Consider the following 69,688-nt stretch of genomic DNA (forward strand, 5'->3'; position numbering starts at 1 on the left):
CATGTGTCCAGAATCCATCTCCCATCATCTCCCCATTCCTTCCAACTGAATAAAATAAATAAAAGAAACAACTCGGCATATTTCTCTTTTTCCTTTTCCCCATTTTTAATACCACCCTCCACCTCCTTCCTCTCTCCCGCATCACTCGTACTCCTATCCTATCCTCCCTTTTTTTTTTCTTTTTTCTTTTTTTAATTTTATTAAGAATTTACTATTAAAAAAACCAATATTAAAATAAAGAAAATGTTTTTTTTAAAAAAAAAAAGTTTGTTTTAAGTATTGATATGAAAAATTATTTTTTTAAAATTACATATTAAAATAAAAAATAAAGAGCTATCCCAAATGGATCCAAGGAGCTTCAAAATTGGATTGGTTGTTAATTATGTGAGTTAGGTGAAGTAGGACTTGTACATTTTTTGCGAACTTGCCTAACCCCTTTTATAAAAGATTCAACCCTGCCATATCGAGAGCCATGGGCTACAAGCAAAGAAAAAGAGCATATAGAATTTTTTAGAGTAAAAGGCACAAATAAATAGGGAATCATGTAGACATTCGATCAACTTCACGATTTTAAAGCATATGAAGATAACCTATTTTTTCATTTAACAATACATGGATGCATGCAACTTGGATAGATTTGGCCTATTAAAATGGTCTCATGAATTGGAAAGGATGCTTGATAGATCTAAATAGATCTAGAGATTTAAGACAAAATAGAAGACATCCAGTAATCTAGAACGAGAGCTTTTGGTTTGGGATTTAGATATAAAGGGATGGTAAACATTGATTATTTTAAAACTCAATAATTATATTTTATTGTTATCATCTTTAATATTATCTATGATATAATGAAATGTTTTTTTCTTTTTAACAAATATAAACATAATTAATCAAATTATGATAAAAGCTAATGTATTTTTGTACATAGATCATTTGATTTTTGTGATCTTACATTAATATATTTGTATATAAAAGTTTTTTGCTAATACAACAAATTCTTAATCATAGCCAAATTGAGATTTTTGAGAGAGTTAAAAAGAGTATATAGACAAATGGATTATAAAAGCAAATTTGGTTGAAAATGAAATTAATTGTTCTCTTATTGGAATGTGATTAAAAATGGATATGTAATAGAGAGATGACAAATTGATTTGATAGCATTTGATTTATGATAGAGATTATTGAAAAATATCTCAAAATTCTAATTAGTGATGAGGGGAAAGGTTATGGGAGAAAGATGAATTTGTAAAAAATGTACATGATAGATAAAGACATAAAGAAGAATTGGAGACACCAATAAAATAAAGGAGCATAATTTAAGGTATAAATACAAGGAGTGTAGAGATAAAATGTTTCAAGTTCAATAGTTGTATTTGATTTGTATTGTAATATTTTATAATATAGTGAAATAATTCTCCCTTATTTATGAATGTAGATATAATTGGTTGAATTTTTTTAAATCTTGTGTACCTTAATGTATATAATATTTGAATTTTATTTTTGCCTATATATATATATTTGTATAAGTTTTTGCTGACACAATAGGTAACTAGTATCAAACTCATCTATCAGAATGTGCAACCCACACCAAACCTAACCTAATATTGAGTCGAGAATTTTCAACCCATATCAAACCCCAAACTCATCTTTCAAAATGTACAACTCACATCAAACCTGACCCAAAGTTGAATTGAGAATTTTCAACGCATATCAAACTCATAGATAAATCGAGTTTCATAGGTAAAATGCTTAAGAGCGGAGTCTTCTAATAAATAAAACAATTATTTTTAAAGTAATAAAATATAAAATATATTATGAAATATGAGCTTAAAGGTTAAATATGTCTCAAAGCTATGAAATATACCGTTAGTTGTTATTTTAAATAAAATAATAAATAAATAATAATGATCAAATTGGGGATATTTTTTTAACACAAATCCTACCCTAACCCGTTTATTCCTTACCGACATCAACCTCAGGCTGTCCAAGTCGGAAAGGGCTAACAATTTTGTAACAATATCTGGTTGGATTTGTTCGTATCCCTTAGCTTTCAATCCCCTCTTTATGGCTCGCCACTTTATCGTCCATAACTCAATCTTACGTACGCTATTTACATGAACATATTTGCAGAGGGTTAGAAATGTGAACAGTGTATACATGTCCTGAGACTGTCGATTTTTATGTTAGTGATGTTTTGAATTGTCCTCGTACTTAAAACAACCTTAATAAGAAACAATTTTCACAGCGATGTGGGCGCCGCAACTTTTTTTTTTTTTTTTTAATCTTTTTGAAAATTGCTACAATGTAAATTTTATTGAGGCGGTCGTGAAAAAGTTTTTACCCATGTAAAAACTTCTGACATAGGAGTGAACCGTCTCAAAATTAATGAGACTTTTTGTAACAGTTGAAATGCGTGTGACGTTGGGTGTAAAGACAAACCCATAAATTAAAATTTCCCCATGAGCATTACTTTAAAAAGAATCCCTCTTTTGTTTACGGTTTTGACTTTGGTCGAGGCGAAACTATTATTATTGGACGTTGGTGCTCTCAAAAGTGCTCTACCCAGTGCTTCTCTAGAGTCTAGACCAACAAAAATTTGCTTTACTTTTATGTTTGCAAATCTTTCACAGAAACATATATTTGTAAGGAACGGATATGAAAAAGATTATTACAAGAGGAGGGGTTTTTAAATTCTTCAAATTCTGGGCTGTCTTGAATTTATGGCCAAATTTAGACAAGGCATGGATTTCGACTTTACAATTATTTGGCTCAGCTTTTCCTGCATGTCATTAAATGAGTCAGCTTTTTTCAATCTTAATATCTCCAGCCCACTTAAGAGTTAAACACATCGAATTTCCGGAAGGTTTACATAAATGAAAAAAGGGCAGAACGGAATCTGGGAATGGATTAAAATCAGAAGCAAGCCCACAGAATGGGAATCCCCAGTGAATAAAAAAGATGGGAAAGAAGAAAAAGGGAAAATTGCAACGAACTGTGTAATGTGAGGAATGGCATGTGAGGATGGAGAAATAGGAGGAAAAACTTGAGGAAATGATTAAAGTCAGGGTGACAAGTGACTAATCGCGCTTCACTTCAACTTTTGGGAAAGCTGCTTCAGAGAAAGAACAATTAATCAGGGTTTTAGAGATCACATGTCCTTATAATGTAGGTAGTTTGGTCAATGAAGCTCAAATTCGACCTTTTTTTTCGCTTTCTTTTTTTTTACCAGTTACCTTTTTACTTGAGAGTGAGAGAGGGGTGGGTGGGGAGGAGGTCACGTGAGGGTGAAGGGGGAACTCACGTGGAACGGGGGGGGATTCTGGGCCTGCATTTATTCATGCAAATTACAGTGTGATGAATAATGACTGTTTGTTTTCTTATGGGGGGATGTTTTTTTGTTTCTGTCCAAATGCCTGTGTGTGGGTGTGTGGGGTGGGCTCAAAGTTTGAAGCAAATGTGATTGGGTCAGCCCTGATGACCCCACACCCCCACCCCCACCCCCACCCCCCACCCTAAACCCACACTACAATAAGAGAGAGAGCTTTATAAAGAAGACGCCTCTCAACCTTACCTGCTCATGGTGGGGGTCAATGAAACAAAGAAAGAAAGCTCATGGAAAAAGCTAAAAGCTTAAAAGCCTAAAGCTTAAAGAAAGCTGATGGCAGAAAGCAAGAGCTTCTTTTCTTCATCTTCTCTCCCCCACCCCCCTCTCTCTCTCTATTTCTCTCTCTCTCTCTGTCTCTCCATTCGCTTCTGTGATCAGTAAAGCTGAAAGAAACTACTCCAAACTTCAACAGCTGTACAGGCAGGGATTTCGATTTTGTTGCTTCAACCCAGATATTATTCATCAAAACGCTAGAATTCACCCATGTTGGAAAACACTGCTGCTGCCTCCACTGCCCCATCTTCTTCTTCCGATGCATTTACTTCCTTAGAGAATGGTGTTTGTAATAAAAGGAAAAGGAGACCGGCTGGGACTCCAGGTAAAAAAAGCCATATGCTTGTCTTCCTAAATTTTTTCACTCTTTGTTTTCGCCTTTCTTTTACTGGGGTTTTTCCTTTTCAGAGTGAATTTCAATTTTTGTTATTATTGTTGTATATAGATCCAGATGCGGAGGTTGTGTCTCTCTCCCCCAAGACCTTACTGGAATCGGACCGGTATGTGTGTGAGATCTGCAACCAAGGGTTTCAGAGAGACCAGAACCTTCAGATGCACCGGCGACGGCACAAGGTGCCCTGGAAATTGTTGAAGAGGGAGACACAGGAGGTTAAGAAGCGGGTGTTCGTGTGCCCGGAGCCTAGCTGCTTGCACCATGACCCCTTACACGCTCTTGGCGATCTGGTCGGCATCAAAAAACATTTCAGACGGAAGCACAGCAATCACAAACAGTGGGTCTGTGAGAAGTGCTCCAAAGGCTATGCTGTTCAATCTGATTACAAGGCGCACCTCAAGACCTGTGGTACCAGAGGCCACTCCTGCGACTGCGGTCGTGTTTTTTCCAGGTTCTTTCCTTTCTCTCAATCCTCAAAATCAATTCTTGTTTTGATTAATTAATGAATTTATTTTTGTCTCTCCTGGTTGGCGAGATTCTCTAGTCTCTACCCTTTATTCAAAAACTTGCATGTTCAGGCCACAAGGTTTTATTGCTTAAATTGCTATGCTTTCCGCTATCTTCCTTCATTAAAACCCTAAAATTCGCCAAGGCAAAAGCTTTTCCTTTTTCTTTTTGGATAAGCTGGAAAAAGAGCTTATTGAAAAGACAAAGAAATCTGATTTTTTTTCAACAAGCCTTTTCAATTGTCATGTTTCTTGTTCCTGTTGGTATTCTCATGACCCTTACATATGAATTCTAAAACTTTTTGTGTGAAGATATAAATAAAATGCAATTATTCTAAACCCAAGAACTAGTTCAAGCCGTACATGACCTCACCTTAGCCTTCTTTTGTGATCTAGTGCAGCCAATGGAAGTTTAAGGACAGCGTATGTCTAGTCTCGATGACAGTTTCCATTGGCTAAATAAAAACCAAATTCCCAGAACACTAAATATTCATGTATGCACTTACCCCATTTGATTTCTTTTTGCCTATTTGTTTAATATTGTTGTAATAACCTACAGTCTTAAGCTAGTGTCCTCAGATGCTTAATCAATTTTTTATTGCTTGTTTCTTGGTAACCCTACATGAAGAAGGTTTGATTGCTTCTTTGACTTGGTTGTAATACTCGTCTTTGGTTATTAAAGACAAAGATTAACAGCTCCTCCGTCTAATATAATCTAATCACTTTGAGCTGTGAATCATTCCATCACTTCTTTGTCCTTTCAGAGTAGAGAGTTTCATCGAGCACCAAGACGCTTGCGCTGTCCGACAAGTCCGGCCTGAATTACAAACATTGCAGCCGGCCTGCTCGTCTAGAACGGCTTCGAGCACCAGCCCCTCCAGCGATAACAATTTCAGTAGAGTCCAGTTGCCAGGACTCACACTGCCCAAACCAGCTGAAACCGTCTTCTTATGCTTGGAGCGGAATAATCCTTCTCCTTCTGATCTGCAGCACAATCTTGAGCTTCGGCTCCTACCATCCCCGAACACGTACTCCTCGCGAAATTCAGATGAGAATCATGCCACTCATTTGAAGCTCTCTATCGGGTCATGCAACAGCGGCGAGATGAATGAACCCAGATGCGCCAGCGGTGATGCAAGTAGGAGCTCTCCAAGGGAAATGAATACTGCAGAACCAGCATTGGCGGCGTCAAGGTTGAAGGAACTGGCTAGTGAGCAGCTAAAGTTGGCTATGGCCGAAAAGGCCTCTGCTGAAGAGGCCAGACGAGAAGCAAAGCGGCAAATTGAATTAGCGGAGCTGGAGTTTGCCAATGCGAGGAGAATCAGGCAACAGGCACAAGCCGAACTGGAAAAGGCCCAGATTTTGAAAGAGCAGGCTATAAAGAAAGTGAGCTCCACCATTCTGCAAATCACTTGTCATGCTTGCAAGCACCAGTTCCAAGCAACAGCAGCCGGAGCACCGTCGGATGAGACTTCACTGGCTATGAGTTACATGTCTTCGGCCCTAACAGAAGGGGAAGGAGAGTAATAACAAACTGATGGTGGAGTAATCTTCCACAAAAATTTCTCTCTTTTTACACCCAATCCCTATGGATACCCTTGTTAATTTGTGGCTGTTTTCTTTTATCTCCTTATATCAAATGGCTGTTTGACCAAATGGTGTGATGTTGATCGAATGAGTGTTTTAACCAGTTCTTTTGTGTTCATCCGATATTTCTTTATTGTTTAATGGAAAGATAGAAGACCATCATGGTTTGGCTTTATATTTCTCATGATTACAGGCAAATAGTTGTAGCCTGCAACATTTACGTAAGAATCTCTTGAAATCATCACTCATATTCTCGATTTTTTATTTATTTTTTAAAATCAGGCCTTGATTAATTAACTCGCTTTCTTTTTCCATTCGAAGTGCCCACCCGCCGTGTGAGTTGGAGGAGTTCATATTTATGTCATTTGAATAAAAATTAGTCACCTTACTTTGGAAGTCTAAAGAATATTATTAGAAAAATGTTGGGTAGTCATGAGTATATATACCTCATTGAATATGAATACTTCTCACGTTGTGAATAAAAATCTCTTCATTTCATCTTTTAGGCTGTCAAAAGCAAATGTGTAATGCACGTAGATGAAATAGTATGATAATTGGAGAGGGGAAGGCAACGTGGAATGAATTGTCATAAGAATTACAGCCTGTTTGTCTGAAAAAACCAGTCCATAGTATACCATGTTACTGAGAGTTTTCTAGCCTTGTATAGGGTTATATCTGGGGATTATTTACTGAAGAAATATGAACAAAAACATTCAAAGATGCGGACCCAAATTACAAACAAAATTTAAGATATCGCAGAGTGGGGGGAGAGAGAGAGAAAGAGAAAGAGAGAGGTCGTTTTCATTGCATTTGTGTCCCTTTTAAATGTTTATAAAAACACCATGTTTTTCAGTGCCACAGTTGAAATGGTTAAGACAGGCACTCGTCTCTCTCAACAAATACAATACACAAACACATTGACATAGCTCATTTCTCTCTCCCTCTCTTTTTTATTTTTCTCTCACTCACTTTTATCAGAATCAGAAGGGGAGCAGGGTCAGCAGCAGTGGCACAGTACCTTTTCATTAATTTGAAGACCATATAAAACTCTAGTTGAGGGGCATTTGGATGATAAAATAAAAGGGAGAAAAAATAAAAGAGAGAAAAAAGAAGGAGATTTCTCTTTCACAATTCAAACCAAAGCAAAAGCGAAATGAGGGCGAAGGTGCACCAAAAGATTTTCCATTTTTCTTTGCTTTTCTTTCTGGGACCACGTGCACCTCTTTCCTCACCTTTTAATGCAGAGTTCCTTTTTTATCCAGTGGATAGCTATGGGATGGCAGTAGGGTTTTATGAATGAGTGATGATAAGAAGGTGTTGCCTCTGTCCTATTTTGATGGGGACTCCCTCCTTCCAGCCACAATTTTTTTTCCTTTTTCTTTCCTCTTGTTTTTGTATGTTTTGTTTATTTATTTATTTTTGTTTTCTTAATTGGACAAAAATGTAGAAGTTTATAACAAAGGGACAAGAGAAAAGAAGGGGTAGGAATGAGTGTTTCTGTCGTCTTTAATCTGAGAATATATATCATCATTAATCCTCTCTCTCTCTCTCTCCCTATCTCTCTCTATGTATATATACGTAGACCACTAAATTTGTAGAAAAAAGACACTGGAAAATTGATGGGTTTTTTTTTTAAATACTAGAATACATGCATTTGGTCAATGTTTGAGTTGGTTGGCATTTTGGAGCTAGTTTCAAAGAATATGATATAGTTATTATGAATTCTTCTTTATAGTTTATGGTTTTAGCATGACATGATTAGTGGGTAAATCAAAGAGGAAAAGGAAAGGAAAATGGAGACAGAGAGATAAGCTTTTCCTTTGATGTTTTGATGGACAGTGAAAGTGGTGTTTCCTTCGGCCACCCAAAAATAAAAACAAAAAGAAAAATGTTTCTTAGAAAAGTTAGGAAAAAGTAGCTTTGTCTCTATGTCCTAATCTTTGTTGAAAGCAGGATGACTCCATTTCCACATGGCATGTAAGAAAGGAAGGAGCACAAATAGACCATCCTGCCCTCACCAACATGGAGAAGTACAGCTATGTGCATCACATGTATAAGTGGACAAAAATATCATCTTCCCCACAGATATTCTTTCTAACCCTCATGATGGGGTTGAGACCTGTACGGGTATAAATGGAGATCTTTGACAGTAAAAATAATAATAAAATTTAATAAATAAAATAAAACAAAAATTAAGGGCCACGAAAATTCAAAGAGTTTTCTTCTTTGTCTTGTTATGGGGTATCTTCTTGTTTTAGCAGTATTACACTCGATACGTGTTTAATATAGGCGTCCATATTCTGAAGAACTCTCTTGTAGTACATCCATCACTTGTTACGGGAGGGAGTTGAGCATTTGGCATTACATATTTTGGCAGCTAGCTAGCTAGCTATCTCCAGCTACTCTTCATACCCTTGAAATAGAGCATCAAAATCAAATGCTTCCAGCAAATGAATGCTGATCGACTAAATTTAAAACCAGAGAACATAAAATTTAAATAATAAATAAATAAATAAATCACCCCACATAGCATAGCATGTTTTATGTTAATGGAGGGAGAACTAAAGGCGAAGCTAGGTGAATAATAAATGTGGAGGGTGTATGAATTGGATAAAAGTGGAACTGTACAGAGCGCCAGATTTGTTGGGTTATGAAGGGTTGACAATTCTTCCCATGGCCATGCAGGCTTTAAATGGCCATTAGAGGGGAAAGCGGAGTGAGCTCAGCAACCAACAGTGGCATAAGTGGGGAGTGGGGGGTTGGTAAAAGAGAAAGACGCATGGGTGGACGAGCCCAGAATGCAAAATTTAGACATACTTGGCGCACGTGCCCCTCAACTGATACTTGAAACAAAAACTATGGCTTCTTTTTCGGTTTTAAGATAAAATGTGAGGTTAGGAAAATGCAGGTGTGTCGTATATATATACATACATATGCGTGGGTACATGGGTTGTGGGGGTTGGGGTGTATTGGGGGGTTGGACATGGGTCTGGGGTGTTAATGATTGATGCGCCACAGAGGATTCACTAAGGTGGGGGTGTCTGGTGAAACCGTACTCGTATGCAATGGAGGGGCGTGAGCAGAGGAATGTGCTGTAAGCCTGTGGCTGTATGTATAATAGCTTTGGATGCGATCCATTTGGGGGCAGTGTGCCATTTCACTGTTTCAAGTCAGTCATTATGTCCCTTCAACGATACTGTTTTAGTCGTAATTGTGTACCTTCACTACCACTGTGCTCATCTTCTGCCTACTTTTAAGTGACAATTACGGCCATTGCTTTTAATCATAATGACGAGACACCTATATATATTGATTCAATTTTGCACATTAGTGGCCCTTTCGTGCACACAAAGCACTTGCAATGGAACTGTTAGCATGTAGGTTTAATAAAAAAATTGGCACAGGTGTTCCACTTATTGTGAATTAAGTTGTTTTAAGTTATAATTAAGTTAGAACATATGATGATTCGTTTTGTTTTTAAAAGTCACTGAAAACAACTCCTATCTATTCTCTAAAGTTTTTTATTTATTTTACTTTATTTTAAAATTTTATTTTCAAAAAACAACGGATAAACAATGTCAAAAAAATTTTAAAATATATATTTTATTTTTTTTAAAGAATTATTTTTACATCATATAATCAAACAAACTTTTAATTTCTCAAAATCATTATTATGAACTTTCATGTGAAAAAAAAAATCAATTTGTTATCAAATTATCGCTAAAAAGTAAGAAATGTGATTTTAATAGACAGATCATTGTGAAAAACAATCGAGAAAATTGATAAGTATGTATAACCGAGAAACGCTGTCATAATTAACAACATGACAACTAAAGTCATTAAATAATTTTTTTTTTTCTATTTCAAAATCTAAAGATACACATTCCACTATGGTTGAAAATTTTGATTATGGGCTTCCCACTGAAAGCTTTGTTTTAACAAGAAAATAATAAAGCATTAGATTGTCATTTATGTAAAAAAGTTGACGCTAATTTCCTGATTACTTCAAAAGACAAAAGCAACTTTCCAATGCCATGATTGAGGGTGATAAATCTAGTACAATTAAGGTGGTTATCACAAAGATTTGAAGAAAAGAGTGATTGTATAGCAATCACTCCATTTTTGTGACGGTTTGCAAGAGAACAAAGTTTGTATTTAAAGGATCTTCCTTCAAAAAGATAAAAACAGAAAAAAGAACAAAAAAAAAAAAAAAAAAAAAGGAAAAAGGAAAAAGGGAAAAGGAAAAGGTAAAGTAGTAAAGTTAGAAATTGAAGTAGGTCCATTTACAGTTTGAAGATGCCTTGGAAAGCCATATCGACAACGCTTTCCTCTCTGTTTATCCTTTACTTGGAGAGGGCCAAAGATGAAATGATAGATGATACCCCAGAGCATAAGAATCCAAGGAGAAGGAGACCCGCCGAGACATATGCCAAGTTAAAGAAGTCATCAAGCTTTGATCGAATTTCAGAGAACAATAATGTGCTGCCATATATATTCATTCTTCTAACCAATCAATCTCTCCAGATCATCCAAGTTCTTCTTCAGATCGAAAGTGGCACCAAATGCTGCACCAACTCCTGTTGCTAACAGATATGATATTACCTGCTCAAATCCATGCAACCCACCTAATCAAACTCATTTTGGATATGATGGGAAACCTTCAACTTTGATATCTTCACATAATTCTGGGTTTAGCTCATCTCAACTCTTATATAGTCTTCACATTTTCTTAATTTTGCCAAGGTTGGATAAATCAAAATTTTCATTCATCAGTCACTTGACATGACTTTGTTTCACCTAACACTGCCCAAACCAGGAGAAAATGGTGATAATTTTGGGTTTTTTTTTTGTTCATTAATTATGGAAGCTTGTCTTTTTTCATGAGGAAGATGGATCTTGCAAGATTTGGTTGCTCAGTAGTAACATCCACTCCATTATTTGTTCATGCTTCAACAGAATTTTCCCATATGCATCAAAGCCATCCACCTCAAGAGTTGAGATCCAACAAAGAGATGGGGATTTCTACAACTAGACAGAGAAAGAGAATAAGGATTTCAAGGAAAGAGGTCACCTTGAAAATATGATGAAGTGAGGGGGTTTCTGTTCTGGTCCCTGATAGCTAGCTGTCAGAATGGAATATCACCCGCCAATATAATAATTAAATTCACATATTTCTATGCAGAAACACACCTAGACAAATTATGGGTGAGGCACAACACAACAATGCATGAATTTGCCTGGTCTGTTGGCTGCCCATACTGATTCTTCTCAATTGTTTTCTTCAAAAAGAGAGAGAAAAGAGAAAGAAAATTCAGGAAACTTGAAAAGGAGGAAGCTGACCAACCTTGTCACCAAAGAATTCAAACTTGAGAAGCCCATCATGGGCTCCTAGGCGTTTTCCTGTGCACGCATAGTGGACTGCAAAGGGAATTTGCAAAAAGGTGTAGGCCAGTCCAATCACGGCTACTGAAACCATGTACCTGCCCACAATGAACTACCTATTTTAAACATTTGCTTTAACAATCTGTATATATTTATATGTACTCATATGTTTCATATCAATTAGGATTTACCTGTAGGAATACACATTTTTGAACCTAATTTTTACTTCCGTGAAGTCGATCTTCATGGTGGCAGAGTCTGTGGCTATGACTATGAGAGATGCTAGGAGGAAAATCAAGGTCAGGAGCCTCACCACAAGCGAGGTTATGGCCAAGGCCTTGGACCCGGATGATTGGGGCATTTTCCCTGTGATAATAGCCGGCTTTGTTGCCATCCTTTATACCCCATACTTGTTTGTCATGACTTGACTCATTTATAACACTTAAAATATGAGGGAACCCTATAGAGATATGTATGTATATTTAGTATTCAATAGATACAAGAGTCCTTGTATGGTTACTTCTGGTGGAGGGAATGAGATTTGTCCTCCCTGGTTTCCTCTGTTGGTCCTACAAAGTCGAAATCATAAGAGAGGATGTAAGGTGTGAAAGAAGAAAGAAAGAGTACTGATATATATATTTTCTTGGCAACTAGGAAGGACTTTGTTTTAGTACCATAAAAACATGCAACCACTCACATGGGCTTTCTCTCTCTCTTTTTCTCTTTCCCCAACCACATTATTCAACCCATTTGATCACTTCGAAAATCGCATGTGCCAGCAGAGACATCGATTTTACAGATGTCAGCATCTCCCATGGGGCACTGCCACCCATCATTTTTAGAGACCAGAACACTGTGTGTTGTATTTTCTTTTGAAATTTGGCCCAAAGGTTCAGCATAAGAAGTATCTGCAAATTTCAACCTTCACCCATTCACGACTGTCCTACAAATTTGAACTGTTTCGATCTCTTAGTTGATACGAACGTCGAAAACAACTTTACGTACAGTTTATACAATCAATGCGCAGAATGGTTCCATGATGTCTCATTTTCTAGTAGATCACATTATTTTCTAGAGGAGAAAAGTTGAGAGAATTCTTAGGAACTTGGGCCTAAGAAGACGACACCAGTCACCGTTACACCTCCTAGGCAATGCAGCTCCAACCCCTTCTTACCTCTCTTGTCTTCACATCCGAACCAAATGTCTCTATGGGATGAGCCAACTCCTTTAGTCATATATAAAAGAAAAAAAGATTGCTAAAAAAATTTGGCTAAATAACCCTTTTCAAGTTTTCATGCCCCATTACTCGCAATTGATATCCTACAATTACTTCCTAAAAAATATAAATTTTGTGATATCTCACAGAGAAAGTTACTGGATTACAAACATTTTTTAAAGTCGTGAAGATATTTTTAAATTTAGAGTAAACAATATTTATATGATTGGGTGTGAATTATTACAAATTTTGTATTAAATTTGAATCAGTAATTAATCAGAATATAAAAGTACATGACGGACCTTGATCATTTCGTAGGGGGGACAAAAAGAAATGAATACTATTATAGGTTAATAATTTAATTACCTAGTTAGTAATGGAATTTCAAATTGGAATGACAGATAATCCAAAGAATACTATTTATAGGTGTGGGACGTTGTTTTATAAAAACCTGTATAAGATAAGATTTATGTCATGGTCGATCAGTTGGCCTTATCTCCATTTGATCCTTCCAACTCAATACCACCATTACGTTACGCTGCCAGTGATTTCTACAACGAATACAAGGAAATACAGACAAAATTTGCCAGGTTTCTTGTCTGCCCAAATACTGGAACTCCAGTATTTATTCTGTCTGCTTATCAATATCACAACGAATGCAGCAAAAATTATTATTGCCCATGTATTATAGCCATTCATGAAACACTTGAAACACTTCAGATTCTTGCCAACTGGGATGCTTCAATCAATAGGGACTCAAACTGTTCAACAAGCTTCTCTCATCTCCATAACTTACTGATTTGAAAGCTTGTTTTTCTCACGAATCTCACCCAAAATCTTGTTTTATGGAGGACTACTTTCGGTGTTTGAAATGAAAACTATTTTTTAGAGCCTGTTTGGAACTGTTTTAAAAAAACAATTTTATGTTTCTAGACTTGAAAACGTTTTTAATAATTTTTTTTAATTGAAAACAGTTTTTTGAGAATTTATTTCTAAAAATAATTATTTTAAAAAATATATTTTCATTATTTTTTATTGTTTCTACTATGTTTTAAAAATTGCTTTAAAAATAATTTTATTATAATAGAATTATTGAAAATAAAATATTACATATAAAATTTATTTTAAAGAAATATTTAAAAATAAAAGATAAGTTAAAAATATTTCAAATTCTTAAATAAATTTTCATTTTAAAAAACCATTAAATAAGTATTTTTTTTTAAATTTGCAAATATTTTCTTAAAAGGGATTATCTTAATATTTAGAAAAATCACCAATATTTAATGCTTTTATTTCAAAAATAAAAAATAAAATTTGTTTTTATAAGAAAATTGAGAGCTTCCTCCACCTTGAGCCCATGGGCGTTAGAGGATAGAGATTTATGGATGTGGACCTGACTGTCCAGTCGTTATGGGCTGGACTTAACAATGGGCCCATATAAATATGAATTGGCTTTTCAGCTTCAAATTTTGGATCTTTGCAAACGGTTAAACTTGGATAGTTTGATCCGACCCAATTCGAACCTGGATTTAAACAATCATTTTCAACACTTTGGATTTGGCTTCAACCCAATTTTAATGTTTTTATAATATTATCTTGTATAACAATATTAATTTTCTTTTTTCGTTTTAGATTTTTAAGAAAGACATCAAATTATATTATATCATATATATTTTTTCATTTCTATATTAAATTTTATTTCATTTACGGTTCAAATTTTCATATAAATATATATAAAAAAAGGTTTTTTTAAACATAATATAAATGTATTTTAAATCATTTAGAGTCGATTTGAAATTGTTCTTAAAAACAATTTTCTATTCCCAAACTCAAAAATATGTTGGATAATTTTTATAGAAAATAGTTTTATAAGAACTAGTGTTTTCTAAGAATATATTTTAATTATTTATATTTTTTTTAAGGGTTATCTTAAAAATAATTGAAAGAGAATTATTAAAAATAAATTATTACTTATATTTAAAAATATGGAAAACATCTTGAGAATGTTTCAGGTTTTCAAATAAACTTTTATTTAAAAAAAAACATTAACAAAATTATTTTTTAAAACGTGGGAAAACACCCATAATTTTTTCTTTTCAAACCCAAGAAGCATGATAATTACAAAGAGAAAGTGTCTGATGAAGTCTCTAAATTTGAAGAACCGTTTGTAGAACTATTTTCTTAAAAGAGGTTATATTAATATTTAGGAAGCTCAAATGTATTTGTATTTTCAAAGCTGCAAGTACTTTAAAAATAGGGGGAAAAAATCATTATATTCCAATATAAAAATAAAAATTTATTTTTAATTTTGCCATTACGTAATGTTGGATGTTAATTCTCCATTATCACCAAAAAACATAAACCATATATATATATATATATATATATATATATATATCAAGCATTAAAATACATGCTTTCCTGTCCACTTTGGAACATACCTGAATCCATTGTGTGTTTAATGAAGAAGTACGAATCTTCTAAGACTATAGAGGGGTATCCACTGTTTATGTAATCTCTCTGACGATGGGAGCGATAGAGACTGCGTTTTGTTCTATTCCAAGATATTCAAAAGGGAACAGACATTTAACCTTATATACCTTGTATGTCTTAGGGATTATACCCTTTGGACTATTGGGTCTCACATGTCTTAGACCCATAATGGCATTGGACTCTACACATAAGGTGGTTCATACTTTAGAAAACCGATACAAAACAAATATGTGAATGCGAATAGCTTAATCATGAACTATGTTACATATGTGCGTCCATATTTCAACACGTAAGTCTTAAAGCTAATAAGAAAATTGAGAGCTTCAAGCCCATGGGCTACGGAGGATAGAGCTCTTATGGATGTGGACCTGACTCTCCAGTCATTATGGGCTGGACTTAACAATGGGCCAGCCAAATATGAATTGGTCCTTTCAGCTTCAAATTTTGTACCTTCTTAGCCCATAGGATATTGACCCAGGGGGCCTCAGCACTAGTGCTATTTCTCAGCTGACCTGGGTTTGATCATGGGGTTCTGAACCTGATTGAAAATTGAATTGAACTGATTATGATCGGTGACAGCAGCGCAACTCTGAACCAACATTTCTTCCATGCCATGTCCCCCATGGCTGTAGCTGATAAGGTAGTTGTGAAATCAAGTAGTGCTTTTGCTTGGTTTAGTTTTATTTTTGTTTTTTATTTTGATTTTGTGTTATTGGTGGTAGCTGAAAAATCTCTCCCACTCATGATGCATGTTCGTTAAAATGCTTAGTAGACAATCACTCAATTGAATTCGCATGTGGATCTGTGATTGGTGGCTGAGAAAACGAAAAGAAAAGAAAATTTTCATTTCCCAAACAGGCCCGTAGCCTATGAAATTATATTCCTTATCCTGTAACCGAAAATACCAGTGCTTATAAATTTGCCTATAATTCAGGAGCAAATGCATCAGTTTGAAACATGGAAGTCACATCACATTCTCTTACCATCTGTTAGGAAGTAGTCAACATATCTGAAAGAGAGAAGAGATGCAAAGTAGATACAAGCAACTCTTAACAGCTGAATCACAAATCTTACAAACCCTTTTATCTTTCTAAGCATGATAAACAATACCCTGCATGGTTCAACCACTATTGCTTGCATTGGAAGATCCAGGTATCAGCTCCCTCAACATGGCTACCGCCTGCAACATATTAGGCCTCTTGGAGGGGAAGTCTTCCACGCACTGCATTGTTATGTCTAGGTACCTCACCATCTCATTAACCTCTTCAGCTTCGGCTTCATCAGTTCCTTTGGTGACTGAAAGCAGCTCTGGGTCTATTACTTCCATTCCTTTTCCTTCTTTCACTTTCATTTTCACCCACCCCACCAAGTTGGTGTCTCCGAAATCCTCCTTATCAGTGGGTCGCTTCCCCGTCAAGAGTTCCAAGAGAACAACTCCAAAAGAATAGACATCTCCTTTAGCCGTGCAGCGGAAGCTTTGATAGTATTCTGGAGGCACATACCCAGGTGTGCCTGCAAGAGTGCTCACACTTAGATGTGTGTCAAGCGCACTTATTAGCCTTGCCATGCCAAAATCAGAGACTCTAGCTTCCATTTCATGGTCCAGTAGCACATTGCTTGACTTCATGTCTCGGTGTATAATGTGTGGTATACAATTGTGGTGTAAGAAACAGAGTCCTTTAGCTGCGCCTCTTGCAATTTTTTTCCTTTCCTCCCATGTTAGAATACGTCGATCTCGTGCCTTTGCCTTTCCATGTAGCATTTCTTCTAAGCTTCCATACTCCATGAATTCATAGACAAGGAGTCTCTCTTCTCCAACCTTGCAGTAGCCCAACAGAGGAACCAGATTCCTATGCTTGATCTTCCCCAGAGTTTCCATCTCAGCCATAAATTCTCGGTCTCCTTGGCAACTCAATCTTATGAGTTTCTTGATTGCCACGCTTGACCCATCTTTCAATGTTGCCTTGAACACTTCCCCGAACCCACCACACCCAATAAGACTTGCTGCTGAGAAGCCATTGGTAGCCTCAATGAGTTGTGAGAACCTGAGTTTCCTTAGCTGCCTCTGAAAAGTCGCCACATTAATGCTCAGTGGCTCTTTCTCCTTGTCAATCTTCCATGTTGTGGCTGCATGGCATGCTTGCAAGCTATTTAGCATCTTGACTTCTTCTGCCTCCTTCCGCCTTGCACGCATAGCAATTGCCCAGACAATCAGAATGCAGATAGAAGCAATGGAAATGAGAACACCCAAGACAATGCTGTTGGCCCAGGATGCAGTGGCAGGTCTTTTGCCTCCTTTCCCAGCAGTGTTATCTATAACTGTTACTGGTTGATTGTCATCATTTTGGCATTCAGGCAATGGAACTCCACAGAGCCCTGGGTTGTTTGCATACTGGCTTGCAGGAAGTGTGCTAAGTTGCCCCCTTGTTGGAATTTGCCCTGTTAATTCATTATAGGATAGATCTATTTGGACTAAGAAAGAGAGATTTGAGAATGAGTCTGGGATATGACCTTGCAATCTGTTATGTGATGCATCAAATACACCTAAGTTTCTGAGCTGCCCAAGTGATGAGGGGATCTCTCCAGACAGCTGGTTGTGGCTCAATTCAAGAACTTGTAGAGCCACCATTCCCCCAATTTCATCTGGTATTTTTCCCCGAAGCTCGTTGTAGGAGAGATCGAGATACTCTAAAGTCTGGTACTTTGTAAAGAGGCTTAGGACTGCACCAGAATACATTCTTGTAAAATCACAAGTCTTCAATGTTGGGATTTGTAACAGCCGTTCAGGACGAATTCCAGCAAATTCCAACAAGCCTCCAACTCCTTTACATGAATTCCCCAAATTCCGCACAAACGCCAGGGTGTTTCCAGAGAGAATTCCACTTAATGATTTTGCCCCAAGCTGCCTGCCAAGTCGAGGCGGGATTTCCCCGGTAAGTCTGTTGCTATTCAAGTCCAACCATACCAAGCTGCTGCAATTTGCTAGCTCTCTTGGTATCTGACCACTCAAGCTGTTGTTGCCAAGCTGCAGAACCGCCAGTCTACTCAAAAGGCCGAATTCTGGTGGAATTTGGCCAGTGAGTCCATTGCTTGTGAGCGAAATCCATTCCAGATTACCGCAATTGAACAATTCAGATGGGATTTTACCACCAAGGTTGTTATTGTTAAGGATAAGATCCTTAAGGTTCCTGCATTTTCCCAACTCTGGTGGGATTTCTCCATCCAAGGCATTGAACCAAGCTATTAGCTGCTCAAGATTCTCAAGCCTCCCAATCTGTGGTGGAATTGGGCCTTTCAGGTAGTTTAAGCTGAAATCAATAGTCTTCAGCCTTGAACACTGTGACAATTCAGCTGGAATTTCTCCACTGATCAAATTGTCCGGGATTCTCAGCTCTTCTAGTGAAGCAGCACCTGGACATATATCTGGTGGGATGAAGCCAGAAAGCTTATTAGAACTGAAATCCACAACCTTTAGGTTTTGGCAAGATGAAATGGAAGCAGGAAATGCTCCGGAGATGTTATTGTAGCTCAACAACAAGGTCTCCAATGAGGCAAGGCTCTGGAGGATGGAATCTGGGAAGGGACCGGAAATATTGTTGTTGGCCAAATTAAGAAGTCGCAGCCAAGAGCAAGAGGAGAAAGACGCTGGAATGAGACCCGTAATGTTGTTATTGGAAAGGTCGATTTCTTGGAGTGACCCACACGTATTTCCCAACTCGGAAGGCATCCAACCAGTGAGACGATTGCGGGAGAGATCCAATCTTTGTAGGTTTTTGAGGCCGCCGAAAGATGGCGGGATCTCTCCCGTCAAGTTATTGTAGGACAAATTCAAAGTGTTGAGACTGGTGCAGTTGGAAATCGAGGATGGAAGTGAATCCATTAGATTGTTTCCCGACAGATCCAACACCACCAAGGAAGTGCAAGAATTCTCAATTTTCAGGCCCGAGATGGAACCCGTTAGATTGTTATAAGAGAGGTCCAGAACCTGCAGCTTATCGGAATTCAATAAGAGATCATCAGGGAGAGACCCCGTTAAATTGTTTAAAGCAAGAGTGGCGGAAACAAGATTCGGAAGCTTGGAGAAAAGATTTTCAGGAACTAAACCAACCAGCCCGGCTGACGACAGGTCGAGCTGTGTCAATCCAACGGGAAGTTGAAGCAAAACAGTAGAATTCACATAAAAGAGATTACCAGAAAGGCTCAAAACAGACAACATATCTAAAGAAGCCAAGGGGTAGAAAGAGAGAGTTCCCTCGAGTTTAGACCCGTTGAGATCAAGCTGAGTGACACGTCCCAGAGAGCAGGAAACCCCATACCAGGTGCATGGACTCTTATTGGCCTGCCACCCCTCCAAAACTCCATGCGGGTCCTTGTGAACCATCTTCTTGAACGCAAGAAGTGCCTCCCCATCCGTCTTCGTCGACCCGGACACCCCTCGTAGCTCAATCCCAGAAACCAACGCACAGAGCAGCAGCAGCAGCAGCTTCAGAACACGATGAAAGAAAAGCTGAAAGGGGTTGCTCTCCATTGAAGAAACAAGTTTGCAGAAAGACAGGCTTCTGTGAGAGAGAAAGTGGGAGTGGCGAGAATGATGAGAATTTGTTGAAGCAAAGGGCTTTAGAAAAAGAAGGGTGCTTTTGATTTGAGTTTTATATAAAATGGCGAAAAAAAGGAGGGAACGTGGGGGTGGAATAACAAAAAAGAAGGGCGGAGAATTTGGTTTGAGGTTGGTGGGTGTCTACTTATACGCTTCTTCTCCATTCAGTACTAAAACACTGTGAACACACCCCCCTCCTATTCGGAGTGAAGCCTTGGATTTGACTTTTGGTCAAAAGGGATGGCCCCCACCCGACAAGGTCTATCCAAGATCGGCGCTTTATAGGAATATATACATCGATGTGTTTGATGATCCAACACTCATTTCCTGCCATCATGCGTGAGGAATGTTTCCCGTGTAAGTTCTAGTGTAGCTGAGTGTACTTTTATCATTGGATCATGCGTTAACTTCCACCGTTGATCCTCAATTTTCTTGTTGGATCACCCAATCAAATTCCTACCATTATTCTCATCCTTTTTCTCAAAGTTTCCTCGATCTAGTGGGAAAATAGGAAAATATCTTAGACATAAAAATGGACAGTGAAAGGGAGAATCCATGCTGGCTTATATATATATATTTTTTCTTCTTCTGTGGGACGGACATGAATCATCACAAATCACATCCCAGATTAGAATAACACAATAGTGGAGGCCGGAGGGGTCTCGGCTTAGTTGGTATAACAACCCGGACCCGAATCCAAGTTGCCACAAATGGGTTTGCGCAATTTTTTTCTTTTCTGGTAATTAAGATGGCAAGAGGGAGTGACGGTTGGGGCCCAGTGGAGATGGGGGAGTCAATGATACAGTTCAAAAATGGAGCATTAGTTGTAACGTTGCCCACTCAAAAATTAGACTAAAAAACATAGCGTGGTGGCCCACGTGGGAACAAAATCAATGCTCTCTGAGGTTAATGGCATTGGAGGTGATGATGCCCCCAACTCCTTCGCTTCTTTATTTAATCCTTTTCCTCACCCTGTTGCTCTTCTTCCATTAAAGCCAGAGTATCAACTGATCCTGCTTTCATTAAAACTGGACCGGCTTATTCTGTATCCAATCCATTTTTTTCTTCTTTTTATTGGGTAATTATTATTTGGCTCCCACTTCACAGGTTTAACTCAGATCAAGTTCCTAAAATTATAACAAACCCAAGATTAGTTTCACTAAAACCATGATCATATTGTCAAAATCGTCGGTGCCATAAGATTAAGAAAAAAAGAGGCCTACAAATATCAAGGAGACCAAAAAGATGACACTACGGAAAAGAGAGTTCTTTATCTACAGTCCAAATGTAATTTAAGGCAATACGTATAGGATAAAGTAAGAAAGTTTTGACTAGTTGGTGGAGAGTAAGTTCTCGAGGTTAGCATTGCTAATGGGGGAGGTTATTTGGGGGTTCGCATCAATCAATCATATGGTTAATGATAAAATCTCAATTCGAGGATATCAGTGCCAGCTGAGGTGGGAGACGGAGGGCCATTGATGACCACCGGTGGACTCGCCCTACCAAAAAAGCTAGCCTGCTCGCACAGTGGGAGGGCCATGAGCAGATGATGATCATCATCATCATCCATCCAACTCTCTTCTTCAACCCCTACTTTCCTAGACTTAAGAGCACTACAAAAGGAGTCCATTCTTCAAAGAAGAAACCTCTTCTGATGATAATGGTGAATTGCATTTTGACCGTTAAAAAGTTGTCCTTTTGTTTTTATTTTCGTTTCTTTGTTTTAAAAACATGTGCTATTATTGGATTTATAATGTGTTCAGCTTAGTGGCCCCTGGAATCATGATTCCAAAGTGTGTATGAGAAGAATTCACATATGTCGCTGGTGTTCTCATCACAATTCTTGTACCAAATCTGAGAACCATCCCCATTGGCCACTTGAAAGCCATCTTCCCCTGGCAACCTGTTTTCTGAATTATCATTTGAGGATTCTTATTTTTCAGATCACCCATTATTATTATCCTCATTTAAAATAAAAAAAAAAATTGTTTTGAGCCCCTAGATAAAGATCTTATGACTACAAGAAAGGTTAAGAAAAAGGAAAAAAAAAAAAACATACATTTTTGAACACATGAAGATGAGCATGACCTCTGATCATTAATTCGGCCCCACTTAGATCTCGGTATTGAAATCCCTTTCTCTACTGATCGATATTGACCATATGTTTATCTTATTCTTTTACGAGGGGCACAGCATATTCTTTTATAACTATAGGTAAAAAAATAAAGCACTACATCGGACGGTAACAAAAATGCAGATGAGATGGATATGATCCAAGTGCTTTTCAAACAAATCAAAGGAGTGGGATAGCATAGTTTTTGCTTTTTGGCCTTTTTTTATTTCCATAATTTTGGGGGAATATAAAAAAGGGGAGATGGAGATGGGGGGATGGGAGACTTTTGATGGTTGTGCGTATTAGAAATAGAAGTAAAGAGGAAATGTAATGTCAAATATTGCACGCTGGAGGGGCCCCCAATATCACTTCCCACTATGGGATTTTTACAGAATCCAAATGATTGGTGATGACCCCGAATACCACAACCCTTTTTCCACCTCTCTCTCCTATTTTCTCTCTTTAATCTTTGCAAAGAAATAAACGCCACAAACCCTTTTTCAAATCATGAAAAATGATTCCCTTGGCGTGCAAGCCTTGGTTGGGCTATGGTGTCTCTCAATTTTTTAGTTTTTTGGTACAATACTGTTGAGTTGGGCCTTTTGGGATTCACGTGGACGGTTGATCCCATAAAGGCTTCAAGTTGTGCTATGATCTCGCTTTATTCACAATCTACTCTGCTCTTACACCTTGATTTTTTATTTTTCTCAGAAGATTTGTTGATGGGCTTTTCCAAAACAGATCGGTTGTATGAATACTTTTTGTTTTTGTAAGTTGAGCATTGGGTTGGTGCCTTTTATTGTAAAAGCACGTAACAGCTATAATTTGTAACTCTGTTGTTTGAAATGAGAAAAACGAGAAACTATTTTGGTTCCCAACATGAGACAGATTTGGACGCCACAAGATTATTGCTGGATGCTCTGTCAAACGTTTGACCGGTTCAGTTGTGACACACCTCTGGTTCAAATCCTAGGAGAATTTTCTTAGAGCAGCAAAAGCAGCCAGGCTCTATCCACAACAGTGAAAATTAGGGTACAAGGCATCATCAGTAATTAGATTCTTTTGTCTCAGAGTTGACCATTTTTCTCATACAAGCAAAAAGAGGTATGGACTCCTTTTTTTTTCCATTGAAAGAAGAAGCCGCTAAGGACCTCGTGACTAACTACAGTTAACAGGGTGGGGATTGGGATGAGGGCGGTGTAACCCTTATGATGGCCTTTCCACATGCCATACCCCACTCCTTCAAAGCAAAGTTGCCCAAAAAAAAATCATCAATTTGCTTTAATTAGTAAAAAGCCTGCTTTTATTCTGTCATCTGTGTAGGCTTAAGGGTCCACATGAGAAACAGAGGGTGGGTCTCATCTTTAAGGATTTACAGTGAAAAAGGATGGCCATGGGTTGATCTTATCTTCAATGTGAAAAAAAATAAAAAAACCATCTCTGATGATTCAAAAAGATGAAGATACCTCTTCTTGAGGGGAAGACAGTGAACTCTATTCAATTCTTTTTCTTATTTAAATTTGAGGCAGAAAGATGGAATAATATACAAAGGACTGCAGGAATGATAAGACTAGTGCTTTTTTTTCTTCCTCTGCATGCAAGCCATCACCTCAGATGATGGCATCCTATTTAAACACATGATCTCGAATATTTTGCAATCTTGAATTTGTTTAGTCATACGAATGCACATGGAAGCACCTTGTTTGTGGAAAAGGTTTGGATAAACTTCTCAACAAAAAAATATTTTGGGCCCGTACCAGTTTGGGCAAATTTATTCATTCGAACCTATTGATGGTGAGTCCTTGGTATGACATAAGGTGAGCCACAAGGACGATAAGGTGTCAAGGGGGAGGGAAGAATAGGGCAAGGGGAATGTAGGAGGGAGCGAAACGACAATGGTCCTTCATTGGGGATGGAGCAGCGCAGAGTATTTGAAAGGGACCCTTGGAGATAGACTCATAGGGATCCTAAACCAAAAGCCTCTTACTCTTCTTGTCCTCTGTACAAATGAAGCTTTGAACTTTTAAGTAGAGGCCTTAGTTGAATCTCTTTGGTTGGTGAGACTCAAGTAATAAAAGGCCTTTTAAATCAGGGATGGTAATTTTGACACTATACAACATTATGATGCAAGATGCAAAATGATTCAAATTTTATTAGGTCAAGTTAGGTATAATCATGTTCATATTATAATCATATCAAGTTGTATAATTAATTTAATAGACAAGTTCGTATTCCAATTTAACTATTTAACGTGTTAGAGAAAATAATCAAATAGATACATATTTTAATCTATGCAAATTTATTAATTTCATATATCTAAAAATAATAAATATTTAAATATTTTTAATTATAAATATCATATCATATAACTAAAATATTAAATAACTAATGTGCTATTTATCGCATTTCTTTTTTAAAACAAATATAAATTTGTATACAAAGGCAAAACTTTAACTTGTATTCTTAAAAGCTCTTTTCAAAATTTTTAAAGTTTTGGGAAGTGAAAATGTTGTAATTCCTTTAAAAGACTTTTCAATTACATAAAGGTCTTTACTCACTTTTGGAATAAAAATTTCTACATTTTATATAATACTTTCTATTTCTAACAAAAAAAAAAAAAGAGAGAGAGAGAAGTATTCAAATGTGCACTAACTAAAAAAAATCTTATATATGTATTAAATAAAATAATAAATAAGTGTAGGATTAAAATTTTAATTTATTTTCTATATTATAAACATATTATAATTAAAATTTAACAATTAAATTAATTAAGATTTTAGAAAAATAAAATTTTGAAGTTAAAACAATTAAAATGTATTTTAAAACAATACTTTTATAAATTTAAAGTTTTAAATGGTTTAAACAAATTATAATCCTGTTAATAAATTTAATATGTTAGAAGTACATTAATAGGTTTAGCATATTATTCTTGTATTAATGAGTTATTTGCATGAATTCATACATAATCCAACTTAAGTAATTTATTAAATAGATTAAATAGTATGGTGTTGTATATTTCATATAATAAGTGGATTGTAATTATGTCGGGTCATTCTAATATGATTAATTATAAGTTGTATTTGAATTGAATAAATTTATATTACTGTCTATATTAATACGAACGATTACTATACGTGAATCTATACTTTTTATATGTTTCCTCATTTTTTAATAACATTTAAAAGTGGTTTGTTTTTTTAACTTATCGCTAAAAGTAATTTGTTTTTCAAACTTAGATGATTTATTTTTAATTTTTTGTTTGATTTATTAATTATTTTTAAATATTTTTTATTGAATGGAAAAAATCAAAATATTTAATTTTTTTAAAATGAAAAAGGTTAACTTCTTCGTTCCTCATCCTCCACCAACTAAAACATACCATCAACACTTATCCCTCGTCTCATCCCACCTTAGTCACTTAGTTTTATACTTTGTCTAGTTCAACACCATGCCCCTATTGCCATTACCACCACAAGTGTCTATCAACATCCTACCTGCTACCACTCTCATTTCACTGACACAACAATGACTTAAACCTTATTTAATTTTAAAACATTTGATTTTAATTATATAAAATAAAAATTATTTTTTCAAGGATGACGGTGATATATCAATTATAATAATAATTTCTATTATTTTAAAATTTTTAAAAATATGTTAAATTACTTTTTGATTAAATAAGAATTAATATAAAAAATATTTTTCTTAATACATTTAAATGTTGAGCATATAAAAAACTAAACAAATTAACACTTAATAAAAATAAAATACTAAAAAAAAAACTTAATATTTAAAATAAATTAATTATTTTGATTTAATATTTAAAGCTATTTTTAATTTTAAGTTATGATATTAAATTTATTTGACCTTTTTAATGACTTAGATGAACTTATTTAATGATTAAGTTGATTAAAAGCAAATAAGTTGGTCTTAACCAACTTTTATTTCTTGCATAACAAAGGACCCATGAAAATGAGTTCACACTCAAACAACGCAGAAAAGTAGTACTAGGGAAAGATCGAACTTTTCACCATCATACATAGGTTTTATTCGTGGACTTTTCTAATTCACTAAAGTTCTCCGTCCCAGAAGTCCTCGAGGGATTTGTAAGGACCATGTTCTGATACGAACATAGGTGCAAGAAACCCTCTTTGCTGTTCAATATCATCGATCTTTTGGGACTCTTCCGGGCTCAACTTCCAATCCAATATCTCAAGGTTCTCTTCTATCCTCTCCTTGTTGAAGCTCTTCACCAGAATACTCACATCTTGCTCCAAAGCCCACCTCAAACATATCTACATAAAGCACCAAGAATTAGATCAAAAACAATATGAATCTATTTTTTAAGATACCCAATTACCTTTATTGATAGATTATAATTTATTTTAAATTTACTTCAAATTGATCTTGATTAATTTTTAATTAATTATGAATTGATTTATAGATTAATTATAAATGAGTTTTATTAATTTCACTTGCCTCGACTAAGGTTTAGACTAAATACATCTTATTACTATTAGTTTAAAATTCTATCAAATACAGTTGTTTATCATTCTTATTTATTATTTCATTTATTTTTTAAAATTTTAAAATAAATTCTTATTTATAATTTCATTTATTTTTTTAAATTTTTAAAAAAAGGGATATTTGATAAATTTAAAAAATTCAAAATTCTTAAATGTATTTAATCAAAACCTTAGGGTAAGTGATTAAAATAATAATTCATAACTTAAAGACCAAACCAAGAGCAGCAAATTAAGATCACTCAAGTCCCTTGATATGCCATTATCATATTTCATGAGTATGGTAAAACCTTTATAAAATAATGTCATTAGGACTAAGAAAAATTATTATTTTAACAGGTTATTGATTTATTGATAAATAAATATTTAATAAATTTAGAGGGAGTATTATATTTTTACTCTACAATACTCATATACTTATGGTTTGTAAATTAAAAAATAATGAATATTGTCAAAATTTAATACATAGAATACTAAGACATTCTAAAGAAAGAAGAGGTGATTATTATTAATCTTTTTATCAACAAGAAGATAAAAATATTCATAAAAATAAATAAATTTAGATGATATTTGGTAAAATTTAATACTTATTATTTAATTATTTAAGTTAACTCTAATTTAAATTTTTCTTCGGTTATTGATTTAAAACTTATTATTTAATTTTAATTTTAAGTATTATGGATATTTGATAAAGTTAATTCAAAATTTATTCAAAATAATCAAATTGACATATTTACTATCATTAATTTTAACTAATATTTATATTTTTACTAATTTTGAACAATAAATTTATTTGTTAAAAATTTATATTTAAATTATCATTAATACATAAAATAATTAATTATAAAAATATTTACCATAAAATATGAGTTACAAATGTAATATCATGGTTGTTAAATATACTTCCACTAAACATGAACAAATGATATAAAAAAATATTTGAGATTAAGAATAAATTAATTATTTTAACTTAATACTTAAAGTTATTTTTACTTTAAATTGTGATATTAAATTATTTTATCAAATATACTTAAACTATTTAATAACTTAATGTCTTGAGAGATAAAGAGGTTTCAAACATGTAAAGGTTTCAAGAAGAAATTGAATGAAAAAAAATACTCAATATTATATAATAACTTTCTGTTTATTATTATTTTTTTTATGGACTTCATCATATATTAATTTATATTCCATTAAGCCCTTAAATATTTGTAAAAAAATAAATTATTATCTTAAATATTTATCGAGATTATTAATTTAATATACTAGAATGGGCAAAAAGTAAAAGATTTTATTATTTAAACAGGATTATTAATTCATGTAATAACATTCATGGCCATTCTTATTTGAAACCTGTTTTTTATTTTTATTTACTTTATTTTTTTTTATTTTGAGAACATGATGACTTTTAAAAAAAAAAAATTGAAGTATATTTAGTTATTTTTTAAGAATAAACTCCTGTAAAGCCAAGATGTGAGAAAAAAAATGGAGAATAAATAGAAAAGATGGAAGCATTACCTGAGCTACTGTCTTCCCTTTCGCCTGAGCAATCTCTTGCAGCACCTGACAGTCAAGGACTCGGTTAGTTCCCCAAAGAGTTCCTCTGCCACCTAATGGGGAGTAGGCTGTGACATGGATGCCCTTTCCATTACAGAACTCCCTCAGCTTCTTCTGCTGCCATAGTGGGTTCATCTCCACCTTCTCAGAACATTTCAAAGCATTAGATTCTTTGACATAATTTGCAACTTTTTTCTCAAATATTTCAAAGGTGATCTCAGATTCTTTGCCATAGTGGGTTTGCTTGGGAATATTTTAGAAAACAATTATCAAAAAATGATTCTTAATAGCAGATTTTAAAACCACCTTAATTATTTTCAAAAACAGAATTATGTTGAAAACTTAAAGTATGAAAATTAATTCTCTCAACTTATTCTAAAAGTACGGATACAATGCTACACTTCTTAAGCTATTCTTCGTAATTTTAATTATGGACACTATAAAAAATAACTAAAAATACCACGAATTTATTAAAAAATAATAATAAATTTTTGTAGAATAAATTCTAAAATAAAATTACGTTGGGGAACTTAAATATAAAAATCAACTTATTGTAAAGATACTTTAAACTACTCGTATAGTGCTAAAGTTTCCAAATAAATTTTTACGTTTTTAATTATTGCTTAAAATATTGAAAGGAAACAATGAAAACATGGTAATTTTATTTAACAAAAAAACAAATTCTTTACAAAAAAAAAAAAAAAATCTAAAAAACTATTTTTTATTTTAGAAAGCATCTTAAAAGCTATGAAAACTATCTTTCATATAAAAGTTGTCAAAACGTGATCATCCATACCCTATTTTTGGAGTCCATTACACGACAAAACTGTACTTTTTTATACCGACTTAAAAAATACTCACTTGATTGACAGCGGGTGAAATCTTTGCAGTGACCAGCAGGTCCTGCAGTTTCTTGCAAGAAAAGTTGCTTACTCCTATCAGTTTTGATAGACCGAGGCTTTGACACTCCTCCATGGCTTCCCAAACAGACTTGAAATCCAGAGGAAGAAGATCCTTCTCTTCAAAGGGCACCTCACAACTCCCAGGCTTCAAGCTCACCGGGAAATGTATGAGGTACATATCAAGGTATTCCAACCCAAGATTCCTATACACGTACGTCAACCAGAAAACTTATAAGCATGAATAATTCGAGTATGAGCAGAAAATCAAAAATGTTTTCAACATTAGTTTGAAAGTTGGTAATGTAATTAACTTGAGAGTTCTGCGTAGTGCAGGGAGGACTAGGTCAGGGTGTGCGTCGGTGCACCAAAGCTTTGACGTGATGAATAGCTCCGCCCTTGATTTGATCAGGCCAAGGCCTAAAGCTTCCGCAATCGCTTCACCCACGGGCTGCTCCGAGTTGTAAACAGCAGCGGCGTCGATGTGTCTGTAGCCCAGTTTGATGGCATGGAGAATGGATTCTTTCATGGTTTCTGATGCAGTGAAAGGAAATACAGCAGTTCCAAAACCCAAGAGTGGAATTCTAGCATGGCCTGAGCCCACCGGCTTGCCGGCAATATCAGCCATTTTCTTTGATCTACTTCTCTACAAGGCGACACCCCATGACCTGATTTTGTAGCATGGCCAGAGCCAATGTCATCAATGGTCGTACTGCTTGACAGCCTGTGTTTACAGACATATTTTTAATGTTAAGGAACGCTTTTAATTTAAAAATAAAAATATTTGATAAGATTTGTAAAACATTTCATACTTATTCTCTTAAAAACATTTTAACTAAAAATAAACCATTGTAATTTCATAACCCGGGATGCCATGTTCGCCTCCTAGTCCTGGGAGCTTCTAAAATCCTGTGCTTATGATTTAACATTTTTAAAACATTAAATACATTCACAAGCTTCGAGGTGGAGTGCACATTTATTATCTACTACTTTCTTCTGGCAGCATCTCGGAAACGTAGAAGAAAATCTGGGGGGATCACGTTACCATGCGCCAACCCCAAATCTTTAACGGAATTTTCTTAATTGTACGGTAATTTAAAAAAATTATTCTTATAATAGAAAAAGTTATTACAAATATAGGGTAATTTTTACCACTTATGAAAGAGGGTGAACGGATAAATTTTTTTTTAATCAAAATCGTTTTTTCAAAAGACGATTTTATTTTCATTTTAAAAAAAATAAAAATTTAAAAGGGAAATCGTCTTCAAGAGGCGAGTTCCATAAAAAAAAAAAAAAAAAAAAAAAAAAAAAATCCAAATTAAAAAAAAAAAAAAAAAAAAAAAAAAATCCTCAAGGGAACTCGTCTCTTTCGTCTCTTGAAGAAACGAGTTCCCATGAAAAAAAATCTCAAATTAAAAAAAAAAAAAAAATTCCTCAAGGGAACTCATCTCTTGAAGAGACGAGTTCCCATAAAAAAAAAATATATTTTAAAAAATAATAATAATAATTTTTTTTAAAAAATCCTAAATTAAAAAAAAAAAAAAAAAAAAAAAAAAAAGGGCTCCTTGAAGAGACGAGTTCCCATAAAAAAAATCTCAAATTAAAAATTAAAAATAAAAATAAAAAAAGAAAAAAAAAGCCTTAAGGGAACTGTCTCTCCCATAAAATAAAATAATATTTTTTTTATAAAAAAAATCCCAAATTAAAAAAAAAAAAAAAAAAAAAAAAAAAAAAAAAAGCTTCAAGGAACACGTCTCAAGTTCCCATGAAAAAAAATAATTTTTTTTTAAAAAATCCCAAATTTAAAAAAAAAAAAAAAAAAAAAAAAAAAAAAAAAAAAATCCAAATTTAAAAAAAAAAATTGGAAATCGTCTCTTCAAGAGACAATTTCCCTTGAGTTTTTTTTTATATTTATAATCTGGGATTTTTTTTAATGGGAATAGAGGTTTTTTTTTTTTTTAATTTAGGATTTTTTTTTCATGGGAACTCGTCTCTTCACTTGAGGATTTTTTTTTTTTTAATTTGGGAATATTTTTTTTAAAAAAAAATATTTCTCTTTCCGTTAGGGTTTTTTTTTTTTTTAATAATTTGTAATAAATATTAAAAAAATATTAATTTTTTTTAATGAGAAATTGTCTCTTCAAGAGATGATTTCCGTTTTGAATTTTTATTTATTTTTTAAATGGAAATAAAATCGTATTTTGAAAAGACGATTTTGATTAAAAAAAAATTTATTCGTTCATCCTCTCTCCTAAATGACAAAAACTACCATATATTTATAATAATTTCTTTTACTACAATAATTTAAGAATAATCTTTTTAAATTACCGTACTAATAAGAAAAGTCCAATCTTTAACCTTATTTCTAACTTTTCAATTCAAGTGTGAAACGAAAAAACAAATTATCCTTTCGTATGCTCAACAGTAATTTTAATTTTTTTTTCAAAATTACCCTCCTGCCTCTCCCATTCCACCAAAATCTGCCGCCACCTTGCTGACGTCATCATCCACGGCCGCACAGCTCTCTCCGACGTGCAATTTCTCTTCCTCCTCTCTCGGTTCTCTTTTTCTCTCTATTTCTCTCTTTTTCCTTCCCTTTCTCGACAACACCACTACTATTACTGTCAGCGTCATCACCAGTGCATGGCCGGCTGCCGCTCACAGTCCCCTCCGGCCGGCAACCTCCCTCTCTCTCCCTTTCCTTCCCTCTTTGTCTCTCTTTCCTTCCATTTCCACATCACCACCGCCACCACTGCCAGCGACCACTGCTGCTGCTGCCGCCTCTCACAGGCGGCGACTGGCGGTCGGTGATGATGCCGACAAAGTGCTGGCCGGTTTCAGCGGGGAGGGACAGGCGGACGGTGAGTATGAGAAAAAAAAAAAAAAAAGAGGATAATTTTAGAAAATCATTATTTAAGTGTATTAAAGGATAACTTTTTTTTTTTTTCCTATTTAATGGGGTTGGTGCATGGTACATGATTCTGCCAAAATCATTTAGAGCAAGTTATGGCGCAGCAGGGCGAGGCCCGAGGGGGGCACATAGGGGCCCCTCTAAATTTCATGAGAAGAAGATAAAAAACCTTATAAAATAGAGATTTTTTTTTTTTAAAAAAAAGGAAAATTGTAAACTTTGTCCCTCTTTAAATATGTAAATTTAATTTTCAATTTTAAAACATTAAAAATAATTTCATTTCTATGTTATTGATAAAAAATAAAAAATAAAATTTTAAAACAAATTTAGAAACAATTGGGAATTTTTTGAAGATTGGATGCAGTTACTAATTCATGATGTGACATATACAGAATGAAAACTTCATTGTCAATTCTACGAGAATTTTTATGCTCGTAAATGATAAGATTATTGCGAATAAAAATGAAGATAGAGTCGTATTCACATACATGAAAATTATATAGGAATAAGAACATCTCGAGATTCAGGCGATTGCAGATGGATTCGATAATCAATAATCAAATGATTCAAAACGGACAATTTCAACGAAATCTTTCAATTAAACGGTCTCTCCAACGCATAAATGGTTAGGAAATAATCGAGTTAGAGTTGTGGCTATGAGTGCTACAAATGGTCTAATGAGAGATTTCGCTACAGCACCCACTGCTCTAGCTAATTGTCCTTATTTTTTATTCTTTTTTTTTTATTAATTTCTCTATTTCAAAACAGGAAAAAAAAAAAAAAACATATATATTCGAATGACACTGAGCCTTTATTGCAGCCCGTGCTACAAGGGTGGCTACTTCTAGGCAAACCTCCTGGTTGCCTCTGCAAAGCCCCGACATTTATTACCGGTCAGAATTGGACCATAACGGAATTTCAGTCTATACCGGCACCATAGTCTCATTATGGACTCGTTGAGAATGATTCTGACTTAGTTCACGACCTATTAGAAGTAGAAGGCGCTCTGGTGGGATCCTCACGAACAGAAAAAGATTGTAGTTAGTTTGATAATGATCGAGTGACATTGCTTCATTTGTTTCATACACTATAGGGATGATGAGAAGAGATATATTTTACATCACAGAGGGGTTATAATTGGAGATACCATTATTTCTGGTACAGAAGTTCCTATAAAAATGGGAAAACTCCATGGACATGCAGAAGAGAAATGTTATCCCTACTCAGACCGTTGGTGTTCTTTCCGATCTCTACGCATTTCACCGCTCCACCGGAAATTCTCTCTACCCCTACTATACTCCAGTTTGGTAGTTTCCACCACCTGTTTAGGGTTGAGTCCTGGGATTTGACGGCGGATTCCGTACCTTGCTAAAAAACCGATCCTTATGAAATCTATTTAACATTCCTATTTATTTTCCTTTTTATATTTTAATTTTATCATTTATTTCCTCACATATACATTATCTTAATTCATTTTTTATTCTTTCCATTTATGTAAAAAATTTCGTTTTTTTAATAATGTGTTTTTTTCATTTTCTATTCGAATTTTTTTAAATTTTAATATTTTATATTTAATTAAATAATAAATTATTTCATATTAAGGGATTTTATGCTTGCATTCAAACTTATGATAGATCATTGTTAAGTGAAAAAAAACTGTCACTTTCAATAGATTTTATACTAACTAAATAAAATCCCAAAATTTGTTGAAGCAATTAATAAATTCTATATTAAAAAAAAAAAACAAAAACAATTGACCTTTTGACTGCAAAAATTACTAAAATTATTAAATTGGTAAGATTTCTTCAATTTTGCTTTTTAAATCTAAATTGTACATTGATAGGTCCCTGTCAGAACACAGTGAAAAACACAGGATACTTGACTTTCTTTGGGTGAAAGACAACCACAAGTTTGAATAAAAATCTTCTTATCTTCTTCAGCTCCACATAAACTCTTTAAATAAGGTTTCTGCAAAACTGACTCCTAGACTTCAGCTATGCAAGACCATGACTTAGCTATTATTTAGGAAACGACTAACCACCTAACCACCTATGACTATGACCAAGCAATAAAACAAAAATAAAACAAATTCAAGACAATCATTTAGAAAAGACCAATTCAATCCTAAGCTAAAAACTTGGGATTTTTCTTGGGAATCCTGGAGGACCTTCTCGGTGTATCAATACTCCCCCCCACAAGTGGAACCTTGTCCTCAAGGTTCAGTGTAGAAAATTGATGCTTGAGCATCTGCGTATCTTCCCAGGTAGCATCTTCTGCAGGCAAATTCTTCCACTGCACCAAGCTTTCTTCAATGAACTTGGTACCACGCTTGATCCATCTTGTATTGACTACCTTCTCTGGTGTAACTTGAAGCTGCCCTTCATCAGAAATTGGTGGCAGATCAACAAGCGCAGGCAGAGAAGTTCCCACATACTTCTTTAAGAGAGAAACATGAAACACCGGATGAATCTTAGCTTCAGGTGGTAAACTGAGACGATATGCTACCTTGCCCAACTTTTACTCAACCAGAAATGGACCATAGAAACGATTAGCAAGTTTTTGATGGGCACGTTTGAACACAGAATGTTGGCTGTAAGGATGCAATTTAAGTAGCACCAGATCTCCGATTTGAAACTCCACTTCTCTTCTCTTTTGATCAGCCACATGTTTCATTCTAGTGGCAGCCAACTCCAAATTCGTTTTCAATTGCTGCAATACTTCATCCCGTGTAAGGAGACTTTGATCGACCTCATTAACACGTGACAACCCATCTGCATAATGAGGAATTGATGGAGGAAGGCGACCATATAAGGCTTGAAATGGTGTCATCCCGGTTGAACAATGATAGGTGGTGTTATACCAATATTCTGCCCATGATAGATAGCTAAACCATTTTCGAGGCCATTGATGGACAAAACATCTCAGATACTGTTCTAGACAACGGTTCACCACCTCCGTTTGTCCATCCGTCTGAGGATGGTAAGCTGAACTTAGCTTCAACTGAGTACCCGACATGGTAAAAAACTCCTGCCAAAATTTGCTTACAAAAATGGGGTCTCGATCACTAATGATGGACTTTGGCATCCCATGAAGTTTAATAATATTTTCCACAAATTTTTCAGCAATCATTTTCGCAGAGAAAGGATGAGATAAAGCAATGAAATGAGCATACTTACTAAGTCTATCCACCACCACCATGATACTATCCTTGCCCTGTGAAGATGGCAATCCGTCGATAAAATCTAAGGAGATGTCATCCCAAACTAAACAAGGAATTGGGAGGGGTTGGAGCAATCCAGCTGGTGCTAGTGTCTCAGATTTAGTCTTTTGGCAGGTTGCACATTGTTGAATGTAATCTTGGATATTTTTGTACATAGAAGGCCAATAAAACTGCTGAGCTAGTCTCTTGAAAGTTCTTAAAACTCCAGAATGTCCAGCCACCTTACTGTCATGAAACTCCTGGAGCAACTGACCCCGCAATGCAGTGGGAACCACCACCCTTTGTTTGTAAAAACACAGTCCATTCTTCACTACATAATGGCCTGTAGGATCATGTGCTGCCTGCTGGAATATTTTTTTCATATACAAATCAGTTGCTGCTGCCTTTCGAATGTCATCCCATAAAGAAACCTGTGAAATAAATATTGGGTTGAGGAGAGGGCTATTGGGGCGGCGAGACAATGCATCAGCTGCTGAATTTTCTTTCCCGGGTCGATATATTATCTCATAGTCATATCCAAGAAGCTTAGCCACCCATTTTTGTTGCTCAGAAGTGGCTACTCGTTGCTCCAAAAAATACTTGAGACTGCGTTGGTCGGTTCGAATGAAAAACTTTCGACCCAAGATGTATGGTCTCCAAGTCCGAATGGCCTCCACAATTGCTAACATCTCTTTGGCATAGATTGACCAACTACGTTTAGTAACCCCCAAAGCTCGACTCATGTATGCAATTGGTCTTCCTTGCTGAGTTAGAACCGCTCCAATTCCATCCCCAGAAGCATCAGTCTCAATTGTGAATGGCTCATTGAAATTAGGCATTGCAAGAGTGGGTGTAGTCGTCAGAGCTTGTTTGAGCATTGTGAATGCAGCAGCAGCATCTTCATCCCATTTGAAGTTCCCCTTTTTGAGCAGGTTGGTGAGAGGACGAGCTAGTACTCCATAATTTCGGACAAATTTCCTATAATACCCTGTCAAGCCTAAAAAGCCACGCAATTCAGTAATAGTAGTGGGTTGTGGCCATGCGATCATAGCTTCAATCTTCTTACCATCTACCTTGACCCCATGATTCGTCACAATATGGCCCAAATACTCCAATTCCTGCTTTCCAAAGTCACATTTGGTTGCTTTGACGAAGAAGCTGTGTTTCTTCAAAATCTCTAATGTTTTCCTTACATGATTCAAATGCAATTCCCATGTAGGACTATAGACTAATATGTCACCAAAGAAAACTAATATGAATTTTCGGAGGTAAGGACGAAAAATAGAGTTCATTATGGCTTGAAAAGTCGATGGAGCGTTACATAAGCCGAAAGGCATAACAAGATACTCAAAGTGTCCATTATGCGTCCGAAATGCAGTTTTTGGAATGTCGGGAGCATGAACTCGTACCTGGTGATAACTAGCTCGAAGATCTAGCTTGGTAAAATAGGTAGCTCTGTACAACTCGTCCAACATGTCGTCCACTGTTGGAATAGGAAATCGATCTTTAATCGTAGCTGCGTTTAGTGCTCTGTAATCTGTGCAAAACCTCCAAGTATCATCTTTCTTTTTCACGAAAAGGACAGGGGATGAAAATGGACTAGTGCTTGGTCGGATGATCCCTACGTCCAACATTGCCTGCACTTGTTTCTCAATTTCTGCCTTTTGAAAATACGCATACCGATATGGTCGAACATTGATGGGTTGAGTTCCTTCCTTGAGAGGAATATGATGATCGATTTCTCGTAGTGGAGGTAGCTTAGAGGGCTCTTGAAAGACATCCTCAAATTCGCCTAAAATTTGCTGCATATCTGGTTGAGTGCCATCCCAGGAAGATCCTTCCACTGTTTGCACATATACAGTAAAAACCATGTGACCTTGTCGGTGCTCCTTTGCAATGGTCTCAAGTGAAGTAGCTTGAATGGGCCCTTGTATCCCTTGTAGTCTTCATGCTTGATTTTCCCAATTGAAATCCATTGTTAGATACTGCCAGTTACAAACTACAGACCCAAGCATCTCCAACCATTGTATTCCCAACACCATGTCTAGTCCTGCTAACGGCAAGGAGTAACAAGTAAGAGAGAATGGTATGCCTTGTAAATCTATCGGTACCTTCTCAAATCGCCCTTGACACAAGAGTCGTTCCCATTGGCAACATGGACTGTGAAGGATTTCGTAGGAACTACTAGAAGCCGCAATGTTCTTGCCACTTTGTCGCTCAGGAAATTATGTGTAGATCCACTATCGATTAACACCATTATGGGTTGGGATTTGATAGTGGCAGCTACTCGCATGGTCCTTGGGGATGCCCATCCCGTCAAAGCATGTATAGAAACTTCAAGTTCATCTTCTCTGTTATCGCTTATTTCTGCCTCTTCTTCTTTATCCTGGACCTCATCGTGGCCTTCAATGAGCAGCAGTCTAGGTCCCTGGCATTTATGGCCTGGTGTGAATCGCTCGTTGCAGTTGAAACATAGCCCCTGAGCTCGTCGTTTTTGCATTTCTTCCCAACCCAATCGTTTAGGAGCTATCGATGTTCTTTGATTGATCGAAGTGACGGCTGCCGCAGGACGATTTGGTGGGATTGGGCAAGCAAATCTCCTTTGTCGAGTAAGTTGTTCATCTCTGGTCCTAGCCAAACTGATGGCCTCTTTTAACGTTTTTGGCTTGAACATTCGTATCCCATCAGCTATCTCTGGTTTTAATCCGCCCATGAAAGTTCCAACGAGAGCCTTTTGAGTCCACCCATGTACCCGATTGCCTAATTTCTCAAATTCTCTTTGGTAATCCCGAAGTGAACCACTTTGTTTTATATGTGAAAGAGCCTCATCAAAGTCTTCTCCATCAGTTGGACCGAATCGTGCCCACAGCTCGTCGGCAAACATAGTCCAGGTTACGGTTCGATTTTCTTCCTTGTATGTCTGATTCAGCCATTGCCACCACTGGTTTGCTTCACCTTCCATGTGGAAAGCTGCCAAGCTCACCTTTTGATCTTCAGGAGTTCTTTGAAATTCAAAGAACTGTGCTACTCTATTGAACCACTCCGTGGGATCATCCCCTGCAAATCGCGGAAACTCGATTTTGGTTCGAAGAGGGGGTATGTTCAGACGAGAACTTTCTGTTTCTTCATGTTGGTACTGAGGCGTGTGTCCCTGTTTCACTGAGTGCGAGGAATGCGAGGGTTGAGCTACCTTTGAGAAGAGAACAGCATCAGATAAAGCCTTCAAAGACTCTTCCAGCCGTTGCATACGATCGTTCATTCCAAGTCCAAGTCGCTGCACCTCATCCTGTAAGCCTCCCACTCCCTGCTCTAATATTTCAATACGCTCTTTGTTGGTTGTCATTGTGGCTCTGATACCAATGATAGGTCCCTGTCAGAACACAATGAAAAACACAGGATACTTGACTTTCTTTGGGTGAAAGACAACCACAAGTTTGAATAAAAATCTTCTTATCTTCTTCAGCTCCACATAAACTCTTTAAATAAGGTTTCTGCAAAACTGACTCCTAGACTTCAGCTATGCAAGACCATGACTTAGCTATTATTTAGGAAACGACTAACCACCTAACCACCTATGACTATGACCAAGCAATAAAACAAAATAAAACAAATTCAAGACAATCATTTAGAAAAGACCAATTCAATCCTAAGCTAAAAACTTGGGATTTTTCTTGGGAATCCTGGAGGACCTTCTCGGTGTATCATACATATACTTTTGGTATTTTGATTATTATATGTACTAGTAAAATAAATTTATATTTTAGTAAAACCCACCCCTCGCCCCCCCCCCCCCCCCCCCCCCCCCCCCCCCCCCCCCCCACCCACAAAAATGCCGAATCTCGTCTCAATCATCATTTATCAGGACTCTTCGAAGTAAGTTCATTGACTTGGACCGGTCTTTGAATTTGAACGCAAAAATGATTTTTTTGTGCAACCACATATTGTGAGCGTAGATAATTATAACCGCGCCTCAAAGCTATGTCATAATAGATTCGAACACTTGCCCGGATTGACTTCCAAATCTAGCACCTGGTGCAACAACAAGCACCAGTTTGTAAAACATATAAAGTACAAATTAATGCTTAAGTTATGTGACCATGAAGCCATATAAAGAATAACAACACATTGTTGTTATTGATATATTTCAACTAACTTCAAGTCTGTCTTCTTTCATTATAGATGAGATAATTTAGTAGACTTGTTATTTACTACATTGTAACACCTTTATAATTATAGAGTCTCACAATTCCAATGTCGATAACAAACTATTATTATTGGGATTATTCACGATCAACATTGCAAATGAAATCTAAGCAAATATAATTTGTTTAGTAATAAAATTAAAATATATATATATATATATATATTCTAAGTAAATGAGAAACAACAAAGTCTATTATCTGTTAATTTAATGTTTAGTATTTTATATTTTAAAATTATAAATAAATAAAAATCATATTGATGATTTAAAAACTATTTTGAAAAATATTTTCTAAAAATGTTAATTTAAATAAATAAAAATTATCTTTTATATTTTGAAGTAAATAATTTAATGATTAAAACACTATTTAAAATAAATATATTCACTATTTATTTCTTTTATACTAAAAATTATTTTGAAATTTTCTTTTCCTATTATAAAATAAAAGGTTCAATTTTTTATTTTTTTATTTTTTTAAAAATTCTTTCTTTCTTGTTTTAATAACTTTTTGAACATGACTTTTAGTAATAAGTTATATGAAATGTTGTAAATTTGTTTAATAAAGATTTTTTTTAATGATTTGAATTAATTGAAAATTTATCAAAAAAAAAAAAGTAAAAGAGAGAAATAGGATGGATGAAGAATTTTTATTTTAAATATACAATTAAAATGTTTTCGTATGACTTAATTTTAGGAGTGAATTATAACTATATATAGTAGATATTGAATTTTTCTTAAATAAAAGGGTTAAAAGGTATATTTACTCATTTCAGATAAAAAAAATTAAAAATTATATAGATTGTGTTTGGGTTTGGTTTAAAAATATCTTTTCTAGTTTTTATTTTTTATTTATTATTATTTGTTTAAATACTTTTTATTTTCTATATGGTCTCTTTTAGAAAATATGTTTAATTAAAAAATGAAAACTATTTTTAAAAATGAAAATTCAAAACCTTGTTTAATACTATTTTTTTTATATGAAAATAATAAAAAGACTTAAAAGAGTTTAATCCTAAGTCATCCACCATTTTCTCAACCAAGCCATTGAAAATATGATTAACACACGTACGTGAACACATAACTTAGAGAGATATGAAATTTGCGTTATTGTACAAGGGTATTATACTAACTGTACAATGAAAATGTACTAAATATACAAGGGTGTATAAGGCTACCTTTTGTGAAAGATTTCAATCGATTATGAACCACTTCATTTTACTTTCCTTGTTGCCAACATATTGTACACTCATGTCATACACTTTATTTGACTCTCACATAAAAATTTCAATATTTTCCCTAGTAATGATGTTTAGGGAAAAAAATTTGACCCGGAGTCATCCAATATTTTCTCAACCAAACAATTAGAAACATGGTTAACACGCCTATGTGGATACATAATTTAGGAGGAATATGAAATTTGTACCACTGTACAAGGGTGTTACATTAACTGTACAAGGGTATTACACTAATTGTACAAGGGAAATATATTAAGTGTACAAAAATGTACAATGCTAGCATTTGTGAAAATTTTCAATCAATTATGAATTACTCATTTATTTTCCTTGTCACCCAAGAATTGTATACTCATTACACTAATTGTATAAGAGAAATATACTAAGTGTACAAGGATGTACAAGATTAGTATTTGTGAAAAATTTCAATCGATTATGAATTACTCATTTATTTTCCTTGTCGCCGTATACTCATGTCATACACTTTATTTAATTCCCATATGGAAATTCTAATGTTTTCCCCAATAATAATGTCGGGGGGAAAAAATTTAACCATAAGTCATCCACAATTTTCTTAACCAAATGATTAAAAACATGTTTAATACACCTACATGGACACATAAATTAAGAGGGAAATGAAATTTACGCCACTGTATAATATTACACTAATTGTACAGGGGAAATGTGTCAAGTGTACAAGGATGTACAAGACTTCTAATAGGTTTTGTATGATTTTTAATCAACTTGAGTTTGACATTAGAACAATTATCGATAGTTTTTTTTTCTCTTTTTTGTTTTTTTACCAAACTATGCCATTAAGACCAATGAGAAATAATGTACAACATATTTATTATTTTTTAAGTAAGAAACAAAAAAAAATATTTGTTAAGGTATTTAAAAAATATTTATTATATATTTTATAAGTTTGAAAAAAAAAATTTAATGATGTCTAATTTGCAAGTTAGAACAAATAAAAAATACTAATATTTGATGAGATGTTTAAAAATTGTTTAATATATATAAGAAATAATATAAGTTTGAAATAAATAATATTTATTATATATTATGTAAGTTTGAAAAAAGAATAATATTTGATAAGGTATTTAAAATTATTTACTTCAAAAATGTATTTGACAATAATAATTTTTAATTATTTATTTTTCATGTTCAATTTGTTGAAAAAAAAATTGATAAATCATTTAACTTAATCCCACTAATAAATAAGTGAGAGAAGGTTGAAAAAGCCGAAGAAAGAAAAAAAGAAAGGTAGGAGTATGGGGTAACTTTTTCATTTGATAGTTAAAGTATTTTAAAGATTTTTTAAAAGCAATATCCTTCCTCTCTTCTATTGTTGGGTTTTGACACAATTCTCCAAAAAAATATTCTAGATCTTATCCGAAAAAAAATGGTGATTATCTTTGACCAAAATTGACAGTCTTTTCACAATTATCGATGACCAACAGAAGCCGTCCCGAAGGAAGGCATCTTTAGTTCAATGACGGCGGCTTACGGAAATGATTATAACCTTTACGTTCATTCACCCACGATGAAGCCGAAATGGTTATAACCTTTATGCGACGGTTATGAGAGTGATGAAGATGCTGACGCAAAGTATAAGCCATTCAAGAGCACTTACCTGATTGACAGCCGGAGGAATCTTAGCGGTGGCGAGCAAGTCCTGAAGCTTCTTGCAAGAGAAGTTGCTTACTCCTATGAATTTTGCGAGGCCGAGGCTATGACATACCTCCATGGCTTCCCAGACGGACTTGAAATCCATGGGAAGCAGCTCCGTTTTATCGAAAGGAACCACATAACTCCCTGGCTTCAAGCTCACCGGAAAATGAACGAGGTAGAGATCAAGGTATTCCAACCCAAGATTCCTAGAGAAAAAAAAAACATTAACAACTTTGAGTTAATTTCATTTCATGAATAAAAAGAGCAGAAAATTAAACAAGTTTCACCACTGGAAAGTTGGTAGTGAAATTAACTTGAGAGTTTTGCTGAGTGCAGGGAGGACTAGGTGAGGATGGGCATCGGAGCACCAAAGCTTTGAGGTGACGAATAGCTCTTCCCTTGATTTGATTAGGCCAAGGCCTAAAGCTTCGGTAATGGCTTCACCCAGGGGCTGCTCCGAGTTGTAAACAGAAGCGGCGTCGATGTGTCTGTAGCCCAGTTTGATGGCATGGAGAATGGATTCTTTCATGGTTTCTGATGCAGCAAACGGAAATACGGCCGTCCCAAAGCCCAGAAGAGGTAGCGTAGACGAGCCAATTGGCACTCGTGGAATGGTAGCCATTTTCTTTTATCTACACCCAGGATGACCTTAGCCATATATTTATAGAGAGAGAGAGAGTCATGTATGGAGGGAATTTGAAAAGGCAAATTAACGGGAGAATTGTGCTATGAGGTGAGATGGGCCTCAAAATTGACCATACATTCCTATCTCACCTCTAATTATTTTAAGGATATAAATTAGCGAAGGGAAATATTGACCTTTCATATAAGTTGTTTTGGTCTTTATTGCACCACATTCACACAATCAGAATAATTTTATTTTAATCATTTAGATTTATCATTATTTTTAAAACTTTTTTTTATTTATAAATAATTGAAAATCAACATTATTTTCTATTTTAAATTATAAATAAAAAAAATTACGTTCAAAAACTATTTTTAAAAATACTTTCTAAAAAAATATGGTAATATGATTTTTATTTTTTATATTTTCTTTTTGAAAAAACGTTTAATTAAAAAATGAAAATTATTTTTAAAAATAAAAATTAAAACTTTGTTTAGTACTATTTTTTATTAGAAAATAATAAAATGAATTAAATTTCATTTATTGATTATCCATTTTTATTTTTTCCATTAGTTATTTTAATAATAAAATAAAAAAAAATATAGGATGTTTACAATTAAACAAAAGAATTGATCAATTGTGTGTTTTTTTTGTTCTGTGACTATCTTTTACATGAAAAATAATTAAATAACTAAATTATATATATATTTATTACTCTTTTTAATTTTATTTTCTCAATTTTTTTGTGTAATAGAAAATTTAATATATCCATAATTAACAAAGTAATAGATTAATTACACACATTTTGATCTATTAAAATAAATTACTTTCTAATTTAAATAAATAAAATGAAATAAGTAAATAAATTTGGGTTGTTTCTATTTTCTAACATATCTTATATTAATATTTTTTATGGTTAAATAAGTTTTTTATTATTATTTTCTTTAATTCCAAAAATAAAATGAAATAAATAAATAAATTTGGTATTTTCTAACCGATCTTATATTTATATTTCTTAAGGTTAAATAAATTTTTTATTTCTTTTTCTTTATTTCCAAAAGTAAAAGAAAATAAATAAATTTGGATTAAATAATAGTTTTTAAGTAATTTCTTTGTCTTATTTTTAATTACATTTTGCATTGAAAATAAAATAAAATAATATTTTATTTGTTTTAATTATTTTAAATGTCAAACTATTGAGAACATAATTTACACACTCATGTGGACATAATTTATGCATATATATGAAATTTATACCATTGTACAAGACTGTTACACTAATTGTATAAGGAAAAGTATACTAATTTACAAGGGGTATACAAGATTGTACATTTTAAACAATTTTTTTTTTTCTTGTCATCTAAGGATTGTACACATTCCTACCACAAATTCTTTCATTTCATATACTTTATTTAACTCACATATGACAATTCAAATACTTACCCCAATAACGATGTTTGAAGAAGAATTTTATTTTTACGTTTTATATCATTTTTTAAATCAAATCATTTGAAACATGGTTCACACATTATATGTGGACACATAATATATACATGTGGTTGAAATTTGTATCATTGTACAAGTGTATTATACTAACCGTACAAGGTAAATGTTCTAACTGGACAAAACAAATGTTCTAATTGTACAAGAGGTGTACAATGTTATCATTTGGGAAGGACATCAATCGATTTTGAATAACTTTTTTTTTTTTGTCTTGTCATTTAAGGATTGCACACTCTCATGACACAAATTCATCTATCACACACTCATCTTATGCACTTTATTTAACTCACACATGACAATTCGAATACTTATCCCACTAATGATGTTTGAGGGAAAATTTTGTTTTTCTATCTTCCATTATTTTTTTAATCAAACAAATGGTAACATGGTTAACCTACCTATGGATACACATTGAGTATGAAGTATATGGAATTTGGGTCATTGTACAAGGTATTTACGCTAAGTGTACATGGAAAATATATTAACTGTATAATGGTGTACAAGACTATCATTTGTGAAGAATTTTAAGTGATTCTAAAAAACTTGTTTGTTTATTTCCCCTAATTGAGGATGACATTCCTAACACACATTGCTTAAGTATACATTCATCTCATACACTTTATCTAACTTGTGTATGGTTATTTAAATAGGTACCTTACTTATGATGATTGTAGAACAAAATTATACAACAATTTTTCGCATTTCTTTAAACCAAACCAATGAAAACATGGTTAACCGACCTATTGTCAGATATTCATGAAATGATGTATGAAATTTGAGTTATTGTCATGGTTTTAAAAACTGGACCTAACCGGCCGGTCCGACCGATAGGTTGAATCAAGATCGGACCGGTTGAACCAACAGTCTGATCGGTGAAACAAACGGTTTGATTTTTTTTTTTCAACATCAAAACGACGTCGTTTTGATGTTTCTGGCATCAAAATGACGCCGTTTTGGAGAACCTCCTTCCAAACCTTTCCTCTTTAAACCGTAGCAACTACCGCCCACCCCCAACGCGCCGCGATAGGCTCTCACCGCTGATCGTTTCACCTCAATGGCAGCCACAACTCTACTTCATCCTCCTCCAACAATGGCAACAAGAGCATCAAGTTCATTAAGAAGACTCTCTCTTTCACAGACACTAGTTCAATGCTTTCTACCGAGGTTGTCCTAAAAGGGTTTTTGGCCGTGTGCGTGGGAAAGGAGCTGAAAAGGTTTAGCATCCTGATAGAGTATATGGGTCACCAGGCATTTGGGGTTCTGTTGAGGGAAGCTGAAGAAGAATTCGGGTTTCAGTAGGAGGGTGTGCTCAAGATCCCATGTGAAGTGGCTGTGTTTGAGAGGATCTTGAAGGTGGTGGAAGAGAAGAGAGATGTGTTCTTCTTGTATGAGTTTGGATTGAACGCAGAGGAGGAGATGATTGGTTGTTGCTCATCCTCAGATTGTGAGCTCACACTTTCTCACCATCCTCAAATGTGTAGGTGATCAGAAGATGAGAAGATCAGATTAGATCAGATTTCCTCATATTGTTGCTTGTCCCACCCAATTAGTAATTTAAATTTCAATTTGTAATAATAAATTGGCCAAGAAGAAAAGAAATAGGCACCAACTATAGATCGCACAACCCCCCTCCTCCCCTCCCCGATCTGTGCAGTGGCAGTAGCTGCTCCAACGTTTTATTTTTATTTTTAAAATTTTATTTTTTTATGTTTTATTACTTTTATATTTATTATTTAATGTGTTATTTTTATTTATTGATCATAATTTTGATAGATATTGTAAAATTTTAGATAGAATTTATTATTATTTTTAAATTTTAATAATATATAAAATAATAAAATATAAATTTATGACATCACCGGTTCAACCGCCGGTCCGACTAGTGAACCGTGAATCGGTAACTTTTCTAGTTCAATGACCGGTCCGATTTTGAAAACATTAGTTATTGTACAATGGTATTACACTAGTTATACAAGACAAATTTACTAACTGTACAAGGATATACAAGACTGCTTTTTGTTAAGGATTTCAAATGATTTTGAAAATCTTTCCTATTTTTTTCCACTCAAGAAATTTTCCCTACTCAAATTCTCTCACTCAAGAATTGTTTCGAATTTTATTTTTAAATTTCATCATCAATATTTTGTAATTGCATATTTTGTTTTTGTAGTTTTAACAATGTTCTTTCTTTCCACTATTTTTTTTTTTGTGAAATTTTATCCAAATAAATCTATATTTAAAATTATAATCATACATATCAAAATTTTTACTAAGATTATCTTTAATTCTTATAATATATTTATACTCATTTATTTAAAAAATGAAAAACTATTTTTTTTTTGTAAACATGTTCTATTACCTTTCAAGTAAAAAATTAAATACCACTTTTAATAAATTTTAGATAAAATTTTATATAACATATTTTATTTGAAATTTAATTTCTAAAGTTTCACTAAAAAATTGTATTGATAATTTTCTTACTATAAGTCAAAATACTTTGCGTTAGTTTATATAGATAAGAAAATTATTAATATAATATTAGAACTTCATATCTTAGTTATTTTTTTAATAAATTTATCTTTTTAAAAAATTAAAAATAAAAAAGCTAAAAGGATATATATATATATATATATATATATATATATATATATATATATATATATATAATAAGAGTGAAGTGATAGTCAATTTTTTAATTTTTTAAAATATGGTTAATGAGGAAAATATAAAAAATAATTAAAAATAAGAGAAAATATAAATAAAAGAGCAATGTAAATTTAAAATAAAAAATAAAAATTAAACTAAAAGATAAATACAAAAAATAAAAAATATTTGGATGAAAAATCCCAAAAAATTTATCCTTGCTTATAATAAGAGTAAAATGATTCAATATCTTTAAAAATGGAAAAAAAAAAAAAACATTATTGCTTTTTATTTGACATAAAATAGAAATATAGATAGGAAGACAAAGAAAAAAAAAAAAAAAAAGTTAGAAATGGGTAATATTTACTAGGGAATAGAAAAGGGAAAAAAATATAAAAAATTGAAATTCACAATATGTACCTATGTAGGGGATAAGGGTATTTTATGAATTAATGAAAGATAATATCTTGCAACTTAATTTTTACACTTTATTTGGGTTTTGGGCTTAAATGTGCATGATATAAAGATCTTTGGTCAATTTTGAGGCCCATCTCACCTCAAAACACAATTCTCCCAATTAAAATATAAAAATTATTTTTTAAAAGATAACTTGAAAATTCAATTAAAGTTGTATCTTTAAAAAGAGAATTTTCAATTGAATTATTTAAAAATTCCATAAACTTGAAAATAATTGAATTATTTAAAAGGATTTTTTATATCAGTATTAAATCATGGAGAGAGAAAAAATTGATATCATGTTCAATTTTATTTATTTTTCTAGTTTTTTTTTTTAAATTTTTCTATATATATTTTTTTTTAAACTAGTAAAAACAACTTCGGTTTGTTTTATAAAAATGAGTTTCTATTTCATTTTCTTTTTAAAAAACTAAAAATAAAGAACAATGACCAAATAGTGTTATGGATTTTTAAAAATAGTTTTCAATATTTAAAAATAAAAAAATTGTTTTTAATCACACGACCAAATAGACTTATATTTCATAATAGAAGCCTCCCATATTTGCGGTGGAGCTTACCAAGATTGATGGAAAACCAAGGTGATATGATCTTAGAAAGACTTTGTTGAATTTCTTTATGCAATTCAAACTCAACCATTCTATGAATTACATTTGTATTAATTTTTTTTACTTTCAAGTTTCCAAAACCTATAATTTGAAAGAACCAAAATTATTATTTGGCTATATAAAAAATTACCGTTCATGAGTTGGTCCATAAAAGGAGTGAAAAGACTGTTAATTAGGGTTTCTCTTAAATCTTAGCACATGAGGATGGTGGAATCGTTTCTATAGGAATGTAAACTAGAGCTCTCTTTGAAAGATAAAATTGTTGGGATAGAGCTCTTAAAAATATGACATGATGTAATAATAAATTAAATTCATTATGACATGATCAAAATTCAAATAAAGAGTGAGAGATAAAATGGTAATAAGCCCTATTATTAAAGGTGCTTGTAGAGAAACATCTTAACTTGAGATAAAAAGTAGTGGATTTTATTGTTTTATGTTGATGATAACTTAAAATAATTTTTTGGGATTTTATTTAGGTAAACATTTTTAAAAAAAGTTCAATAACTAAAATGGGAAAATCATGTTTTGATGTACTTGAAATTTGCTTCTATTGCTAAATAACTTAAACTCAATTATTAATGGAGGTCAAATGGCCATTCATTAGCTTAACATGATCAATTTTTTATTGCAAAGGATTAGCAAGAAGAATAAAGTGAGTAAAAGTCCAACTACCACATAAATCATACCAAACCAAAAAAAAAAAAGAGATTGAAGAGTTACAGTAAAAGAAGACAAAGGGGGTCACACCCCAAAAGCCACTTAAGGGCATGATAATTGTTTTATACGTTATGCTCGAATACTAAAAATGCAAATAACTCAAACAAGTTTTTTGGAATTAGAAAGTTATCTATTACCAAATACTTATTTAAAATAAATAAAAATACAGTATAGAAATATCATAAAAATCAAGTTTATTTTAGGTAGGTCATAATCTTATTTATTAGGTAAAGACCCCATCTAATTAATTTCTTTGCCTTAAACTTAAAAAGTTTCTTAAAACAAGATTAACATACTTTTTACTTTTAGCCATTAAACTATACAGCTCAACCAAGTGTGTAAGCTAATTTCTTGTTGCTTTTGGATAAACTTCACTTTTTCTATTTTTAGAATCATAAAATAGTAATAAATTTTAAGTAAAATATACAAGCTTCACGAGACTTATATTAAAAAAGGTTACATTAAATTTTAAAACTATTTGAAAAAAAATCAAGGCATTAAGAAAAAAAATTTCTATCTCAAATTTTAAAATTTTTTTAAAAAATGATTTTTAAAGATATAAGATAAATTTACGTTTTTTTCATATAAAATATTCTATTTTTCATACAGAAGTTTTAATTTTAAAAACAAGAAGCAAAAATTGTATTAATTCCATGTGTTAATGGTTTATAATGCTTTCATTCTATGTGGTTTGTAGAGCCGTAAGAGGTGAGGTTATGTTGTATCCTCTCCTTGTTAAAAGCTCTTCAAAACAACACTCACTCCTTTCTCCAAATCCGCCCCCCGTCTCTTAACAAATTAATCCATGGGTTCGTCTCATGCAATGGTTAATTTGAATAGAGATATAATATTTTTTTTCACTTATTTATTTTTTGTAATTCTTGTGGAATAAAATAATTTATTTTATTTTATTTTTTTGTAATTATTGTAATAGGGGCTCAAACCCGAACTGGTTATTGCCCTCCTTAACAATTGCAACTTTGGACTATTAAGATAAAGCCCATTTTTTTTTTAAAGATTACCCCCTAAACTAAACTATTGACTCGTCACTAGCTATAAATGTGGATCATAAATTCATTATAAGTTTCTTTATTATTTTTTATTTTTTATTTTTTATTTTTTAGATGATAGGGCAACTATTATAAATTTTATTTTTATATTGAACCATTATTAATTAGTTTTATTATTAAAGAAAGGTAGTTCTAAATATCTATTTTTCAAACATATGAGATCATTCACGTTGCATTTTAGGATCTAGCATTAATTGGATATATTTTTTATATTTTATTTTTAATATAAATAAATTTTATGTATCAATAGAATATTTTGTACAAAAATATATTTTTTATTTTATATCTTTCAAAAACTTTAAATTACGTATGGTAAAAAATATTTTTTGATACTTCAATATTTTTAGACAATTTTAAAATCATATTATTTTTTATGTAAATTTTTTTAAAATTCTTATATCTTATATAAAAGCTATTATTGTATTTTAACTTTAAAAGCAAAAAATATAAAGTATATTGAGATATACACTTCCCTTTAATATTAATTACTTGTATATATCAAGAAATCTTCCACAACTTGTAAAGGAATTTAGACTTATAATAGGACGGAAAATGTGCGTAGTCTGTAAAATGAGGTTCACATTTATTTATATGTAATATTCTGGTGGCCACTCAATTCAACCGGTGAACATTATGATAAATCATTACAATATCGACTTCTCCTCCAATGACAACCCGCCTCTGAAAGGATGACGTGTTTCTTTAAAGACCACTTGTTTTTTAATCTCTGGTTGGTCGGGGTTGTTAGGTCCCAGACGTAGACGGCATCAAATTAGGTCCGGTTATAGAAAATTTGGAGAGATTGAAGTCGGTGGCCTATTTTAGATCCACATAGGGTCAGGGCTAACTTGAGTTGAAATGTTACATGGCCCCATCTTATTATAAAAAATTATAATATTCATTTACTTATAAATTATATTTATTTTTATATATTAAAAATAAAATAAAAAACTTAAAAATTTTAGAAATGACATTTCTATACACACCTCATCACCCCATTTAATTTATCATTTTTTGCGAAGATAGATATAAATAAATATGACAAGTTATAACAGAACACCCATCTTACTGTCATCCTACACAAATCTTTTAAGAATCTTTAAAGAATGGTGGATAAATAGCCCTTTCAAATCCTCATAATATCATGTTTTGACTTGTGATATTTTTTTTTCCTTTATGAAATGATAAATTATAAGATATTTTATATTACTCCAATGGAGTTAAATTATGAAGATTGTGTTAGTATTGTTGATTTTCTTTAATCTATTAGAATTATTTTAATAACCTAATAGTGATTGAATGAGTCTTTACTTTAATTTATTAGGATTTCGAATTGTTATTTTCTTATTAGGCTATTATAATTTTCTATATGCCATGAAGAATAATTAAAACATATATAAAATATCCTTCTCATAAAAATAAAAAAAATATTTTACATGTTACACTTAGTATCAAAGATAATTTAAAACACAAACCAATAATAATACAATCCAACCCCAATTTCTAAATTTTGGTAAAAAAAAACATAATTTTAAAATTTTGGAGGATTCATATGCAACTGTTATTTCAATATCAAGATCTTTGAGGTGTTCTTGATCAAGAATTTGGGATATCAACGAATTAAGCAAAACTCACACAAATATTAAAGATAATCGGACAAATTTTAGAGAAAAAGAACAAGATTTAAAGGCTCCTCTTTATAGCTACTAATTGATAGAAGTACTTATATTTTTTAAAAGATTCTGAACGTAAATACAACAAAAGATGTCTATGATGTCCTCATTAATAATAGTAAATGAGGACAAATGTGAAAGAAATCCAACAACAAATCTTTGAAAAGTCAATGTAGGCTATACCAAATAGAGAAAATATTTAGAGTTTTTCATGAACATTATTTTTTGTCAATTAGATGAAAACTAATAGCCACAAAATCCAAATTTCTAAGTTATGGAGAATTTTTTTTTAAATCTAATCATATGGTTGAGTGTAACATGATAGCCTTTAAAGAATTGAAAGAGCTTAATACCATGATATTATAGGTTTCTTGCAAGCCCATGGATAATAGTTGGATTAAAGTCTCAAATCAAGGTGAAAGCATTACAAAGCTAAATTGTCTTGAAAGGTAAAAAATAAAGTTTTAAGATAATCTTGAATCGAGTAATGAAGGTCAAAATTTATACAACAAAGAACAATGAAATTTCGTATCATGTTAAAAATGAGGAAGAGATAGTGATTCAATTCAAACAACAATAAATATCATATTCAATGTTTGTAAAAGATATGATCATTACAAATCCAATTATAAAGCTAAAAAACCAAATAAGAGAAATTTTTAGAGTAATGAGATAAAAATGAAATTTTGACGACCTTATTCTTAGCTAGCAGTGTTGGAGACGAGGATAATTAAAATATGTAATTTTTTTTTATGCACATTATAGTAATTATATGTGTAGTACTAAGGAGATGATTCGTTTTACTTTCGGGGTGAACCTTGGGAAATGATATAATAATACCATTACATTTGATTGCATAGTCATTTTACAACATTTCCAAAAAAAAAATTACTAAGAAATATAAAATATACACTTAGAAATTTTTAAGAAAAATGAAGAGTTATTTTAAAATGTTTGATAGTAAAATTATGGTACAGGTAGACTGGTGGCAGGGAACACTATTTCTTTGTGGGCTGGGGCAAGAACCTCTTGGCTAGAGATTCTACCTCTCCGCACACCAGCTTATATGAACTATTTTTTGGCATTGATTGACGGCATTTACTTTATGGGGAAAAAAATTTATGAGCAGAGCCATCTCAAAACTTTAGATATTCAATTGGACGTGAGAAAAAAGTACAATTATTCAAAGTTGACGAGCTATTCAATGGGGATTGCCCTCCCCTAAATTCCTTCCCACGTTTATCAAATGGTAATTGATCACAAAAAGGTTCAATTCATTAACAAATATGACTCTTCTCTAGTCAATTGGGAGTGGCGCTCAGCCATACTCATTTTAATCAGAATTGAATCTCCTCATCCCACAGCTCCACGAGAGACCTGTAGGGGCCTTCATCGCTAATGAGTTCCAGAGCTGGAACCCCTTTAAATTGCTCAATTTGATCTATTTTCTGTATATCCTCCGCTGTTAGCTCCCAATCGAATATCGCTAGATTCTCTTTCATTCTTTCCTTGTTGAAACTCTTCACGACAACACTCACACCTTGTTCGTATATCCACCTCAAACAAACCTTCAAAATCAACACGACCAAATTCAAATTGTGGCAAAAACCATCACCACCAAGTTAAACAAATCAGTTTTTTTTTTTTTTTTTTTTTTGAAAAAATAAATTATGATCATGGAGGCCAAGAAAAAAGCACATTGGATACCCAGACTTTGTGGGGTAGCTTTTGGATTCTCAATCAACACATACTATATCTCCACCGCAACATTTAAGAAAAAGCATATCTTTATGTCATTGGTTTTGCATTAACAGAAGCAGTCCCATCAAGATATGAAAAAGGAAAAAAGATAGACAAAATAAAATAAAATCTACCATCAATTGATGCATCCAGTAAATATGAATTGCGAAAAAGGGTCAACTTGTTAGTGAGTTTCAGCCGAACCAGTTATTCCTAATTGGAAAATTTGGAAGGAACTGATGTAGAAGAAAGCAAGAAGCTGTTGGATTATGTCCTTTCAATCTTTATGGCAGCACTTCTATTATATACTTAAAAATGGCAATTTTTATGGCTCAAAGAGAATTTTACCTGAGCAATCGTTTTGCCTCTTGCTTGGGCAATTTCTTTCAGGACTTGACATTCCATAACTCTGTCACCTCCCCACGGTGTTCCTCTGGCACCCAAAGGAGAGTAGGCCGTGATGTGGATTCCTTTCTCTGTACAGAACTCCCTAAGCTTCTTCTGCTGCCAAAGTGGGTTCATCTCCACCTTCCCAAACAGTTGTTATGATTAGTGGTTTTTTTCTTAAAAAGATTAGTCGATTTGTTTATTTCTTGATACACCCATGCTTCTCATCTTATAAAAAGTTCAACTATATGAAAGGAAAATTCAATGTTACTAAAGCACAACACTTCCGGCAGAGCTGCCTGAAATGAAACACTCACTTGATTGACGGCCGGAGGGATTGTGGCTATGCGGAGCAAGTCATCAAGCTTTTTGCTTGAGAAGTTGCTTACACCTATTGCTTTGGTGAGACCGAGCTTCTGACAGTCTTCCAGGTCTTTCCAAACGGACGCATAATCCATGGGGAGAAGGTCCTCCTTCTTCACGGGAAACTCAAAATTTCCAGGCTTCATGCTTAGTGGCCAATGAATGAGATAGAGATCAAGGTACTCCAGTTCAAGATTCCTACATAAACCAAACCCAAAATGAAAAATTAATAGAGAAGAAAGATCAAATATGCGAAGTAATTGATGGTATAGCTAGAGAAAAGAATATGATAAGAAGTGTTTGGTTTATTACTTGAGTGTTTGTTTCAGTGTAGGAAGGACGCAGTGGGGGTGTGCGTTGTTTCCCCAAAGCTTTGACGTGACAAAAAGCTCATCCCGCGAATTAATGAGCCCAATCTGTAAAGCCTTTTTTATGGCTTCACCAAGGGGTTTCTCGGAGTTGTAAACAGAAGCTGTGTCGAAGTGTCGATAGCCAACCTTTATTGCATGGAGAACAGAGTCTTTCGTTTCCGAAGGGGCAGAACGATACACAGCTGTGCCCATGCCCACCAGAGGTATGGCTTTTCCTGTTGATCCCAGGGCCTTCTCCGGAATGCTTCCCATTTTCTCTGCTCTATCTCGTGAAAATTATCACTTCCTCTGAGATCTATATATATAGGCATATAATTCCCAAACCATCAGTATCCGTTCCTATCACATTCTAGCAGCGCATTAGTCTTAAAAATTAATCAATACTTACCGTTGAATGACCAACACTATCTGACGACCGCAGTGATCTCACACATTTTGGATTATTCATACATGGCCGCTAAGTCACCACAGCAGTTGCAATCCTGTTAGGCGCAATGACCATTTTTATTTTCTCTTTGGTACGTAGGTGGTCTTTTATGTTGGGCTCCCTCGTATGTGAGGGAGTGGGCCCATATGTTGGGATCAAGTCGGTTACATTAAAAAAAAAAACCGGAGACAAGAGAAGAGAAGAAAAATGCTATCTGCTCAATAAGCCGATCCCGCTTCATCTGTTGTCCAATCATATTAAAATTTGGAGGAAAGATTTAAAACTCAAGTATCTAGAATTTGAACGGTGGAGATCAGATTTTGAGCCCGAAAACTGATATTACTGCTCATAAATAGTAATGACTTTTTTGGTATACTTTTTCCAATTTTTCTTTATTTTTGCCAAGAAAAATGATATAATCCAAGACTGTATGTGCTATTGATGTATTTAATTGTTTCTAAATATTATTCTAAAAAAGACAGGTGTAACTCATTATTATTGATAACGGATGTTTGAACTGGACTAAATCTCGTGGGTTTTTCCTACGAATTTGGGGGTTTTTCATGTAAAAATTCCAATGTCTGATTTATTTTCTTGTTGCATGAGTTTATTTATTTATTACTACTAGTTGATATTACCTATTTGGTTTCACGTAAAGAAATGATAGAAAGTTTATGATGTTTATTGAAATATTGTGAATTCACCCTAATTGCTTAGTTTATTCAGAAAAAGTTCACGGCTTTACTTGCATTGCACAGAACACTCAAATCATTTTGTCATCGGCCCCACCCCATAATAATAATAATAATCCAACTTGTAAGTGGACGGAGTCAAGATTAAGAGAAAGTGATGTATCAGATACTGGCTCCGGGTTGAAGATACAGCGATCCACCTCCTCAGCTAGTATTGGAAAATCATGAAAGCTTTTAAATGGCCGTAATAAAGTGGAGATAAATGATGATTCCTTGCACGTTTATGTATAAAATTTATTTTAAAAAAACGTATTAACCACACCTACCAAAAATCTTTTTACTCAAAATCTTTCTAAAAAAATAAATAAATATTAAATAATGGGATAATTGTGTTTTGAATCCAGTTTGACCTAAAAATTAAGATTTGGTCCATAAAAATTGCATAATTGATGAGAAAGATATAAAATGTAAAGAGACCAATATATCATTCAAAACTATTTTAAGTATTTTTTATCACAATATTTGATAAACTTTTTTATCTTAATTTTTTTTAATAATTATTTTGAAATTTTATTATTTTTAGAAAACTAATTTTTTAAAAAATATATTCTAAAATAATATCATTTAAAAAATAATTTTGACATACTTTTAGTTATTTTTTATATACATAATTTTAAATATATATATTTTCCAAGATGTTTAATTTTTAAATAATAATAATTTATTTTTATTTTTTGGAAAATGATGTATTTTTTTTTCCAAATCACTAAATTAAATTAAATTTTATTAAGGTTTACAAAAGGAATAAAATTTAAATTAATGTTTTTCTACTCTCTTTTTTTCATAGTCAATAAGTGTCATTTTTGAAAAGATAAAAAATTCATATCTTTCTTCTCAACTTTCACACTTTCTCTAAGTCTTGGGCTTAAATGGTGAACTTATATGGATCAAAACTTAATTTTTAGATCCAACTAAATCCAAAACACAATTGTCCATTGAATAATTGATTAAAGTATAAAATCAATCATTGTTAAATGTATTTACTACAACATCTCTAAAATGGAAATATAATAATTGGAATAAATTTATTAAAGTCTCGGTTGATAAAAATAAACCGTGGTTAGATGTATTTATTCCAAATCTCTATGAATAAAAATAATCTTAATTTTTTTATGCTTTAAGGGATTTGAAAAAACAAAAGGAGGTAAAAAATAAATGGTAAAGTTGTATGGAACATGGTGTGTGTAAAATTTTGATTAGTAGTCACCACAATGAGAGTTGGTTAGCTTTTCCGAGTATTGGCCAAGGTGGTTCTTAACTAGGAGGAATTTAATTTTGTGTGATTTTGAAAGTTGGAATCCATCTTTATAAGGTTGTGGAAATGCTTAGAAACCTAAGATATAATTTGGGTATATTTTATTTGTGAAAAAATTGAGGTAAAATACAAAGGAAAAAAATATTGGAAAAAAAGAAAGAAAGAAAAAGTGAATAAAGAAAATAAAAGATAGAATTAAAGTTAATACATTATTTTTAGATATTACTTTAAATTTATTTTATCTATTTTAATTTTTCCACACAAAAATTAAATAATTAAAAAATACATAAAATTTTAATTTATTTTAATTATATTTGATTTCTTTTAATATTTTTTTTATTTGACAACTAAACATAAGAAAATAATTTTCCTTAAGATTTTTTTTCCAATCAAATATAACTTTAATAAAGCTTTTAAAAACAATTTTCAAATATATTTTTTAGAATGGTTCTTTAAATTAAATAATTCTCCATTATTTCTTTATATACAATACAAAAGTTGAAAAATATTCTTCATATTTTCAATTATTTCTCATAATATTATATAAAAATAAACATTCAATTTATTCCAAAGAAACAAGATACTTGTAGAATAAATTATCAAAAAATTTGTTGAAGATGTTTTTTAAGTTGGAAATTGTTTTAAATTATTTTAAAAACAATATTCAAATAAGGTCCAAGTGCATGAACAATAACATCGAACATTGAGATTCAAAATTAGAAATTTGATATTGAGTATTAATTTAGTTTTGACATTAAAAAAAAAAATTCAAGGAGCTTGTAATTTCTAAGGATTGCAAAGGATGATGCGAAAATAACCGGCACATTTGGAAATTATAAGTATTATAACTAAATGTTAAAAATAAAACAAATTTATTGGAAGGCAATTGGCCACATAATATGAAAATATCGTTTCATGTGCACAATTCCATTCCCAATAACAATTTTAATCATACTTAACAAAATAATTAAAATAAAATTTAAGAGTTTTCTATATATATATATATATATAGTGGAATTGTTTTAGACCAAAAAATATTTTACAACCACCCATATTTTATATATAATATAGGGTATAGGTATAGATTTTTTCCCTTTTGAAATTATATTTAATCAACAGTTATATTAATAATCAAAATAGTTAACATAATTTTTTAAAAAATGTTGAATAAACTTTAGCAATTTGTTTGAAAAAACAATATTAATATTCAATTTAAAAAAAAAAATTATAATTATAATTCTAAATGAAAAAAAATAAGGTTAATTGAAGAGTTATGATCAAACATTTTTAGCAATTATATTTATTTTTCAATGGTACTCTTTCAAATAAAATTTATTCTCATGCATTACTAAGTTAAAATAACCTAAAAGAAATAAATCTTTAGGCCAATCTTTATATAGAGAGTTTCCTATTAGTACTTAAATTTAACTTTAAAAATTTTAAACATTTAAATAATAAATTTATAATATGTTAAAATAAAACAAATTTATTGGAAGGCAATTGGCCACATAATATGAAAATATCGTTTCATGTGCACAATTCCATTCCCAATAACAATTTAAATCGTACTTAACAAAATAATTAAAATAAAATTTAAGAGTTTTCTATATATATAGTGGAATTGTTTTAGACCAAAAATATTTTACAACCACCCATATTTTATATATAATATAGAGTATAGGTATAGATTTTTTCCCTTTTGAAATTATATTTAATCAACAGTTATATTAATAATCAAAATAGTTAACATATTTTTTAAAAAAATGTTGAATAAACTTTAGCAATTTGTTTGAAAAAACAATATTAATATTCAATTTTTTTAAAAAAAATTATAATTATAATTCATATTGAAAAAAATAAGGTTAATTGAAGAGTTATGCTCAAACATTTTTAGCAATTATATTTATTTTTCAATGGTACTCTTTCAAATAAAATTTATTCTCATGCATTACTAAGTTAAAATATACTAAAAGAAAATAAATCTTTAGGCCAATCTTTATATAGAGAGTTTCCTATTAGTACTTAAATTTAACTTTAAAAATTTTAAACATTTAAATATAAATTTGTTGTATACTTTCAACCCATTTAATATTTATTAACATTTTACAAGTCTTATTTATGGTGAACCAAATTTTTTTTTTAATATTCATTAATGATTTAGTTTAAAACCCTAATTTTATTTTACGAAAAAAATAAAAAAATTGAGATCAAATATTTGTAAAATATCTATAGAAACTACTAATACGGGAAGCATCATTACCTACATTGTAATTATTTATTATTCCCATATATTTATATATAAATAGTTTTATAACTCCTATTGATTTATTCTTTTTACTTCTCAATAATTATTACCTACTTTGCAAAAATATTCTTCTCTTAAATTCTTTCTTTTCTCTTACTATTTGGGCAAACAAAAAAATATTTATTATTCCTCCCACCATTCTTTCTCTTCAATTTTTTCATTGTTGTCTCAATGTTTAAATACACTCCAATTGTCTTAAAAAAAGTTGTGTTAAAAAAAGAAATAATTAACTTACAAGATGAATCCAAAATGTACTATAATGCTATACATAGGTATCATGAACAATATGAGACCAGACCTAAGGACATCTAAAACTCCTTTTACTAAAAAAGAATCAATCGAAGCCTCATACATTATCTACCTCCTTTTACTAAAAAGGAATCAATCCAAAAACATTCTCTACCTAATCATTGGGATGGTATAAAGTTTGCTATGGAAGAAAAGATTAAACCAAGAAAAGTGATTTTTTTTTTTTCATGTAGCTTGTGAGCTTGAACTAGTAGAGGGATGACCTATGTTTGATATATCCAAAGTGAATTGTTACATTATTAATAGAATATTTTCATAAAAATAAATTATACAAATTTATAATATTAATTTATTTATAAATAATATTTATTTTTTTATATATTAAAAATAAAAAAAATGTTTTTTTAAAACCGAACTAGTGATCAAATCGAAAAAGTTATCAATTCACAGTTCACAATATATTATTAAAATTAAAAATAATAAATTGTACTAAGTCATCCTATATCATATTTCTAATACAATGATAATATAAATCAATATAACACTTTTATCAAAAAATTACTATCCTATATCCACAAATGCTCAATAAACTAACAATGATAAAAATTATTTAAAAATTAGAAAATTAGTTTCAAATAATAAATTTAGATTAAAATAGGAATTTTAATTTAAAATTAGAAAGATTAATTTAAAATTTAAAATTTTATTTTTAAATCATAAACTTATTTTAAAATAAAAAAATTATTTATTTAAAATATAAGGACACTTTATTTTCAAAAATTTATTTAATACTTTCATTAATTTAGATTAAAAGCATAAATTTTAAAAATCATAAAGTCAAAAGAATTACATATGTAAAAATTACAATAAATAAGGAAACGAGGAAATAAGGTAATAGAGTAAAAGATCTAAATCATAAAGTCAAAAGAATTACAAATGTAAAAATTACAATAAATAAGGAAACGAGGAAATAAGGTAATAGAGTAAAAGATCTAAATCATAAAGTCAAACGAATTACAAATCTAAAAATTAAGATAAATAAGGAAATAAGGTAATAGAATAAAAGAAATAAACAAAAATCGGACTTATGGCCGTCGGAGCGGCCTCGTAAGTCGGCGATGTCGCGTTGGCTGGGCTGGAGGTGGGAGTTTGACGGGAGCAATAGCACGCGAGCTGGAAATGGTGGGGGTGGTTTGTGGAGTCCGGTGGACTGTTTTGGTGTGGGAGGGGCTACGATTGCGGAGGGGAGAACGAGCTGCGAGGCAACGACTGAGGGGTGGTTTGTGAAGTCTTGTGGACTGTTTTGCTGTGGGCAGGGCAACGACTGTTTTGGGGAGGGGGGTGGTGTGGAGGGGAGAGAACGGGCTGGAAAAAGTGGGCGGGGCAACGATTATGGGAGAGGGAAAACAGGTTGGAAGAACGAAAAAGAAAGGGAAGGCAAAAAACAAAAAGTAAAATTTTCATTTCAACCGTTCTATTCATCAAAAACCACAAAAACCAATCGGGTCAACTGGATCACCGATTTGACTGTGGGTACCAGTGATTTGAGGCTGGTTTAGAGGCTGGCCGGTTCAAAAGGGTGAATGGGACCGGACTGGTGACCAACTGACAGTCAGATAAGTTGGACCAGTTGATTCGATCCGATTTTTTAAACGCTAAAAAAAAATTCACAACATTTTCAAAAAATTACAAAGAAATATAAAAGATACACTAAGAAATTTTTAAGAAAAATGAGAAGCTATTTTAAAATATTTGATAATAAAAGTATGGTACAGGTAGAGTGGTGGCTGGGAGAACTATTTCTGTGGGCTAAAGGGGAACCCCTTGGCTAGATATTCCACCTCTCCTAGCACCGGCTTATATGAGCTATTTTTTGGCATTGATTGACGACATTTGCTTTATGGGGAAAAAAATTTACGAGCAGAGCCATCTGAAAATTATGGATGTTCAATTAGCTGTGAGAAAAAGAGCACACAATCATTCATTGGGGATAGCCCTCCTCTAAATTTCTTCCCAATTTTATCAAATAGTAATTGATCGATCACAAAAGGTTCAATTCATTCACAAATATAACTAGCTCTTCTCAAGTCAATTGGGAGTGGTGCTCAGCCATACTCATTTTAATCAGAATTGAATTTCCTCATCCCACAGCTCCACAACAGACTTGTAGGGGCCTTCATCGCTAATGAATTCCAGGCCTGGAACCCCTTTAAATTGCTGAATTTGATCTATTTTCTGTATATCCTCCACACTTAGCTCCCAATCGAATATCTCTAGATTCTCTTTCATTCTTTCCTTGTTGAAACTCTTCACGATAACACTCACACCTTGTTCGTGTATCCACCTCAAACAAACCTTCAAAATCAACATGAGAAAATTCGGATTGTGGCAAAAACAATCACCACCAAGATAAACAAATCAATTTTTTTTTTGTCTTTTAAATAAATTTTGAACATGAAGACCAAGAAAAGCACATTGGATACTGTGACTTTGTGGGGTAGCTCTCGGATTCTCGGTCAACATACAATATATCTCCACTACAATATTTAAGTAAAAGCAGTCACATCATTATATGAAAAAGGATAAAAGAAAGAAAAATTAAATTAAACCCTACAATCAATGGTGCATCCACTAACTAAGGAATTGCAAACAAGGGTCAACTTGATTAGTGAGTTTCAGCCGAACGAGTTATTCCTAATTGAAAATTTTGGAAGGAACTGATGTAGAAGCTAGAAAGCAAGATGCTGTTGGATTATGTCCTTTCAATCTTTGAAACGGCACTTTTATTATATACTTGAAACAAGCAATTTTTATGGCTCAAGAGAATTTTACCTGAGCAATCGTTTTGCCTCTTGCTTGGGCAATTTCTTTCAGGACTTGACACTCCATAACTCTGTCACCTCCCCACGGTGTTCCTCTGGCACCCAAAGGAGAATAGGCCGTGATGTGGATTCCTTTCTCTGCACAGAACTCCCTAAGCTTCTTCTGCTGCCAAAGTGGGTTCATCTCCACCTTCCCAAACAGTAGTTATGATTAGTGGTTTTTTTCTTAAAAAATTAGTCGATTTGTTTATTTCTTGATACACCCATGCTTCTCATCTTATAAAAAGTTCAACTATATGAAAGGAAAATTCAATGTTACTTAAGCACAACACTTCCGGCAGAGCTGCCTGAAATGAAACACTCACTTGATTGACGGCCGGAGGGATTGTGGCTATGCGGAGCAAGTCATCAAGCTTTTTGCTTGAGAAGTTGCTTACACCTATTGCTTTGGTGAGACCGAGCTTCTGACAGTCTTCCAGGTCTTTCCAAACGGACGCATAATCCATGGGGAGAAGGTCCTCCTTCTTCAAGGGAAACTCAAAATTTCCAGGCTTCATGCTTAGTGGCCAATGAATGAGATAGAGATCAAGGTACTCCAGTTCAAGATTCCTACATAAACCAAACCCAAAATGAAAAATTAATAGAGAAGAAAGATCAAATATGCAAAGTACCATGATAATTAGAAGTGTTTGGTTTAATACTTGAGTGTTTGTTGCAGTGCAGGAAGGACGCAGTGGGGGTGTGCGTCGTTTCCCCAAAGCTTCGACGTGATAAAAAGCTCCTCCCGCGATTTAATGAGCCCAAGCTCTAAAGCCTTTTTTATGACTTCACCAAGGGATTTCTCGGAGTTGTAAGCAGAAGCTGTGTCGAAGTGTCGATACCCAACCTTTATTGCATGGAGAATAGAGTCTTTCATGGTTTCCGAAGGGGCAAAAGGAAACGCAGCTGTGCCCATGCCCACCAGAGGTATGGCTTTTCCAATGCTTGCCATTTTCTCTGCTCTTCTATCCCTTGAAAATTCTCACTTCCTCTGGGACTTACATTTATAGGAATATAATTCCCAAACCATCAGTGTCCGCTCCTATCACATACTAGTAGCGTATTAGTCTTAAACATTAATTGACACTTACGGTTAAATGACCAACACTATCTGACGACGGCAGTGATCTCAAACATTTTGGATTTATTCAAACATGTTAAGCCACAACAGCAGTTGCAATTTTGTATTTTTTCAAAAGCCGGGTGATGCGTGACAAAGTGAGCAATAGCAATAAATAAATTATCCTTTTCCACATCTGGGAGTAGTTAAGCGCAATGATCATTTTATTTTCTCTTTTGTGGGTGGTCTTTTAATTGCATTGTTTATTCAGAAAAAGTTCACGCTTACTTGCATTGCACAGAACACTCAATCATTTCCAACTTCTAAGCGGACGGAGTCAAGATTCAGAGAAAGCGATGTATCAGATACTGGGCCCGAGTTGAAGATACAGCGATCCACCTCTGGAAAATCATGAAAGCTTTTAAATTGGCATTAATACTCCAGTTCAAAATAAAGTGGGGATAAAGGATGATTCATTCAATAAAATTTATTTTTCTAGAGGCATTAACTACACCTACCCAAAATCTCTTTAAAAAATAAATATAATAAATAAAATAAATTCATTAAAGCATCAATCCATAAAAATCATCTGTGATTAAGTTTATTTGCACCAAATCTCAAGGAGTACGAGTAAAATAATCTTAATTTTTCTTTTTACTTTTATTAAGGTATTTGAAAAACATAAAAAGAGGGAAAAAAAAAAATGTTAAGTTGTTTGTATGGGAGCATGGTGTGTGTAAATAGTCACCACAATGAGAGTTGGTTAGCTTGTCCAAGTAGTATTGGTCAAGTTGGTTCATAACTTAGATGAATTTAATTTTGTATGATTTTGAAAGTTGAAATCCCTTTTTATAAGATTGTGAAAAAGTTTAGAAACCAAAGATATAATTCAACTGTGTTTGATTCCTAAATTTTTTTAAGGAAAAAAAATAAAGAGGAAAAAAATAGATTTAAATTCAATATTATTTTAAATTTATTTTAATTATTTTAACTTTCTATATAAAAATTAAATAATTTAAAAATATATCACTTTCTAATTTATTTTAATTATATTTTATTTTATTTAATATTTTTCATAAGACAATTAAATATAAAAAAAATATTTTTCTTATTATCTTTTTCTTTCAAATGTATTTTTTTAGAATGATTCTTTATATTAAGTAATTCTCCATTATTTCTTTATATATTATACAAAAGTCCTAAAATATTCTCCATATTTTTAATTATTTTTTAATAATATTTTATAAAAAAAAACACTCAAATTTATTTTAAAGAAACAAAAGTACTTGTAGAATAAATCATCAAAAAATTATTTTCAATTAAAAATTTGTTGGAGGTAGTTTTTAAGTTGGAAAATTGTTTTAAACTATTTTAAAAAACAATATTCAAATAAGGTTGATTAATTCAGTTTGAAATTAATAAAAATTCAAGGAGCTTGTAATTTCTAAGGATCGGGAAGGATGATGTAAAGATAAAAATACCTAACCCGCAAATTTGGATATTATAAGTATTATAACTAGATGTTGAAAATAAAACAAATTTATTCAAAGGCAATTGGCCACATGAAATGAAAATCCTTCCATGTGCAGAATTCCATTCCCAATCATGAAGATGGGCTAGCTAATAAACTTATTCATAAACTCTCTCTTTATTAAAGTCCGTACAGACGAGGTATGAGCATCACCTAGATCTCCCCATCCCAAAGATCCACAAGAGACTTGTAAGGGCCTGTTTGGCAAACAAATTCCACACCAGGAAACCCCTTAAATTGGGGAATTTGAATTATCTTCTCCAGGTCCTGGGCGCTCAGTTCCCAATCAAATATCTCCAGATTCTGTTTTATCCTCTCCTTGTTGAAGCTCTTCACAAGAAGGCTCACCCCTTCCCCATAAACCCATCTCAAACAAACCTTCAACAGAAAACACGTTTTAGTTTCACATAACACCATAATGGAACTATTTGCTTTGAAAGAATTTTCAGATTCTGGCTAAACCAAAGGCAAAGAAATAAATTTGGTGGCAAGTGAGAATCGACCGACACTACATTAAAGGACTTTTAAGGCTATTTTTGATCTAGTTATATAATAATTTTGATTGTTTGAAACGATCCGATTGTAAAAAAAATAAAAATACAAATATAATTATATTTCCCAATATCATTATAATGAATTTTTGTATGAAAAAAAAAAAATAATGATTTGCCACCAGATATTTATCAAACTTGTCTTTACTATCACGTGTTCATACCACTGTTGATAACCGTGGTTTTAAATTTAAAATTTATATCACAATTACCGTGGTGAAAAAATAAAATTGACTTTGACAAATATTTTGTCCTTGAGATTTTTATTGATAATTTTTTTTTCCAAAAAAAACCTACTTTGACCGGAAACTCTGAAATCTGCTCAAGTAAACGCAGTTTAACTCTTTTAAATATTTATTGACTTTAAGCCGTGGTTGATGTTTTACCTGGGCAATTGATTTTCCTGTTTCTCTGGCAATTTCTTTGAGCACCTCACATTCCATAACTCGATCAGTTCCCCACAGTGTTCCTCTGGCACCCAAGGGGGAGTATGCCGTGATATGGATACCCTTTTCCGCACAGAACTCCCTGAGCTTCTTCTGCTGCCAAAGTGGGTTCATTTCCACCTTTACAAACAAACCACGTTCACTTCCCACTCATAATCTCTTCATCAAATCCCGATACTGAATTATAAAAGAATATCATGGCAAAGCTGAGAGAAGTAAAACACTCACTTGATTGACTGCCGGAAGGATGCTAGCTGTCTGGAGCAACTCCTCCAGCTTTTTGCACGAGAAGTTGCTTACACCTATGGCTTTTGTGAGGCCGAACTTCTGACAATCTTCCATGGCTTTCCAAACAGACCCCAAGTCAATAGGAAGAAGGTCATCCTTATTCACAGGCAACTCATATTTCCCAGGCTTCAGGCTTACCGGCCAATGAATGAGATAGAGATCAAGATAGTCCAGTTGAAGATTCCTAGAAAAAGAAAGTATAGATGAGATTCTATAATAATACAGCTATATATATAAAGACACGGGTATGCTAGAAGTGTTTGGTTTATTACTTGAGTGTGTTTTGTAGTGCAGGGAGGACGCGGTCATGGTGTGCATCGCTGCACCAAAGCTTGGAGGTGATAAAAAGCTCATCCCTCGATTTAATGAGCCCCAGCTCCACTGCTTTCTTTACTGCTTCACCAAGAGGTTTCTCTGACTGGTACAGAGCAGCGGAGTCGAAGTGTCTATAACCTAACTCTATTGCAGTGAGAATGGAATCTATCATGGTTTCTGATGGAGCAAAAGGATACACAGCTGTGCCCATGCCCACAAGAGGGATGGCCTTTCCTGTGGATCCTAATGCCATTTCTGGAATGCTTCTCATCTTTGCTCTGCTCTGTCTTGTGCGAAACCCAGAGCTCCTTGTAAGCCAATATATATGGGCTAGAATCCACAAAACAATGGCTTTAGGGTATGGGGTTGGTTCATTATTTTCTGCTTGACTTTTGACTCCATGAGCGATTGCCACAATAAAGAAAATTTCAGTTTCTGCGCTCTGATGAAATGGAGCCAATTGAAATGAGACCCACTTCATTTTATCTTCATTCATGTCGTGGGTCTTAACCAGTCGTTTTTTTTTTGGTTTTTTGGTGGCGTGGTTTTAAGGCGCTCATTTTATTTTTAGTTTCAATCTACTGTGTCTTTTAACCCCCTTGTTTTATCCAGAATATGACGTCGCATCAAATTCCAGTCTTGCCTTAACCATCAGTAATTTGGGTGTACGTGTTAAAGAAGATAATGATAATAATTTAATCTTATGTAAAATAAAAGATTTTCAAATGAAATGTTAAAAATTATTAATACCGATAATAAAATATTATTTCGAAAATGTATTAAATAAACGGCAGGGATGTTGTTTGTGGGAGACGAATGATTGGCTTAGACTTGTGGGTGTGAAACGATTGAATTAGCATGTAGTGGCATTATCAGACTGGCAGATTCAATACGCTTGTCTGTCGTGCCCTCGCTGTCGGGAAAACGAAGTTGTTTGGATTTTCTTCGCTGATTCCAAATTTCCAATACGTAGTTATCATTGATTTCATTACTCCATCAGAAGAAATCCAACAGCTCGGGAAGGTGGGTTTTGATTTCAGACGCTGCTGTTGATTCGCAGGAAGACCCAGAAAACCTCATCCCAGTACGCAGGCCTAATGAAAACTAGAGTAAAACAAAATTAATGCCTCAAGAACTGTGGAAACGGTCCAAGACTTTATGTAAATTTCTCCCATTTAATTCTTCGTAATTCTTAAAATTCATAATTTTCAAATAACTAATCTTTAATTTAAAGTAATTAAAAATAAAAAGAAAGAGTTAATTAACTTGAATATTTTTAAAAACATGTCATATTTAATGAAATGTTGATGATATTAATTAGGGATTGTTTGACACTTAATAAAAATAAGAAAGAAACCTTAGAAAAATCTTCATAATTGCAAGTAATAAATGATTAGATTCATATAAAATAAGGATTCGTTGACTATTCCTTCCTAAGACCTTTATCTCTATGTACCGATGAAAACTCACAAACTTATTCTTATAGTGTAGAGACTCTTCTCCCTATGGAATTACAATATATCACTATTTTTTTTTCTCTTCCTCCTATTAAAGAAGATTAAGTATAGTTATCACATTAAGAAATATGTCTCACGTCCATAGATATCGGTAATTACTCCAAAAGAGATATGTCTCACATTTCATTTATTTTTAGAAAAAATAAAATTTAAATGGGTTATAAACTTAAAAACTTTTATTTTATTTTTATTTTATTAAAATATAAATCTTTTCGAACTGATAATGAAATTTATAAATAATTTAAAAATATATTGTAAAATTTAAATGCATCAATCAAAAACTCTCTTATACCTATCTATTTTTTAAATAAACATCTATATATATATATATATAAATTTTTGGAAACATCCTCTATTTTAGCCTCATTCTGTCCACTCTCTAAAATTCTAACCCTTTTCTTCTTTTCTTCCACTTCATTTCCTTCCTCTTTCCCTTCATCTTCTTACTTAGGTTTTTTTAATTTCAATATTAAAAAAAAGAAAAAAAAAAAAAAAAAAAGGGATTTGAGGAGTAAGAAGATGCAAGGAAAGAGGAGAAAAAATGAGTAGAAAAATGAGATTAAGTTTATGATGGGTGGATGTTCGGAGGTTGAAGAAAAGGGAAATTTAATCTTTTTACATATAAACTTTATTTTTAAAAAAAAAAAGAAAAAAATGGTTGGATGTATGGAGAGATGAGGTGGATGCGTTTAATGATGCACGTAGACAAGGATAAATGTGAGGGAAATGGCACCATAACTTTTTTTTTTTTTTTTTTTAAAAAAAAAATATTTTTCAATTTGATTGTAAAATGGACAATATATTCACATCCTTTCATGTTTTCTTCTTCTTTTTCTTTTCTTTTCCATTTTGATTGTAAAAGGGATAATTTGTCCCGTCTTTTTCACATTTTCTTCTTTTCTTTCCTTCATTTTCAAAATTGTTTGCAAAAGGGATCATAGTGGACCTCGCATTCGGCTCGATGCGTTCCCAGTCAATGACATGACTCACTTTTCATTTATTTGGTGAAATTTTGATTTTTAGAAAAAAAACTTGGACTCACCACTTATTTTAATTTTTTTAAAAGGAAAAAAACAAAATAAGAAAGAAAAACCTTAAGTGTGACTCTTGAAAGAAAAACAGGTCTATGAAAAATCGAGTTTGGGTCCGGGGATCAGGTTACCCATTGGGAATGTACGGTTATGAGTCGTAGCACCCCTCTAAGCCCGTATACATATGATCTCTACTAAACGAATTGAATGAATTGTGACAATTAACTAATTAATCATGGAAACCAAAATTAATAACATAAATCAATATATACAAAAGTGATAACAAAATAAAATTACAAGAATGCACAAAATAAATGACAAATAGAATTACGCAAATTGATTTATTGAACTAATTAAAAAATATTTGAATAAGTAATTTCAATTTATTTATTTATCAAAATATTTTCTTCAAGTGATTTGATTCAATCTTATTTGTATTTAATTTTCAATTTTTTTTTTACACTTATTGTATAAAAAAAATCTATTACAAAATTTCAATTTGGCAACAAAAAATTATTTTTACTTGCTTTAAAAAAAAAAGAATGAATTTTTATAATTTTATTTACAAAAGTATTTCAATTTGTTTTTATTTAAGAAAAGTGACTTATACAAATTATTTAAAAATATATATATAACTTTATTTGTAAAAGAATTTTTAATTTAAAATTAATTTTTGGGACAACTTTATTTACAAAACAATTTTTATTAAACAATGAATTTTTTAGACAATGATTATTAAAAAACAATTTTTCAAATTCTATTAAAAACATTTTTTTTGGAT

The 69,688-nt window shown here is 32.7% G+C and overlaps 8 protein-coding genes across 10 annotated transcripts; 1 reads left to right on the forward strand and 7 right to left on the reverse strand.

Moving 5' to 3' along the window:
- Positions 1-3,604: 3,604 nt before the first annotated feature.
- LOC117924452 (zinc finger protein SHOOT GRAVITROPISM 5) lies at positions 3,605-6,320 on the forward strand. Its single transcript, XM_034843058.1, has 3 exons — positions 3,605-3,983; positions 4,104-4,503; positions 5,323-6,320. Exons 1-3 carry the CDS (start codon positions 3,869-3,871, stop codon positions 6,083-6,085), a joined length of 1,278 nt encoding a protein of 425 aa, XP_034698949.1. The 5' UTR covers positions 3,605-3,868; the 3' UTR covers positions 6,086-6,320.
- Positions 6,321-10,384: 4,064 nt separating this feature from the next.
- LOC117925015 (CASP-like protein 4D1) lies at positions 10,385-11,914 on the reverse strand. 2 transcript variants are annotated; one of them, XM_034843808.1, is made up of 4 exons: positions 11,719-11,914; positions 11,490-11,625; positions 11,217-11,268; positions 10,385-10,747 (listed from the first exon to the last, which is right to left on the reverse strand). In XM_034843808.1, exons 1-4 carry the CDS (start codon positions 11,886-11,888, stop codon positions 10,671-10,673), a joined length of 435 nt encoding a protein of 144 aa, XP_034699699.1. In that variant the 5' UTR covers positions 11,889-11,914; the 3' UTR covers positions 10,385-10,670. The 2 variants fall into 2 exon arrangements, with proteins under 2 accessions (XP_034699699.1, XP_034699708.1); XM_034843817.1 differs by lacking the exon at positions 11,217-11,268.
- A 4,162-nt stretch (positions 11,915-16,076) lies between these two features.
- LOC117922252 (serine/threonine-protein kinase BRI1-like 2) lies at positions 16,077-19,955 on the reverse strand. The gene has a single exon (XM_034840315.1). The coding sequence runs from the start codon at positions 19,762-19,764 to the stop codon at positions 16,357-16,359; it is 3,408 nt and encodes a 1,135-aa protein (XP_034696206.1). The 5' UTR covers positions 19,765-19,955; the 3' UTR covers positions 16,077-16,356.
- Positions 19,956-25,855: 5,900 nt separating this feature from the next.
- Positions 25,856-29,569, reverse strand: LOC117922090 (non-functional NADPH-dependent codeinone reductase 2-like). Its single transcript, XM_034840112.1, has 4 exons — positions 29,240-29,569; positions 28,888-29,131; positions 27,988-28,167; positions 25,856-26,241 (listed from the first exon to the last, which is right to left on the reverse strand). The coding sequence occupies exons 1-4, from the start codon at positions 29,551-29,553 to the stop codon at positions 26,017-26,019; spliced, it is 963 nt and encodes a 320-aa protein (XP_034696003.1). The 5' UTR covers positions 29,554-29,569; the 3' UTR covers positions 25,856-26,016.
- Positions 29,570-39,003: 9,434 nt separating this feature from the next.
- LOC117923828 (non-functional NADPH-dependent codeinone reductase 2-like) lies at positions 39,004-42,764 on the reverse strand. Of its 2 annotated transcripts, XM_034842314.1 has the most exons (3): positions 42,457-42,764; positions 42,105-42,348; positions 39,004-39,064 (listed from the first exon to the last, which is right to left on the reverse strand). In XM_034842314.1, exons 1-3 carry the CDS (start codon positions 42,762-42,764, stop codon positions 39,017-39,019), a joined length of 600 nt encoding a protein of 199 aa, XP_034698205.1. In that variant the 3' UTR covers positions 39,004-39,016. The 2 variants fall into 2 exon arrangements, with proteins under 2 accessions (XP_034698205.1, XP_034698196.1); XM_034842305.1 differs by lacking the exon at positions 39,004-39,064 and having other exon boundaries at positions 41,716-42,348.
- A 9,828-nt stretch (positions 42,765-52,592) lies between these two features.
- LOC117920015 (non-functional NADPH-dependent codeinone reductase 2-like) lies at positions 52,593-54,595 on the reverse strand. The gene is made up of 4 exons (XM_034837359.1): positions 54,261-54,595; positions 53,903-54,146; positions 53,547-53,726; positions 52,593-53,026 (listed from the first exon to the last, which is right to left on the reverse strand). The coding sequence occupies exons 1-4, from the start codon at positions 54,569-54,571 to the stop codon at positions 52,796-52,798; spliced, it is 966 nt and encodes a 321-aa protein (XP_034693250.1). The 5' UTR covers positions 54,572-54,595; the 3' UTR covers positions 52,593-52,795.
- A 6,641-nt stretch (positions 54,596-61,236) lies between these two features.
- Positions 61,237-63,147, reverse strand: LOC117920022 (non-functional NADPH-dependent codeinone reductase 2-like). Its single transcript, XM_034837372.1, has 4 exons — positions 62,831-63,147; positions 62,495-62,738; positions 62,140-62,319; positions 61,237-61,662 (listed from the first exon to the last, which is right to left on the reverse strand). The coding sequence occupies exons 1-4, from the start codon at positions 63,118-63,120 to the stop codon at positions 61,432-61,434; spliced, it is 945 nt and encodes a 314-aa protein (XP_034693263.1). The 5' UTR covers positions 63,121-63,147; the 3' UTR covers positions 61,237-61,431.
- Positions 63,148-64,745: 1,598 nt separating this feature from the next.
- LOC117911349 (non-functional NADPH-dependent codeinone reductase 2-like) lies at positions 64,746-66,818 on the reverse strand. Its single transcript, XM_034825691.1, has 4 exons — positions 66,317-66,818; positions 65,985-66,228; positions 65,697-65,876; positions 64,746-65,137 (listed from the first exon to the last, which is right to left on the reverse strand). The coding sequence occupies exons 1-4, from the start codon at positions 66,628-66,630 to the stop codon at positions 64,913-64,915; spliced, it is 963 nt and encodes a 320-aa protein (XP_034681582.1). The 5' UTR covers positions 66,631-66,818; the 3' UTR covers positions 64,746-64,912.
- Between the last annotated feature and the right edge of the window lie 2,870 nt (positions 66,819-69,688).

Source organism: Vitis riparia, chromosome 1 (assembly GCF_004353265.1).
Source record: "Vitis riparia cultivar Riparia Gloire de Montpellier isolate 1030 chromosome 1, EGFV_Vit.rip_1.0, whole genome shotgun sequence".
NCBI classification, from domain to species: domain Eukaryota; kingdom Viridiplantae; phylum Streptophyta; class Magnoliopsida; order Vitales; family Vitaceae; genus Vitis; species Vitis riparia.

Excerpts from the sequence above, each read along its gene's own strand:
- LOC117924452 (XM_034843058.1), top strand. The coding sequence starts at position 3,869 with ATGTTGGAAAACACTGCTGCTGCCTCCACTGCCCCATCTTCTTCTTCC. Across the intron at positions 3,984-4,103 it reads GAGACCGGCTGGGACTCCAG|ATCCAGATGCGGAGGTTGTG; the intron begins GTAAAAAAAGCC and ends TGTTGTATATAG. Across the intron at positions 4,504-5,322 it reads TGCGGTCGTGTTTTTTCCAG|AGTAGAGAGTTTCATCGAGC; the intron begins GTTCTTTCCTTT and ends TTGTCCTTTCAG.
- LOC117925015 (XM_034843808.1), bottom strand. The coding sequence starts at position 11,888 with ATGCCCCAATCATCCGGGTCCAAGGCCTTGGCCATAACCTCGCTTGTG. Across the intron at positions 11,626-11,718 it reads AAAAATGTGTATTCCTACAG|GTACATGGTTTCAGTAGCCG; the intron begins GTAAATCCTAAT and ends CATTGTGGGCAG. Across the intron at positions 10,748-11,216 it reads CACTTCATCATATTTTCAAG|GTAATATCATATCTGTTAGC; the intron begins GTGACCTCTTTC and ends GGATTTGAGCAG.
- LOC117922252 (XM_034840315.1), bottom strand. The coding sequence starts at position 19,764 with ATGGAGAGCAACCCCTTTCAGCTTTTCTTTCATCGTGTTCTGAAGCTG.
- LOC117922090 (XM_034840112.1), bottom strand. The coding sequence starts at position 29,553 with ATGGCTGATATTGCCGGCAAGCCGGTGGGCTCAGGCCATGCTAGAATT. Across the intron at positions 28,168-28,887 it reads TTTCACCCGCTGTCAATCAA|GTGGAGATGAACCCACTATG; the intron begins GTGAGTATTTTT and ends TGTTCTGAGAAG. Across the intron at positions 26,242-27,987 it reads AAGGGAAGACAGTAGCTCAG|ATATGTTTGAGGTGGGCTTT; the intron begins GTAATGCTTCCA and ends TGCTTTATGTAG.
- LOC117923828 (XM_034842305.1), bottom strand. The coding sequence starts at position 42,764 with ATGGCTACCATTCCACGAGTGCCAATTGGCTCGTCTACGCTACCTCTT. Across the intron at positions 42,349-42,456 it reads GCACTCAGCAAAACTCTCAA|GAATCTTGGGTTGGAATACC; the intron begins GTTAATTTCACT and ends TTTTTTCTCTAG.
- LOC117920015 (XM_034837359.1), bottom strand. The coding sequence starts at position 54,571 with ATGGGAAGCATTCCGGAGAAGGCCCTGGGATCAACAGGAAAAGCCATA. Across the intron at positions 54,147-54,260 it reads ACACTGAAACAAACACTCAA|GAATCTTGAACTGGAGTACC; the intron begins GTAATAAACCAA and ends TGGTTTATGTAG. Across the intron at positions 53,027-53,546 it reads GAGGCAAAACGATTGCTCAG|GTTTGTTTGAGGTGGATATA; the intron begins GTAAAATTCTCT and ends TTGATTTTGAAG.
- LOC117920022 (XM_034837372.1), bottom strand. The coding sequence starts at position 63,120 with ATGGCAAGCATTGGAAAAGCCATACCTCTGGTGGGCATGGGCACAGCT. Across the intron at positions 62,739-62,830 it reads GCACTGCAACAAACACTCAA|GAATCTTGAACTGGAGTACC; the intron begins GTATTAAACCAA and ends TGGTTTATGTAG. Across the intron at positions 62,320-62,494 it reads TCCCTCCGGCCGTCAATCAA|GTGGAGATGAACCCACTTTG; the intron begins GTGAGTGTTTCA and ends CTGTTTGGGAAG.
- LOC117911349 (XM_034825691.1), bottom strand. The coding sequence starts at position 66,630 with ATGAGAAGCATTCCAGAAATGGCATTAGGATCCACAGGAAAGGCCATC. Across the intron at positions 65,877-65,984 it reads TCCTTCCGGCAGTCAATCAA|GTGGAAATGAACCCACTTTG; the intron begins GTGAGTGTTTTA and ends TTGTTTGTAAAG. Across the intron at positions 65,138-65,696 it reads CAGGAAAATCAATTGCCCAG|GTTTGTTTGAGATGGGTTTA; the intron begins GTAAAACATCAA and ends TTTCTGTTGAAG.